Source organism: Salmo salar, chromosome 01, assembly GCF_965601325.2.
Source record: "Salmo salar chromosome 01, fSalSal1, whole genome shotgun sequence".
NCBI lineage: Eukaryota > Metazoa > Chordata > Actinopteri > Salmoniformes > Salmonidae > Salmo > Salmo salar.
In genome coordinates this window covers 23,196,887-23,268,975 of record NC_138291.1, presented here as the reverse complement: position 1 = coordinate 23,268,975, position 72,089 = coordinate 23,196,887, and the positions used below count along the sequence as shown (strand labels likewise).

Below are 72,089 nucleotides of genomic sequence, written 5' to 3'. Positions count from 1 at the left end.
GACGAAATGATGCTAATAGCCTGCAAAAAACATATAAGGCAGTAAAACAAGTTTTAGGCATGAAGATAATTGCAATGAGTATTTTGGTAGGCTACTAGATTTCAAACCTGTGAAGAATTTAGGATATTTGCATATCTATTAATAAAGAGCTAGTAGTCTAGAAACAATGTTCATCATCTTCATCTAACTTTTGTGAAGGATCAAGTCGACATTCCTGCAATGTATCCTACATTGACTAAAATGGTCTAACAATTGCATGTGGCCTACATCGTTCACTATCAGATATGTTCAGTTAAATGCGTCTTTGTCAGTATAAAGTTCAGGTGTGAAGATTAATTTTCTGATCATGACAATCACTATCAACTATAATTGACTACTATAGAGTGTACTTTTCAATATTTCTTTTTGTTCTTGGACTAGGCCTTCTACTTGAATAAATTCATTATGGTTTGTTAATTACATTTTTTAATTTGTCTCAGTTGCACTTGGAAACATTCAACGACCTCTTATGGTTATTGGATCTAAAAACCAAACAATCACGGCCTTTTTGATACTATTGGGTTGTGCAAGTTTCCCAAATATAATGTTTAGTAATAACAAAAACCTGATGTTGCATGCGGTAAATAATACTAGATATTCATACGTGTTCTTTTTTGTGAACAATAGTTTTTATTGAGTCTTTGAAAAATTCTGAAAAAAAATGTCAGAAAGAAGAAAGCATATGTTGAAACACTTCTGAATCACTTTTTTAAAACAAGTGTGCTACTATATTGTTGCTTATGGAATCTGATGCATTGGTTACATTAGCGCTTAAGAATTTACACCAGATATGTGGACCTTTAGCCCTCTCTTCAAATGAAAGTGTTGCTTTCCACTACTATTTATTGGTTTGATTGTGGATATTTTCACACAATTACTATTCTTTCCAAACATAATTCAGAAACAAAGCCAAGAAAAGCGTATTAAAACCATTGCTAGAACAAAGCGAGGTGTAATTTGTCTGGCTAGGTCTTTATGGTCAGTGGTACATCTCTGACACACTTCTCAGCAGCATTAACTGTCCCAACAGTAAGGGAACATAAACAAAGCTTTTCAAGTGTCTGTGTTTGTGGCTCAACCACAGTTCATAGCGAAATGTCCCTGCTGCCATTCTTCTACTTTATCCAATTGCTTGGTCTGTGATTGTCCTCATTCATTGAACTCAATGTTACTAAACTTCCATTTCCTTTGAAGAGAGGATACATTTGATCAACCATGTGTAATTGTCTTCATATTTTTTCTCTGTGGTATTATTCCATAGGTCACTGAATAGGTCGTTAAACTTTTTATTAAACAAGAACGAGTCAGTGAGCCTACATTTTCATTTTTTACGTTTTAGTTTGGTAGACCTATTATATTGTCCTGATTAAAAAAAAAAAGCGATATAATAGGTTTTAATAAAGTTAATGTTGCACTGAGGTTCTATATTTAAGATACCAATTTATTTTTCATCAGAGTAAGTAAATGTAGAGCAATATATCGGTCATCTATTCATTGTTTGTCCCGTCCAGAAACCAATGTGAAGTGTAGGTAACTGGACGACTGATACTACATACAATCAATATGGAAAAATGTTGGTTCTTGAATAAGTCAAGAAGTTACCCTTCTTTTATGGAGTTTGTGGGTGGTTGATGTCATTGCTATACTGTAGCAGACACTACCTGACTTACATATTCCATTTTGGTCTCACAATCATGTCAAAAAAACTTAATCGAGAATAGTGTCACTCCTGTAATGTTGGCAAATAGATGAGTGTTTTCCGCTGTCCATGTTACAGTCACTCAATGCCAGGAACTCAACTTTGCATGTTTTCACATAACAGTCGAGAGACGCTTGGTCTAATCCAGAGTTTCAAAGCTCTTTCAATACCAGGCATTATGTGGAGATGAAGAAAACTTTTAAATTGTTTCAGAACTCAACAATGAAGAGGTGAACAGGAGCTGAATACCAATGAGATGTTTTTAAAAAAAAACTGTATGTTATTTTTCCCACATTCGGCTTCCATGTAGCTTTTATCCGTTTAGCCACACAGCATTATCTCAAGAGATCAAAGTTCAGACAATATAATTACACAACACAACACAAAGTAAACCTTTATACCTTAGCCTCTATTATCTAATGGGGTTTGTCAGGATTCTCATTATGCATTATCATATTTGTTTATTCAAATGTGATAAAGACAGTTTGCAGTGTTGGGGAGTAGTATTTCTTTGTATTTATTAAGGATCCCCATTATCCCCACATCCTGGGGTCCAGCAATATACAATAAAAAAAATATTCCATAACATTACATTTCAGATCACTTTTCAGAACACATTAAGTGTGTGCCCTCAGGCCACTACTCTACTACCACAGATCTACAATGCAAAATCCATGTGTACATGTGTGTGTGTTAGCATGAGTGTGTCTGTGCCTGTGTGTGTGTGTGTCTCTTCACAGTCCCCGCTGCTCCATAACCTACATGTAGCTCAGCTAGCCTAATTGAACTAGATTTTGTGGTAGCTTGGTGGTAGTTGAACTAAATTAAAATCTAGGTAGTGCTTTCAGTAGTTAATTACTTTTTTGCCATGTACTGGTGTAGCTAAGTACTGGGAGTACACACTACTTTTCTTACAAAAAGAAAAGATGGGTGAAGTACGTAAGAATTTCAATTCTTTTTCGGCATCAGGCCTCCTTACTTCTCACTTGATACATTGTTTTTGTGTTAAATAGGCTAAATTACACATTCTTCTACCATATGACACCGAAGTGAGCTGTTCTTGCAGTTTGTAGTCTATGATATTTCAGATGTACATATGCACATTTTTCACAAAGCAGTTTGGATGTGGTGAACTACTTTTTCAAAGTAACTTTAGTTAAATAAACTATATATTTTTTTTATATAGGGTATCTTTAGTGTTTCACTTCTTCCAGTGTGAAGTAATTGGTAGCTTGGCCAACTATATTTTCAGAATAGCTTCACCAACACTGACAGTTCGTTTGTAAGGGATGTTTTATTTTTATTTTTTACTTATGAATGAGGCTGGTACCAAGTCTTCTGGGACCAGAGAAGCACCTCCATAGTTGGTCATATACACTATATGACACTGATAGAAGAATAACTGATATTAACCCCCCATCAAGCTTATATTTTTTGAGTCAGCTGTATAGTGCCAGGGAAAAAGGAAAACATGCACCCAGAGTTGGCCCCAAGACCAAGTTTGGGAAACCCTGATCTAATAGGCTCACGGCTTGCTAGGGCATTGTGGGTCGGGTTAGCAGTTGTATTCAATCTTGCTCTACAAGGTACGTAGCCTGCTGGTTTTCTGTTCTACCTGATAATTAATTGCACCCACCTGGTGTCCCAGATCTAAATTGGTCCCTGATTAGAGGGGAACAATTAAAAAAATTAGTGGAACTCAGAAGAGGTTGGTGGGAGGAACTGTAGGAGGATGTCCTCACTGTAATGCCTGGAATGGAATCCATAGAATGGTACCAAACACATCAAACACAAACCATAGATTTTTTCCAGCCATTACAATCCCATCCTATAGCTCCTCCCACCAGTCTCCTCTACTATTAAAGGCCCAGTGCATTAATTTTGTGAAAAAGTATATTTTTTCCCCTAAATTATATATGAAAAAAAAACATTTTTTTTTTTTATTATTCCGATTTTTCAGGGGGTGCTGCAGCACCCTCAGCACCTCTACTTCCCCTATGATGGGACAACATTTTCTTTGGTGATTGAGTTGGAAATTGTATTTGGACTTAATGTTGTTTCCAAACAACTTCCAGCACACATTTTCAGAAAACTGGATGCATCTACTAGTTTAGACATTGATAATAAAGTTATGACTATGTAGAAGTTGCGATAATGTCATTTTGATGCTTGCCAAAATATGATATTCTACAGGTGCACTATTCTAATGCCCTAACAAGGTGCACCATAATATCACATAATGCAGTAAATGACACACACAAAATTCAAACCGTGGATTTTAGTATATTGTAGTTTATTACACATTATTTAATAAATAATTAACAGTCTACAAACTTGATTTACAACCTTATAATACCTCTTTAGAAAGTGTATACCTTAATGTAAAGTCTTTGTGGATTTTGATTAACAGAAGTATTGGTTATTCTGGGGGTGGGTAGACAGTGCTTTTAGAGAAATGTGTACATCATCAATTATTGTAATTTTCACCATTAGAAAAACAGAACTCAAGATTCTACATTGAAGAAATTCATTCAAGATTTTACATTGCTAACTGTAACTGAGACTCCACCTCACCAAACATGCCCCTGCTGCCATGACACTGGACTGTACAGTGATATTATGTCCCTTACTACTTGTGATGCTAAGCTCTCTTTTGTTTGTGGTTTCTGTCTTGTCTTGTGCCAATGGTTCTCCCTTTGCAGGTGATCAGTCCTCCCTCTATACCAGATCCTCCTGAGGACGCTTGATGTCATCTTGTCCTCCTGGTCATTATGCTACTTGTTCCTCTCAACAATACTGCCCTATCGTCTCTTGCTGCTTCCCCACTTGAAATGCCTGGCTGGCCTTTTCTATCAAACCATCGTGAAATTGTGTGCTAAAACGTTGCAGAAAGTCCTCTCCTTAATACTCCTCCTACTAGCAGTGTCTTTGGGACACAACAAAGGATTCCTCCAGACAGCTTGGTTGATGGACTTTTATCAGCAATCAAAGTTCATGTAAAGCAAAAGATGTTCAAGTGTCTGTGGTCCATTTCATTTTAAAGGGACACTCCACTGAAAATGCAGAATAAAATTATAAGAAATCTGTCTAGAACCTTACCCGTTTGTGCCCTGGCCTGCCTTAAACATCCTTGCCAGACACATAATTGTTAGCTAGCTAAATGGAGCTTGTGGAGGATATGTTCAATGAGTGTATTTAACACATGAGTGGTTTGCATGTGCAATGACAGCTAACGTTAGCGTTAGGCCTACAAGTGTTACTGACTGGCTGGGGCTGTAATTAGCCTAGTTATACGTGTCTGCATTGTGTCTGTCTCTGTCATGTTCTAGAGGGTATTATTTTTCAAGAGCACAATTCCCGCTTGCATTTTAAGCCACGCCTACCCAAACTCTGATTTGTTGTAAGAGTTGAAAAGCCCCCTCTGTGGAATATTTTTGGGAGGCCTAACACTTTATTAATATAGTCCATTTGTAGCTGCTCTACTACTATTTATTCTACAGACTATCAGTAAAATTTCAACTATTTACTAACCCTAGCTCTAACCTTAACCGTAACCCTTATCCTAACCCTAAACTTAAGCCTTACCCTAAACTTAAGCCTTACCCTAAACTTAGCAAGCAGTTGCTCCTCAACAGATCGTTATGAGCATCTACAGATGGAAAAGCCGGACTACGCAAATGAAGTGTGAGCATTCTACCCTTTGAAGTGGTCCATGTTACCCTGTGATGATTGTCCTATCATCTCCATCACTCATCTAAAGAGATGCCTAATATAAATGACCAGACATTTTTTAATGGAACAGTTTATGAGTAGCACATTTATTTATTGATAATAATGTAGGTTTGAGATGTCCTCTTGATTATTGTAGACTACCTGTAATGAGAAGAAACATGTAAGAGTTTGTTGTGCATCACCGGCAATTGCTTTGTGCGTGCAAAACCTTTTGTTGTGCGTCGCTAGGTATAGTTCTATTTGTAAACATGTATTGAACAATCAGAAGGTACTACTAAAATGTGATCATGTTTAACTATTAAATGTTAAGCTAAAATATATGCCTTGTTTTCCTCATTATTGTTGAGGGGTATCTGTCCATTTCCTGGTTAGTTTGACTGTCAAACTGGGTGCGTTCGAGTGCATGGTTTATTCAGGGTACGGTAATACGGTAGTAGTTTATTCCCGGGAGATGTACATCACAGGAGGTTGGTGGCACCTTAATTGGCGAGGACGAGCTCGTGGTAATGGCTGAAGCGGAATGGGTGGAATGATATCAAATACATCATGGTTTCCATGTGTTTATGCCATTCCATTAGCTCCATTCCGCCAAATTATTATGAGCCGTCGTCCCCTCAGCAGCCTCCACTGATGTACATGTTTATATCCCTAACTTCCATTTATGCTTAAAGCATGGGTGTAGCCCCTTTATTGAAGTGTGCGCTATGGAAATACATATATGTTTATGATCCGCACATGTTGTATTGTATTTCATGTCTTTTGAATGTTAATTGTCATCATGATGTGAAATGCTTTCCTATTGGCTGCTTTTCCACTTCTGCTCCTCTGCTGCTCTCTGCTGCTGCTGGGTTTTTCCAGGCATGGGTGAAGCCAGATTTTTCTTTTGATAGAGCTCTACGTAATTGATTCAGTTTATGTTCTTTGTTGCTTTGACCAGTTTGTAATTATTGTGAGTATTTTTGGCACCTGGTATTATCTTCACGGTTGCTAATTAAAAGCTTCACTCTGGGCAAAAAATGTGAGTAGGGTCTATCTGCAGACTGTGGTTATTACATGCTGCGCCCACTACATGCTGCTAGCTAGCTAGGACACCGGCACACACTGTCCTTACCCCCGCCTGCTGAGCACTGCTTTCCCGCAGTTATTTTAGTTAAGGCGAAGGTAAATCATTCCCCGGTAGTGCCACGCGAGAGTGATTTTGATACACTTAACAGAACTGCAGGAACGCAGTGCTCAGCAGGCAGGGTCAAAGGACACTGTATACCGGTGTCTCCTAGCATAGCAAGCTAGCAGGTTTCTTCTTCTTCAGTGGGAATTTTCAGCAGTTGGTATACAACATTGGTGCATTACCACCACCTACTGTGTTAGAGTGTGGGTCAGAGACAGCACTACCAGCCTCAATGTCAGTGGACACAGCATGTAGCATGTTAAAATCCTACTGCTGGGTCAACCTCACATACCAGATGCTGTTGTTTAAGTATTTCTAAAACTAATTTGACACCACCAATGTGTAGCACATTAGGGTGATGCACAGCAACCATTTGTGCCAGAACACTCACCACACATCAGCCAGAGAGGAGTGATATGTGCCAATTAGGAATTAAGGGGATGTGGCACCAGGGTCAACACCCTCAGTCTTACAATAAGTGCATGGGATTGTTTTGGACCAGAGAGAGTCAGGACACACAAACAACATCCCAATTGAAAGATAGCACACTACGCAGGACAAGGTCCTCTTCACTGCCCTGGGGCATTGGCATCTCCTTAGACCAGACGGAAGAGTGCCCCCTACTGGCCCTCCAACACCACTTCCAGCAGCATTTGGACTCCCATCCAGGGACTGACCAGGACCTACACTGCTTAGCTTCAGAGGCAAGCGCACAGTTGATGCAGGGTGGTATGCTGCTGGTGAAATAGTTCAGCACCGTGTCAGATAAGGCAATAAAAAATGTTACAACTGGACAAAATACTGAGGAGCTTATTATCTAACAATCAAATTAAATCATAACAAATTATTCATATCGTATTATCATAACATGAGAAAATGTCTACCCAACGGACACTTACACCCCCCCCTCCCCTCCCAATTTATCATTGCTACAGTTGTAAATGTGTAAATACTATTATTATTATTATTATTGTCTCATTCACTTCTCTTTTTTTGACCTGTACTGAGCATAACAATTTCACTGTACCCTGTGATTATATCTGCATCCCTCTGCGTGTGACTAATGAACTAATCTGATCTAGTTAAAGGTACGGCATTGATAACACATTCACATGAAAATAATAAGCATTACATTTATAAATCAGACCCTTATTGTGAATTGGAAGATCTACATACAATATATGTTTTTCTATAGGCTCACTTGTCAGATGGGCCTATATGTGTGACAGTGTCATACAGATTACTTAAGTTTGCATGATACATTTTCAAACATGTCTGAGTTAATTAAAAAAAATATATTTTTGTCCTTTCAAATCATACTAATATGTACTGCTGTGAACAGATAAGGGGTTCACATTTTAACTAATAGTGTTACACTAGAAATAACAAATGACAATTTCAAAATATTTTTGCAGTTTTTCTGCAAGAATGCCTGGATATCTTGTGTAGTCATCATAAATGTTAATAGTTTGTCTTCATAGTTGTAATGTTAGAGTTGCTGTCTGTGTGATTGGTTTTCTTCCTTCAGAAAATCACTATCTGTAAACTACTATTAAAAACAGCAATAAACACACAGAAGGTCTAATGCCTAAACAACAAGTGGAAAGACAGAGAGACAGCCAGACAGAGGTTTAGTCTGATTCCCTACCCATTTGACTGCACATAATGTTTTGCATATTGCATATTGCTTAATAACAACAAGTGGAAAGGGATGTTTACCACAATTACCACCTGTACTGGGGGAAAACAACACTCTATACACCTGTTCCAGTAAGTAGACACCATGGCCATTCACAAGGCTGCAGGTACATTATTTTATCTAATACTGTATGTACTCTCGTCAAAGGTCAACAACTTGAATCCATAGATAGGCCCAGTTGATATTAGATAGAATGTCGTGGCCCCGGCAGTCTGTGTGGAAAACAGCCGGTGGTTACCTAGGTTACTGCAAAAACTCACAGCATAAACTTGACCTTTTTTTTAAACTAAAATAAACAAGTTAAATATCTTACCTGTGATGAAATGTTTTCCACACACACAGCCATGTGTAGCCTACTTGGACACTAGGTCCTCACATTTCCAACTCTCCCACACAAATAGCCTGAAGCCACAGGGCTCTTCTCACAGGCTCTATTTCACCAAATGGGGGTATTGCGAACCTAAGGTCGGGATTTCTGACCTGGTTACATTGAACAACACAGCAGCTTTTCGGCATGTTTTGTTATTTCTGTATAACAAAAAATGGATGACAAAGTTGTTTCTTTTACAATGGGGTCAATGGCAAAGAATGTTTGTTTTCCTCAATTTGTGGGCCTGGTCGAGGGGAATTCCTTATTATTATGTGAATATCAATTCAGAATATGCTGTATAGGGTTCGATGAAACGCAGACCGTTCCATTGACCAGATTGGCGCACATTCAGGTTTAGAAGAAGTGACTGCTAAATGCTAACTCCCGTTCGTAAAAGACAGTTGCATAGCTAGCTTACAGAAATCGGTGGTGGTAGGCAAAGTTGTTTTTAACTGTAATGCAGTTGATTGTTGACGATGACAGGAACATGTATTGGTGGTGACATCCATACAAGCATTATACTCAGATTTTTACCTCAAAATAGTATGAAATACAAATATAAACAATAGCCTAAATGTAGGCAAATTTTGCTGGGGGGCAATGAGGAGATTCAGGATCTGTTCCTTGCGGCCCTTTCCCCCATGTGTTTCCATGGCAATTCTATTGTTTTGGTCAAGTTCCATTGACCTCTTTGAATGAAATCAAATCACAATGTATTTGGCACATGCTTCATAAACAACAGGTGTAGACTAATAGTGAAATGCTTACTTACGAGCCCTTCCCAACAATGCAGAGAAAAAAAAGATAAATAATAGAAAATAATAACACAAAGAATAAATACACAATGAATAACGATAACTTGGCTGCATACATGGGGTACCAGTACCGAGTCGATGTGCAGTGGTACAAGGTTTTTGAGGTAGATATGTACATATAGGTAGGGATAAAGTTACCACATCTATGCTCTGTCTCTCTCCCTTTCCATTTGTTGTTTAGGCATTAGACCATTTCTGTGTGTTTATTGCTGTTTTTAATTGTAGTTTGCGGATACATGCCCAGGATTACCCACAACGATTGAGAGGTAGAGCCTACATGCAAAGTCATCGCATGATCACAGTATTGGATTGATAGCTTTTTCGAATCAATAACGCACACTCTCAATTTTTCAAATAAAGTCAGTCAGCCCTGTCACTTGGTTTGCAATAAAGCTGAGGGATGGAGCTGAAAGAATGTTCCTTATTTCTGTCTTCGTTAGGGTCAGGGGCGGAAATCCCGGGGGGGACGGGGGACACACGACCCCCCCATCCTGGGAAAAATATGATTTGTCCCCCCCAATATATCACTGAAACATAACTATGTAATTTAAATAATATTAATAATACGCAATGAAAGCAATTGTGCTGATTATAGACACTTAATAGTGCGTTTTTAAGTTTCAAAAGATTGCGACCCCCCCCACCCTTTGCCTCACAATGGTTTGATCCACTGCCAGTTCCTTAGCTTGCTAGGTAACGTAGAGGTCGTATCTACTGTCTGAAAAGCACTCAATGCACGTAACTGACGTGAGGTTAATCCAGTCAATCGCGCACACACACTAGCTGAATATGCAGAGCTAGCGCGCAAATATTAACTATTAAGCTAGCTAGTACCTATTCCATTTATGTGGCGTCGTCAAAGATGGAATCTTTGCTATCGTCAATTTATTCCAAGATCAGCATGCATGTAAGTTAGTGCTTCAAAGTCTCTGTGATAAGGTTAGCGATAAACTGAACAGAACTACACTCTCTTCTACCATTGTTTTAAATATATTTAACCTCTATGGGCTAGGTGGGACGCTTGCGTCCCACCTACTCAACAGCCAGTGTAATCCCGTGGCGCGTTATTCAAATTCCTCAAAAATGCAAAAACTTCAATTTTTCAAACATATGACTATTTTACACCATTTTAAAGACAAGACTCTCGTTAATCTAACCACACTGTCCGATTTCAAAAAGGCTTTACAACGAAAGCAAAACATTAGATTATGTCAGCAGAGTACCCAGCCAGAAATAATCAGACACCCATTTTTCAAGCTAGCATATAATGTCACAAAAACCCAAACCACAGCTAAATGTAGCACTAACCTTTGATGATCTTCATCAGATGACAACCCTAGGACATTATGTTATACAATACATGCATGTTTTGTTCAATCAAGTTCATATTTATATCAAAAAACAGCTTTTTACATTAGCATGTGACTAGCATGTGACTAGCATTCCCACCGAACAATGCCGGTGAATTTACTAAATTACTCACGATAAACGTTCACAAAAAGCATAACAATTCTTTTAAGAATTATAGATACAGAACTCCTCTATGCACTCGATATGTCCGATTTTAAAATAGCTTTTCGGTGAAAGCACATTTTGCAATATTCTCAGTAGATAGCCCGGCATCACAGGGCTAGCTATTTAGACACCCAGCAAGTTTAGCACTCACCAAAGTCAGATTTACTATAAGAAAAATGTTATTACCTTTGCTGTCTTCGTCAGAATGCACTCCCAGGACTTCTACTTCAATAACAAATGTTGGTTTGGTCCCAAATAATCCATAGTTATATCCAAATAGCGGCGTTTTGTTCGTGCGTTCAAGACACTATCCGAAAGGGTAAATAAGCGTGACGAGCATGGCGCAATTCGTGACAAAAAATGTATAAATATTCCATTACCGTACTTCGAAGCATGTCAACCGCTGTTTAAAATCAATTTTTATGCCATTTTTCTCATAAAAAAGCGATACTATTCCGACCGGGAATCTGCGTTTAGGTAAACAGACGAAAGAAAATAAAGCATGGGGTCGACTCGGGCACGCGCCTCAGCCCATAGTACTCTGATCGGCCACTTGCCAAACGCGATAAAGTGTTTCAGCCAGAGGCTGCCTCGATATCGTTCAGCTTTTTCCCGGGCTCTGGGAGCCTATGGGAGCCGTAGGAAGTGTCACGTTATAGCAAAGATCCTCAGTCTTCAATAAAAAGAGCCAAGATGAAACACAACTTGTCAGACAGGCCACTTCCTGCATGGAATCTTCTCAGGTTTTGGCCTGCCATATGAGTTCTGTTATACTCACAGACACCATTCAAACAGTTTTAGAAACTTTAGGGTGTTTTCTATCCAAAGCCAATAATTATATGCATATTCTAGTTACTGGGCAGGAGTAGTAACCAGATTAAATCGGGTATGTTTTTTATCCGGCCGTGTCAATACTGCCCCCTAGCCCTAACAGGTTAATGGTCTCGTTGCAAAAGCTAAATTGTCGCAAGGGAACTTTTATTTATATATTTTATTTCACCTTTATTTAACCCGGGTAGCAAAGATTATAGCAAACACCACTGAATTGGTGCTCGCTAGCTTTGCAAATTCAGCTATTGTTAGAAGCCAGCCAATATGAAACAAACGATTAAAATTACAAAAGGTTGCAGCATATGTTGTGTAAATGGTGAACTCATACAGCTGTCAACTCTTGTCACTGCAATCCGTTTCACATTTGCTAGCTACCTTTTAGATCGAAGCCCATATAGAATGATAGAAGATAAGATGATAGAAGCCCATCTCCTACTGTGTGTGTAGCCAACCAGGTAGAAAAATGGCAGAAAAATGGCAGAAAAAAGACGGACATCAGAGTATTTTTCAGTACACCAAAACGCAAAGTAAGAACCCTAGTAGCCTAATATCTCAAAGACTAGTTGATAAAATGTTCATAAGAAAGAAATGAAATTCTAATGGAAATGTTTAACAATTATGTCATTAGGCAGAGCAGGCAACAGATGGCACACAGACAGCAGAGTTGGGGACAGATATGCAGGGACAGACTGGCAGAGACAGGGAGACTCAGGTAAGTTTGTTGAGTCTTTGTTTGGCAACATTATGAAAGGTTCTCAATTTTTTGACTTGTAAAATAGGAACATAATTGGAAAATGCCATGGATACCCCCACTCTCAACTTAAACTGGTGACTGAACTAAGATTTGTTAAAGGCAATGGTATTACTGTTGTGATTAGTTGTGTAGTTTTGGGTACCGGTAGTTAGGAGTACGGAAAACATCTTATTTCTTTGGTTCCTCAATATACATTTACCATATTAAACGTAGGCTATGTGTTACAGCACTACTTTTGGTGTCCCCCTCAGGAATTGCTCTTGAGAAAATGTAATGTAATTGTCCCAGATTTTCGCCCCTGGTTAGGGTGTTGTTGTTTCTGTAATCAAGTTAGAGAGGCTCGGTAGTACTGATAACACCAGAAAAATTTAGCATTGCTTGGTAGAAGATGTTTGTAGATTATTTCTAACTCTTCCACTTGTCACTCCCTCTTCAACAGCTTTTCCGCCAGCATGGTGACATTGGGTGGAGCCACATAGACCCAATAGATTACCTCTGCGACTGGGCTCAGTTCCAATGGGATAAGCTTCAACATGCTGGCCATCATTGAGTCCTGTGTCTTTGTTTATAAATTACAGCCTGCGCAGAGAGTGCACATAGTTATTATTCTGATAATTGGAAGCCTCAACCATTGAGTGGAGACTCCACTGGTAGGTTATTCTGGAGGCCTACGGACTGTCAGAGCAGTGGGACGACATCAACCCACTGCTGCAGAGCGATTTGAGCTTCAGGTATGCCAAGTTAGAGCAGCTAAGGGATGATAAGGATGCAGAGAAAATACTGGCGGTGGAGTCCGAATGACAGAGGCCCCTCCTTTACCTCAGCATGAATTTGGGCTTCGGCACAATGTGGGCGCTTTACCTGGTCATGTGCATCACCTGTGAGCTCTTGGGCCTGGCGGTCCCAACCTACTTCGCCATGAACATCCTATGGTTGGAGTGTGCTAACAGCTTATTGGTGGGGCTGATGTTCAGGCTCAAGAGTGATTGGCCAACAGCAATCTCCCTGACGACATCTGCCAGTGGCAGGTTTACTGGCTCTTAAGTAGATGACCTGTTAGAGACTCTAACAAACATCCCAAGGTTTTGTTCAGCCTGTCAGGCAAGGACAAAAACCCGCTCCTGCATGTCTGAATCAGGCCAATCAGGCCAAAGGAAAAGCAGACATGATTCATGTCACATAGGCTGATTGATGACCAGCAGGGTCAAATAATAATCACAGTGGTTCTAGAGGGTGAAACAGGTCAGCACCTGAGGAGTAAATGTAAGTTGGCTTTTCATAGCCGAGCATTCGGTTGAGCCAGCAGGTGCGGTAGAGAGAGAGAGAGGGAAAGAGAGAGAAGAAGATTCGAATACAGCAGGTCCGGGACAAGGTAGCATGTCTGGTGAACAGGTCAGGGTTCCATAGCCGGAGGCAGAACAGTTGAAACTGGAGCAGCAGCATGACCAGGTGGACTGGAGACATCCAGGAGTCATCAGGCCAGGTAGTCCTGAGGCATGGTCCTATGGCTCAGGTCCTCTGGCAGGGGAGGGACAGACGGAGAGAGAGAGAGTATTAGAGGGCGCATACTTAAATTCACACAGGACACTAGATAAGACAGGAGAATTACACCAGATATAACAGACTGACCCTATCCCCCGGCATATAGACTATTGCAGCTTAGATACTGGAGATTGAGATGGGGGGGGACACTGTGGCCCCATCCGGCGATACCCCCGGACAGGACCAACCAGGCAGGATATAACCCCACCCACTTTGCCAAAGCACAGCCCCTACACCACTAAAGGGATATCAACAGACCAACAACTTACTACCCTGAGACAAGGCTGAGTATAGCCAACAAAGATCTCCTCCACCTCACGAGCCCGAGGGGGATCAAGACCAGACAGGAAGATCACGTCAGTGACTCAACCCACTCAAGTTGAGTATAGCGCAAAAAAGCCTGGCATAACGTGACGCACCCTTCCTAAGGACAGCATAGAAGCCAGAGGCAGAGAATCCCAGTGGAGAGAGGGGAGCTGGCCAGGCAGAGACAGCAAGGGTGGTTCAACCTTCCAGTGCCTTGCCATTAACCTTCACACCCCTGGGCCAGACTACACTCAATAATAGGACCTACTGAATAGATGAGTCTTCAGTAAAGGCTTAAAGGTTGAGACAGAGTCTGCGACGCTCACATGGAAATGGAAGACCATTCCATAAAAATTGAGGTGAAAGCCCTGCCTCTAGCTGTTTGCTTAGAAATTCTAGGGACAATAAAGTGGCTTGCGTCTTATGACCATAGTGTACGTGTATGTATGTATGTACGGCAGGACAAAATCGGAGACATAGGTAGGAACAAGTCCGTCAAATGCTTTGTAGGTTAGCAGTAAAACCATGAAATCAACCCTAGCCTGAAAAGGAAGCCAGTGTAGAGAGGCTAGCACTGGAGTAATATGACACATTATTTTGGTTCTAGTCAAGATTATAGCAGCCGTATTTAGCACTGACTTAAGTTTATTTAGTGCTTTATCTGGGTAGCTGGAGAGTAGAGCATTGCACTAGTCTAATTTAGAAATTACAAAAGCATGGATTCGCTTTTCTGCATAATTTTTGGACAACAAGTTTCTGACTTTTGCAATGTTACGAAGATGGAAAAAAGCTGCCCTTGAAATAGTCTTGATATGGTCATCAAAAGAGAGATCAGGGACCAGATAACGCCGAGGTCCTTCACAGTTTTATTTGAGACGACTGTACAACCATCAAGATTAATTTTCAGATCAAACTGCAGATCTCTTTGTTACTTGGGACCTAGAACTAGCATCTCTGTTTTGTCCGAGTTTAAAAAAGAAACATTTGCCGCCACCCACTTCCTTATGTCTGAAACACAGGCTTCCAGGGTAGGCAATTTAGGGACTTGTTTTGTCGAAATGTACAGTTGTGTGTTTTAAAAAAAGATTTCCCCTTTATTTAAACAGGTAGGCCAGTTGAGAACAAGTTCTCATTTACAACTGCGACCTGGCCAAGATAAAGCAAAGCAGTGTGACACAAACAACACAGAGTTACACATGGGATAAACAAACGTACAGTCAATAACACAATAGAAAAATATATATCCAGTGTGTGCAAATGTAGTACGATTAGGGAGGTAAGAAAATAAATAGGCCATAGTGGCAAAATAATTACAATTTAACAATTAAACACTGGAGTGATAGATAATGCAGAAGATGAATGTGCAAGTAGAGATACTGGGGTGCAAAGGAGCAAAAAAATAAATAACAATATGGGGATGAGATAGTTGGGTGGGCTATTTACAAATGGGCTATGTACAGGTGCAATGATCGGTAAGCTGCTCTGACAGCTGATGCTTAAAGTTAGTGAGGGAGATATAAGACTCCAGCTTCAGTGATTTTTGCAATTCGTTCCAGTCATTGGCAGCAGAGAACTGGAAGGAAAGACAGCCAAAGCAGGAGTTGGCTTTGGGGATGACCAGTGAAATATACCTGCTGGAGCGCGTGCTACGGATGGGTGCTGCTATGGTGATTAGTGAGCTGAGATAAGGCGGGGCTTTACCTAGCAAAGACTTATAGATGACCTGGAACCAGTGGGTTTGGCAATGAATATGAAGCGAGGGCCAGCCAACAAGAGCATACAGGTCACAGTCGTGGGTAGTATATGGGGCTTTGGTGACAAATTGGATGGCACTGTGATAGACTACATCCAATTTGCTGAGTAGAGTGTTGGAGGCTATTTTGTAAATGACATCGCCAAAGTCGAGGATCGGTAGGATAGTCAGTTTTACGAGGGTATGTTTGGCAGCATGAGTGAATGATGCTTTGTTGCAAATAGGAAGCCGATTATAGATGTCATTTTCGATTGGAGATGCTAAATGTGAGTCTGGAAGGAAAGTTTACAGTCTAACCAGACACCTAGGTATTTATAGTTGTCCACATATTCTAAGTCAGAACCATCCAGAGTAGTGATGCTAGACGGGCGGGTGGGTGCGGGTAGCGATCGGTTGAAGAGCATGCATTTAGTTTTACTTGCATTTAAGAGCAGTTGGAGGCCACGGAAGGAGTGTTCTATGGCATTGAAGCTCGTCTGGATGTAGTTAACACAGTGTCCAAAGAAGGGCCAGTGCTACGCAGATGACACATAATGGTGTCGTCTGCGTAGAGGTGGATCAGAGAATCACCAGCAGCAAGAGCGACATCATTGATGTATACAGAGAAAAGAGTCGGCCCAAGAATAGAACCCTGTGGCACCCCCATAGAGAGGTCCGGACAACAGGCCCTCCGATTTGACACACTGAACTCTATCTGAGAAGTAGTTGGTGAACCAGGCGAGTCAGTCATTTGAGAAACCAAGGCTGCTGAGTCTGCCGATAAGAATGCGGTGATTGACAGAGTCGAAAGCCTTGGCCAGTTCGATGAAGATGGCTGCACAGTATTGTCTTTTATCGATGGCGGTTATGATATCGTTTAGGACCTTGAGCGTGGCTGAAGTGCACCCATGACCAGCTCGGAAACCAGATTGCATAGCTGAGAAGGTACGGTGGGATTCGAAATGGTCGGTGATCTGTTTGTTAACTTGGCTTTCGAAGACTTTAGAAATGCAGGGTAGGATAGATATGGGTCTGTAACAGTTTGGAGTCTAGAGTGTCTCCCCCTTTGAAGAGGGGGGTGACCTCAGTAGCTTTCCAATATTTAGGGATCTCAGACGATACAAAAGAGAGGTTGAACAGGCTAGTAATAGGGGTTGCAACAATTGCGGCAGATAATTTTAGAAAGAGAGGGTCCAGATTGTCTAGTCCAGCTAATTTGTAGGGGTCCAGATTTTGCAGCTCTTTCAGAACATCAGCTATCTGGATTTGGGTGAAGGAGAAATGGGGGAGGCTTGGGCAAGTTGCTGTGGGGGGTGCAGAGCTGTTGACCGGGGTAGGGGTAGCCAGGTGGAAAGCATGGCCAGCTGTAGAAAAATGCTTTTTGAAATTCTCGATTGTCGTAGATTTATCGGTGGGGACAGTGTTTCCTAGCCTCAGTGCAGTGGGCAGCTGGGTGGAGGTGCTCTTACTCTCCATAGACTTTACAGTGTCCCAGAACCTTTTGGAGTTTGTGCTACAGGATGCAAATCTCTGTTTGAAAAAGCTCGCCTTTGCTTTCCTAACTGCCTGTATATATTGGTACCTATCTTCCCTGAAAAGTTGCATATCGCAGGGGCTATTCGATGCTAATGCAGTACGCCACAATATGTTTTTGTGCTGGTCAAGGGCAGTCAAGTCTGGATTGAACCAAGGGCTATTTTCTGTTCTTAGATCCTGGGTTGACGTGGTTAAACGTGGACTGTGGTTGTGAGGCCGGTTGGACTTAATGCCAAATTCTCTAAAACGACGTTGGAGGTGGAATTTTGTAGAGAAAGGAACATTCAATCCTCTGGCAACAGCTCTGGTGGACCAGTATGTGAGAAGTAGTTGGTGAACCAGGCGAGGCAGTCATTTGAGAAACCAAGGCTGTTGAGTCTGCCGATAAGAATGCAGTGATTGACAGAACCTAAAGCCTTGGCCAGGTCGATGAGGACAGCTGCACAGTATTGTCTTTTATCAATGACGGTTATGATATCATTTAGGACCTTTTAGCGTGGCTGAGGTGCACCCATGACCCGCTCGGAAACCAGATTGCGTAGCGGAGAAGGTACGGTGGGATTCAAAATGGTCGGTGATCTGTTTGTTAACTTGGCATTCGAAGCATAGCAGTGAAAGTTGACATTGTGTTTCCAAATGACATCCCCATGAGGTAGAATATATAGTGAAAGAACACCGAAACTTACAATTGATTTGTCTGAGGACAAATCATCCACAGAGACAAACATATCTTTCCAGCAGATAAGATGTAAACCAAGCAAGAACTTGTCCGTGTAGTCCAATTAGGGTTTCCAATCTCTCCAAAAGAATGTGGTGATCGATGGTGTCAAAGCGGCACTAAGGTCTATCAGCACGAGGACAGATGCAGAGCCTTGGTCTGACACCATTAAAATGACATTTACCACCTTCACGAGTACAGTCTCAGTAATATGAATTTCAATGTAAAATATGCACTTTAATTTACCTTCAAATTCTTCCACAAGATTCCTCCTTCCTTGGATCTTGGTTCTGTTGTAGCACTGTTGGCAGAACTGGAGTCTTGCAATGGAGAAACAATTGTGGTTTCCACTGGAACAGAGAAGGGTCCTCCTGGCCCAATTTACAGTGCCTTCGGAAAGTATTAAATGCCCCTTGACTTTTTCCACATTTTGTTTTGTTACAGCCTCATTCTAAAATGGATTAAATTGTTGTTGTTTTACTCAGAAATCTACGCACAATACCCCATAATGACAAAGCGAAAACAGCTTTTATACATTTTTGGAAATGTATTGAAAATGAAAAACAGAAAAACCTTATTTACACAAGTATTCAGACACTATGCTGTGCGACTCAAAATTGAGCTCAGGTGCATCCTGTTTCCATTGATCATCCTTGAGATGTTTCTACAACTTGATTGGAGTTCACCTGTGCTAAATTCAATTGATTGAACATGATTTGGAAAGGCACATGTCTATATAAGGTCCCACAGTTGACAGTTTATGTCAGAGCAAAAACAAAGCCATGAGGTCAAAGGAATTGTCCGTCAAGATCCATGACAGGATTGTGTCAAGGCACAGATTGGGGGAAGGGTACCAAAACATTTCTGCAGCATTGAAGGTCCCCAAGAACACAGTGGCCTCCATCATTCTTCAATGGAAGAAGTTTGGAACCACCAAGACTCTTCCTAAAGCTGATCGCCCGGGCAAGCTGAGCAATCGGGGAAGAAAGGCCTTGGTCAGAGAGGTGACCAAGAACCCGATGGTCACTCTGACAGAGCTCTAGAGTTCCTGTGTGGAGTTGGGAGAACCTTCCAGAAGGACAACCATCTCTGCAGCACTCCACCAATCAGGCCTTTATTGTTGAGTGGCCAGATGGAAGACACTCATCAGTAAAAGACTCATGACAGCCCGCTTGGAGTTTGCCAAAAGGCACCTAAAGACTCTGAGACCATGAGAACCAAGATTCTGTGGTCTGATGAAACCAAGATTGAACTCTTTGGCCAGAATGCCAAGGGTCACATCTGGAGGCAGCATCCCTACAGTGAAGTATGGTGGTGGCAGCATGATGCTGTGAGATGTTTTCAGTGGCAGGGACTGGGAGACTAGTCAGGATCGAGGGAAAGATTAACAGAGAAAAGTACAGAGCGATCCTTGATGAAAACCAGCTCCAGAGCGCTCAGGATGTCAGAATGGGGTTAAGGTTCAACAGGACAACAACCCTTTGTACACAGCCAAGACAACACACGAGTGGCTTCAGGACAAGTCTCTGAATGTCCTTGAGTGGCCTAGCCAGAGCCCGGACTTGAACCCGATCAAACATCTCTGGAGAGACCTGAAATTAGCTGTGCAGCAACGCTCCCCATCCAACCTGACCGAGCTTGAGAGGATCTGCAGATAAGAATGGGAGAAACTCCCCAAATACAGGTGTGCCAAGCTTGTAGCGTCATACACCAGAAGACTCGATGCTGTAATTGCTGCCAAAGGTGCTTCAACAAAGTACTGAGTAAAGGGTCTGAATACCTATATAAATGTGTTATTTCAGTTTTTAATTTTTTATAATTGAGCAAAAATTTAAAAAACAGTTTTTGCTTTGTCATTATGGGGTATTGTGTGTAGATTGATGAGAAAAAAACAATTTAGCCATTTTTAGAACAAGGGTGTAACGTAACAAAACGTGGAAAAAGTCAACGGGTATGAATACTTTCCGAAGGCACTTTGCTTGCTTCTTTTTTGCCATGGTGTTTAACTTTGAAAAATCTACTTCCTAATTTGTAGCAGATAGTTCCCATGTGGAGTTGGATTGTGTACAACATGATGTTTAATTCTTAGGTTATAACAGTGTAATTAATGTGTAATATGACATTTAATTGTATGGCAAACCCTGGTGATTTACAGGATGTAGGCCTACCATAAAATAAAGTCCCCAATCTCTGATTCTAAAACATTGCCTGACCATCTTCAAGCTAGGCACACTCATCTAAACTTGTAGTTATGCTCTTCTACAGGAAAGTGTGGCCTTTTCCAGAGGGGCTTGTTGGCATCAAAACACTTTGATGTGTTTTCAATCAACGTCAAAAACATTCATTTCCCCCTTCTTATTAGTTGTATTTTATGCTGTATGCACAGTACGAGTTCAGGGGTTACTCAAATGTTTAAAGAGTGTATGTGTAAGCTGCTAACTAAAACACAAACACACACACACAACATTTTGAAGGAAGGCATGGTCCTGATGTGGTTTTTGTGTTGTGGTTCAGTGCTTTCTGTCTCTTCTGTTGATGAAAATGTACCTCAGTGGACTCCAACATAAAACGGTTTTTCTTTTTGGGAAGAAAACACACACTTTTTGATACATGTATACAAACTGAACTTTATTTCACCACTGTCAAATACAGATAAATAAATGTTTAATTCACCACTGTCAAACAGATAAAAAAATGTGTCATTAAAATAATACAATCAATATAAACTAGACTTTTACAGGGACCCCCATAAAAAGGTTGAGGATTTTTAAACACTTTCCAGCCAAAATACAAAACTTAGATCTATGACTTAAAGTGGAACTGACAGCACTTTAGCAACATGAAATCTTATTAAAATCTGTTCCTATACACCCCCAGCACCGGAGTCTACGTAGACTGGTGCGCCATAGCCAATCAGAGATACAGTAGGCCTATATGCAAACAAGCCATTTGCCACAAGGGCCTTCCATCATCCACTTTGAACTGGACTGTGTGTTTACAGGCAGTTGCAACAGCGCGACTTTAAATCATTAGAACACATTTGCCAAAAGCCACAAAATACACTTGAATGGTTTTCTGCAAATATGTAGCTAAATACCACGGGAGTCCTCTTACATTTGGGAACTTTACAGTCCTATTGATCAAACAACCATCAACAGCAACACGATCAACAACTAATGCTAGCCAGAGCAAGACAAGCTAAAATCTGACAAAGGAACATTAGATAAACCCTCTCAAACGTTTTCAGCTAGTTGGCCATCAAAATTGCAGTGATAAACAATGGGGAAAAGCCTGCTCATCCTTCTGCAGCTTGCCTGCCAATACATTGTCCCAACCAAGCACCCAAGCTTACTGACTGAAGATGGCTTGCTTGCTAGCTACTTCCAGACACAAATGAGAGAAAACCTCACTGACCATGTTACTCGTCCTAACAGAGCTGGTTACAATGTTTGAATGTTATATTGACCGTTCTTGACTAACTATTACTTTTTTTAGCCTACATTTACTGACACCGGTCATATTCAACAGGTGTTGCGCGTTCGGAAATTCATCAGTTATTCTGCGCTCTGGCACTCTCAGACAAGAGTGATCTAAAATTGGTGTAGATAGCTTGCCAGAGTGAATTTGCGAGCACAAGAGATATGTTAACTGGATAAAAGTTGTTCAGCATAGCTGGCTAGCTAGCAAAGTGATTCACATTTCTTGCTAGCTAACAAAATGACACATGCAACTCTAGCTGTGTAGCCACCGAAAAACGATACGAGTGGAAAAAGTCAGTCACTCACACACTCCTCCAATGACATGATGTCCTCCTAGCAGCTAACTGCCTATATAGCTAATGTTAGGCTCCGTGTTTTTAGCTTGCTACATAAATAGATATCCTAGCCTATTAGCCAAGGTTATGACTGACTTGTGATCATTGCACCTGCTAGTTTGATTGTATTGACATTCCCAGCCTTAGTTACATTTGTCTGTTTTTGTCCAAAATATTGAGTCATTGAACTTGAAACAGTACATCCTGAATGAAGGCAGCAAACAATGTACCAGGCCAGCTGTGATTTACAACCTGATAGCAATGTTTTGTGGACTACCAAGAAATGTATTGGTGAATTATATGAATCTGCCAACAATGCCTTAGTGTACGTAATGCAATGTCGAGTCAAATAAAACCTATGTTTGTTTCATATATGCAAAGTAGTTAAAACGCTGTCAGCTCCTCTTTAACATTTAAAGAGGTTTGAGTTGTTATATTATACACAGAGCTTCCATCCAAGTTGTGTCTTGTTATCATGGTGCAGGTTAAACTGTTCTCTGATTGAAGAGTGTCTGTCTGTCTGTGACAGATGATGGGCAGTCATTATCAAACTGAAAATCCAAGCATCGATTCACACTGTTGGCATCTGAAGCATCTCAGGTTCATCTTGTGAAGAATGTGAGACAATCCATTTAGGGAAAGGCATAAACACTCAACTCTTGGAACATGATTGTTGGCGTAGTCTCCAATGGCCATCTTACTTGAGAAGATTGTGCTTGTTATACAAGACATTTCAAGTCCTGAGGTGGAACATTGGGAAAGAGAAGACAAAGAAAATAAGACCATACAGAAATTAGAATACCGTAAACTCACAGCAACAACACTTTTGAATGGAGAGAAATCTAGTGCAGGAGTTTATATTGTGCATTAATATACTTGCTATGTGTGTTGTAGTGTAAATATGACACTTGTAATGTAGTTGAAGTACACTCTTGATGAATGCATCCTTAATTGCAATAAGGCAGGATACTACAGCCTGAATACAGAGAGAATTAAAGAAATCTGGAATATAAGCATCAATTCAAAACAATTGATCAGACTTCAACATTGGGAATGCTACAAAAAACAGAGCATACACATAAATCCTCTGCCATTTTCACCTTGATTCTCACTGGTAACTTGATAGGCCTCCAGTGTGCTTTGCATGTGGAGACCACCACTTTGCCAATGTATTCTCAACCTATTCTATTCGAAACTTGGGATTTATTGTAAGCAACTTCAGGTTCGCTCTTCGGCGGCACTAAACAAACTGATGGATGCCTAAGCAAAGGATATTAAAACACAGACCGTTTTCTTAAAAACAGCCAACTCAGCGTCTCTGACAGCAAAATGAAGTTGCTGGTTTTGCTTGGTAAGCAGAATCTACTAAACCTATATGTGAAATGACCAGGCGATCTCTGATGCTTTTTTTAAGCATTTCTCTCTGTCGTGTCGCATTTCATTGACTCCGCTGTTTGCACATCTCAGCGCTGTAGGATACTAGCTACTACTACGCTGTCAAAGTGGAAGTCCAGTTCATACCATAGTATTAACATACTAATGTTCATATTGAATTATGTTTGGCCATGGGGTCAGGAGAACGAACATAGGTTGTACTTATACTTAGTAATATTAGTAATAACTTTGTTTTTCTGTGCACAACAGGTATGAATGGTAATGTAATGGCAATGTAACAGTAACCCATGACAAAACAAAACAGTGAAAAGTGATTGGATGTATGAAGGCAACAACTAGACCCAAGACGTTAACTCGCCAACTTCCTTTACTCAATGCGCTGCACAGTAGCCCGTTCCTGCAGTCAAATGACCTAGTAGCCTCATGGGTGGAGTTTTATTCATATTTTTCACAATTTCATAATTAATAAACATTATTTTTAAAAAGCCGCAATAATCTGGTATTTCTACATCAAATGGGTTTGTTATATTTCAGACTTCTGTGTAATATTGGGATGCAAACTCAGAATGGAATAGGTTTTAACTCTATATCTAACATGGTACAGGTGTCTTCTTCTTTATAAACTCATAACCATGTGTGTGAGGTGTATCATTTTGTTTCAATGTGGATTTGTTTAATACTAACATGCTGACCAGACCGAACACGTCGCGTGCGCGAGCGTTGCAAAATACATTTTGAAATCCATGTTATTCAATTATTGCACCCACACTGCTCGCGCACGCCAACGAGCGTCTGCGTTGCCAAGGGCTAAAATAGAAGTCATTCCTATTTCTGACGCAGATTGCGTTGCAAGTCCTGCCTCTCCCATCTCCTCATTGGTTTATAGAAGCAGGTACCCACGTGCCATCTCCTCATTGGTTATACCCACGTGGGTGATTGAAAGACAAACTGTTTTGCCGGTCGTCGTGGTAATACTATGAAAGTTTAGATGCCAATCACCATATAAGTTCAAAGATGAGAAGCCTAGAAGGAGGAGAGATGACTAGAAAGGATTCGGTTGACCGTTTTATTTGTGGATTAATTGTCGGAGTAGAGGACCTTGTGCATTTCAGGTAAAATAACAACTCAATTTTTATATCCCAGGACAAATTAGCTAGAAACAGCAAGCTAGCTAAATAGGACAAATTAGCTAGCAACAGCAAGCTAGCTAGCTAAATAGGACAAATAAGCTAGCATGTGCAAGCCAGCTAGCTAAATTGCCATACATGTTTAATGCTTTTCGACCTGTCCCCAAATTTATATAATTGGTTCAGAGTTTGTTTTGATATTTTAACCTACGTGTCGTGATCGCGTTTGGTGTGGGACGACAAAATAATTTATGCACGATGGCGCACGCGCGCAGCCAGTTTGGGTTCCGTGTTAGAAACATGCTGTGTGACCCTGATTTACCCACTGCAGTAAAAGGTTAAAAGTGACCCAAATAAATTAATTCCAAAGCCATTTAACTAGGCCACGATTAGTTGTCATCAAACCAGATGGATCATTCTCTAATAGAATAAATTATACCTGAAGTCGTCACTGCAGTTTGGAGTCTACAGAATGCAACCCTGACTTCATACACAGTATAGATGTGCTATCCTGCAGAACTCTTGAGAAAGCAAGCAAGGGCAGGCAGCTGAGACCTTGAGACAGTTATCATTATGGAGACAGGCAGCATTGACATCTCTGAGTGCAGGACTACTGAAGGTCACCGGGTGCATATTGTACACAACACCTACTGAAAGAACCATGAATATAGCTGTTTTTCATCTTAACATCAACCTTCAACATTCATGTACTGAAAAGACACCTTTGGCCAGGTGAAATGTAGCATTTACATTCCCAACCATATTTGTTATTAATTCTTCTAATTTAGATTACTGTATGGATTTTAAAATGAAGCATTACATATATTCCATGACTCAGGGCCATACATGTCACATGGCAAAGCAATCACGGATTCTTTGAATTGGTATTGGCCAGATGGTTCAAAGAAGAAGTAACACAGAAGAGCTGAATGTTATCATATTTAATCATTATTCACCTCACTTTACACGAACAAAGACAAACACTAAAGAAATGGTGTTTAGAAATATAACATAGAATGTGTATTGATTCTCCATCATATGGAATGCAGAACTATGTTTAGCTATATACATACATTTCTATAAACAATGTTCTAAACATTATGCCTTACTAGTGGTTACATATCTCTTGCTCATATCTCTGTTGCTGCAAGTGTTTCATCCAGCTATATTCTCTGGGCAGCTGAGCCGAAGCATTTCAGCTCCGCTCGTACACAGCAGTTTTTATACTGTGAAGGCCAGCATAGACCTGGTAGGGATAGAACACACACACACACACACACACACACACACACACACACACACACACACACACACACACACACACACACACACACACACACACACACACACACACACACACACACACACAGCTTTAAAAAGACAGCTCTTAAATCCACAATCTGTAGGATATGCATATCACCAACAAAAACATTGAGCATTTTCACATGCAAATAGCCCTCAATTTTGTAATTCCCCTTGAGAGCTACTGAAAAATAACATGATGTATTGCTAATACATTGTTGTTATTGTTTTTAATTGACAATGAAAACATAAACAATGAAGTATGTCAACATGGTATCAACGCACAGTTTACGACAAAGCCATTTTAATAACACAACCAGATTCAGTTATCTTTATCTTTACTCACCTGTTTTCCTGGTTTCACTGTAGTTGCTAGTCCAGTAGATATTTGGATGATTCAAATACTGACAGTTGTGGTACTAACTACAGTCCATCCATGAAGCACCGAAGGACCGCACTATTCCTTAAAGGAGAAATGCTCCTGGTCTAAATCATGTCTGGCTAAATTGATTGCCCCCCAAGAGGCGGGCATCATGCAGGCCCAAAAAAAGAGAAATCTCTGGCCAATGGATTTTCAATGGATTTAAAAAATATATATTATAAAACACTGAAAATGTATAATCATATATTTACGCATATGTGCTCAGTTATTTCCTACCAGCTGGTAGTGAAGAAGTAGGCCTTTCCAGGGCTTCTCCATCATTTGTTAGAGTTTAGAAAAGGTCTACTGGTTAAATACAAACGTTTTTATTATTCTGATGTTTCAAAAAGTGATTTTCTTCCAAAACCATTATGATAGACTTAAATAAGCTATTGAAAAATACTTTCATGTATATTTTTCCAAAGGCCAGGTCCTTGACTCAAATGAGACAATAAGGCCCGCTAGGGTTTCCCGGCCATGTTGAGAATCGCTGCCTGTCCTATTCTGCCTGATTCATAGATGTTTAATTGTGTTGATATGGAGAGTCTTTACAAAGTTTGAAACACATAGACTCTCATGTAAACACATACAGTGCATTCCGAAAGTATTCAGACCCCTTCCCTTTTTCCACATTTTGTTACATTACAGCCTTATTCTAAAATAGATTTTTTTTAAATTCCCTCATCAATATACAAACAATACCCCGTAATGACAAAGCGAAAACAGGTTTTAAGAAATAAAAAACAGAAATACCTTATTTACATAAGTATTCAGACCCTTTGCTATGAGACTTGAAATTGAGCTCAGGCGCATCCTGTTTCCATTGATCATCCTTGCGATGTTTCTACAACTTGATTGGAGTCCACCTGTGGTAAATTAAATTGATTGGAGATTATTTGGAAAGGCCTGTCTACATAAGGTCCCACAGTTGACAATGCATGTCAGAGCAAAAACCAAGCCATGAGGTCGAAGGAATTGTCCGGAGAGCTCCGAGACAGGATTGTGTCGAGGCATAGATCTGAGAAAGGGTACGAAATTTTCTGCAGCAATGAAGGTCCCCAAGAACACAGTGATTTCCATCATTCTTAAATGGAAGAAGTTTGGAACCACCAAGACTCTTCCTAGAGCTGGCTGCCCGGCCACACTGACCAATCAGGGGAGAAGGGCCTTGGTCAGGGAGGTGACCAAGAACCCGATGGTCCCTCTGACAGAGCTCCAGAGTTCCTCAATGGAGATGGGAGAACCTTCCAGAAGGACAACCATCTCTGCAGCACTCCACCAATCAGACCTTTATGGTAGAGTGGCCAGATGGAAGTCACTCCTTAGTAAAAGGCACATGACTGCCCGCTTGGAGTTTGCCAAAAGGCACCTAAAATAATCTCAGACCACGAGAACCAAGATTCTCTTGTCTGATGAAACCAAGATAGAACTCTTTAGCCTGAATGCCTAGCATCACGTCTGGAGGAAAGCATCATGCTGTGGGAATGTTTTTCAGTGGCAGGGACTGGGAGACTAGTCAGGATCGAGGGAAAAGTGAACGGAACACAGTACAGAGTTCCTTGATGCAATCCTGCTCCAAAGCGCTCAGGACCTCAACAGGACAAACAACAACAAGCACACAGACAACGCAGGAGTGACTTCAGGACAAGTCTCTGAATGTCCTTGAGTGGCCCAGCCAGAGCCCGGACTTGAACCCGATCAAACATCTCTGGAGAGACCTGAAAATAGCTGTGCAGCAACGCTCCCCATCCAACCTGAGAGAGCTTGAGAGGATCTGCAGATAGGAATGGGAGAAACTCCCCAAATACTGGTGTGCTAAGCTTGTAGCGTCATACCCAAGAAAACTCGAGGCTGTAATCGCAGCCAAAGGTGCTTCAACAAAGTACTGAGTAAAGGGTCTGAAAACTTATATAAATGGGATATTTCAATGTTATATATATATATATACATTTGTAAAAATATCGTATTAACTTGTTTTTGCAGGTTTTAGCAATATCTTAAAACCTGTTTCGAAATTGGGTAGTGCATCATCAGTTCCTCTTTTCATGTTTGTCATTACATACCTTAAAGAGCTGTCTACATACCACCACAGAGCGAGGTTGGAACTAAAACCGCACTAAATGAGCTGTATTCCACCATAAGCATCCAGAGGTTGCGTTCCTAGTGGCTAGTGACTTTAATGCAGGGGAACTTAAATCAGTTTTACCGAATTTCTAGCAACATGTTAAATGTGCAACCAGAGGTAAAACAATTCTAGACCACCTCTACTCCACACACAGAGATGCGTACAAAGCTCTCCCTCACCCTCCATTTGGCAAATCTGACCATAACTCTATCCTCCTGATTCCTGCTTACAAGCAAAAATTTAAGCATGAGGCACCAGTGACTCGGTCAATAAAAAAGGTGGTCAGATGAAGCAGATGCTAAACTACAGGACTGTTTTGCTGGCACAGACTGGAATATGTTCCGGGATTCTTCCGTAGTCATTGAGGAGTACACCACTTCAGTCACTGGCTTTATCAATAAGTGAATCAAGGATGTCGTCCACACAGTGACTGTATGTACATAGCCCAACCAGAAGCCATGGATTACATGCAACATTCGCACTGAGCTAAAGGGTAGAGCTGCCGCTTTCAAGGAGCGGGACTCTAACTCGGAAGCTTATAAGAAATCCCGCTACGCCCTCTGACAAACCATCAAACAGGCAAAGAGTCAATACAGGACTAAGATCGAATCGTACTACACCGACTCGGATGTGGCAGGGCTAGCAAACTATTACAGACTATAAAGGGAAACACAGCCGAGAGCTGCCCAGTGACACAAGCCTACCAGACGAGCTGAATAACTTCTATGCTCTCTTCGAGGCAAGTAACTCTGAAATATGCATGAGAGCATCAACTGTTCTGGATGACTGTGTGATCATGCTCTCCGCAGCAGATGTGAGTAAGACCTTTGAACAGGCCAACATTCACAAGGCCGCTGGGCCAGACGGATTACCAGGACATATACTCCGAGCATGCACTGACCACCTGGCAAGTGTCTTCACTGACATTTTCAACCTTTCCCTCTCTGGGTCTGTAAGACCAACATGTTTCAAGCAGACCACCATAGTCCCTGTACCCAAGAACACTAAGGTAACCAGTCTAAATGACTACCGACCTGTAGCGCTCACGTCTGTAGCAATGAAATGCTTTGAAAGGCTGGTCATGGCTCACATCAACACCATTATCCCAGAAAACCTAGACCCACTCCGATTTGCATACTGCACCAACAGATCCACAGATGATGCAATCTCTATTGCACTCCATGCTGCCCTTTCCCACCTGGACAAAAGGAGCACCTATGTGAGGATGCTATTTATTGACTACAGCTCAGCGTTCAACACCATAGCGCCCTCAAAGCTCATCACTAAGCTAAGGACCCTGGGACTAAACAGCTCCCTCAACTGGATCCTAGACTTCCTGACAGGCCACCGCCAGGTGGTAAGGGTAAGTAACAAAACACCCGCCACGCTGATCCTCAACACGGGGGCCCCTCAGGGGTGCGTGCTCAGTCCCCTCCTGTATTCACTGTTCACTCATGACTGCACGGCCAGGCACAACTCCAACACCATCATTAAGTTTGCTGATGATGCAACAGTGGTAGGCCTGATCACCGACAACGATGAGACAGCCTATAGGGAGGAGGTCATAGACCTGACCATGTGGTGCAAGGACAACAACCTCTCCCTCAACGTGATCAAGACAAAGGAGATGATTGTAGACTACAGGAAAAAGAGGACCGAGCACGCCCCCATTCTCATCGACGGGGCTGTAGTGGAGCAGGTTGAGAGTTTCAAGTTCCTTAGTGTCCACATCAACCACAAACTAACATGGTCCAAGCACACCAAGACAGTCACGAAGAGGGCACGACAAAACCTATTCCCCCTCAGGAGACTGAAAAGATTTGTCATGGGTCCTCAGATCCTCAAAAGATTTTACAGCGGCACCATCGAGAGCATCCTGACGGGTTGCATCACTGCCTGGTATGGCAACTGCTCGGCCTCCGACCGCAAGGCACTGCAGAGCGTACATTACCGGGGCCAAGCTTCCTGCCATCCAGGATCTCTATAACAGGTGGTGTCAGAGGAATGCCCTAAAAATTGACAAAGACTCCAGCCACCCTTGTCATAGATTGTTCTCTCTGCTACCGCATGGCAAGAGGTACTGGAGCACCATGTCTAGGTCCAATAGGCTTCTAAACAGCTTCTACCCCCAAGCCATAAGACTGCTGAACAGCTCATCAAATGGCTACCCAGACTATTTGCACCCCTCCACTACGCTGCTGCTACTCTCTGTTATTATCTATGCATAGCCACTTTGACAACCCTACCTGCATGTACATAATTATCTGAAATACCTCGACACCGGTGCCCCGGCACATTGACACATTGACTCTGTACCAGTACCCCCTGTATATAGCCCCGCTATTGTTATTTACTGCTGCTCTTTAATTATTTTAATTAATTTTTTTGGTATTTTCCTATAACTGCATTGTTGTTTAAGAGCTTGTTAGTAAGCATTTCACCATAAGGTCTACACCTGTTGTATGTGACAAATATAATTTGATTTGATTTATTTTTAACTTGTCAGAAATATCCAGAACAACTAGGCCATGTTAGCTAACGTTTTTTTAATTCAGGTTTTTTAGCACATAGATATTGTTTTAATTCTTTTGTCACTCACATATCAGATGAATACATATTAGACAGGACAAAATGTATAGAATTGCAAGAAAATTTGCTTTAAAACTGCAAAACGTTCTTTGCACCCCTTGACAAATTATGTAGAATTGCAGGAAATAAGCTTTAAAGCTGCAAATTTCTCTCCACCAAAAATAGGGGTATGAATAGTTTGTGTCATGAACAGTGCTTATAGAAATAGACGTAGTGCGTGCGTGTGCGCACACAGCGCTGGTGCGGGATGTTCCCCAATGCTGGAAGGGGGGCAACGAGTGAAAAAGTTTGGGAACCCCTGGGCTAGGCTACATGTGACTGTATGGTGTGTGTGCAGGTACGTGCATATGAGTGTACAAGCACCAATGCAAGATTTAAAAGATTAGGTTATTATTCATTTTTCATCCACATGTCCAGAGATCTACGTTAATTCCCCTTTATTCAATACAGGACATAGTGACATTTTTTTTCTTAAAAAGCCTTGTTGGGCTTCCTGTTAGTAACGTGACAGAAAATAGAGTAGGTAGTGTTTTTGGGGTCTGTCATTTCATTAAGGGACTCGACAGTGTGGTTTTGCAAATTTACATTTTTCTGTTTTGATTTAGTTTACGGTTACACAAACGTCTTATTAATTGTTTTGTTATTGTGATGCACTACTTGATCTGGGTTAAGTTATTCTATAATATTCTGTAACATAAACAGTTAATTTAAAGCGGTCTCCTGGAATGTTCGTGGCAGTGGGCATGTGGTTAAGAGGAAGAAAATTCTAACATTCTTAAAAAAGGAAAGAGTTTCAATTGCTATTCTACAGGAGACCCATTTATCTTCAACAAAACATGCTGAAGAGGAACTGCGTGGGCCAGGTGTATTTTTCTTATTTTATTTCAAACAAAAGAGGCCTTGTAAATAAAAATGTCCCATTTAAATTTGAGCACGAAGACACAGACCCTGAAGGGCGATTTATTTTCATTACAGGTGATATTCTAGGTCAACATATTGCTACTATACTAAATGTATATGGCCCAAACATAGACGCCCCCAAATGTATGTCTGACATGATTTTATTATTTAATGAACACTGCAAGGGTCTTGGGTTTATAGCAGGAAATTTGAACTGTACTTTGGATAAATCATCAACTGCTCCAGTATCGAATCATATAGCCTCAAATAATCTTGGAAACATTTGTGATTCATCTGGTTTAGTAGACATATGGAGGAAGCTAAATCCTGATGTCAGAGACTATACTTTCTACTCTCGAGCCCATAATTAATATTCTAGATTGGAAAAATGTTTTATGCCCTCTACTTACATGCATGTTATTGGTTCTATAGACATTTCTGACCATGCCCCAGTGTATAAAGATATTGAAATTGGCAAAACAATCCCTAAATGAGATATTGGAGACATAATAAGTCTCTGCTTAATGATGAAAGATTCTGCTCATAGATTAGATAAAAGATAAATAATCAAATTACTGGCTTGACAATCAACTCTCTCCTGTCTCAGCTGCAACTATTTCCCAAGTTCCTCTGATCAAGAAGCTTGGAATGGAAAAGTGGGAAAAATTGGAAGCTGAAGTAAACCATTTAGAACTTTTCCATAAACAATAACCAATCTAGACAAAATGGAATTCACTAGCTTGTACTAAGACCAAACTCAATTATTTAGATCATACAAAGCATGTTAAAACACTTGTTTTTTACCAAGCCAAGCAAAGATTTTCTGAGTTCGGTAACCGGCTGAGCCGTCTACTTTCACACCAACTTAAAAAATGACAGAATGAAAGATTGACTAAGTCTATAAGGATGGCAGATGGCTCCACTTCTTATGGCCCATTGCTTATCAATAATACGTTTTGCGACTTCTATAAATCTCTTTATACTTCACAATGTACAAGATCGAATGATGAAATTACAAAATATCTGAATAAGATCGTCTTGCCCACTATATCAGATGAGAATAGAAAAATACTAAATGCTTCCTTTACTCCTGAAGAGGTTAGGGAAGCTATTAAGGCAATGCCTTCTGGTAAGGCACCCAGCTTAGATGGCTTCTCGGCAGAGTTCTACAAGACGTTCTGGCCTGAGATATGCCCTATCTTCATTCCTGCTCTAAATGATATGTTCGAAAGAGACATCATACCAGAGTCCTGGGAAACTGCATCCATTTGCCTGATACTAAAAAAGGACAAAAACCCATTAAACTGCTTTTTGTTTAGACCTATCAGTTTTCTAGGAGTTGATGTTAAAATAATCGCTAAGACACTTGCTCGCAGGATGGAGGTCCTACTTCCAAACCTCATTGGACCTGATCAGAGTGGCTTTGTCAAATCCAGATTTGGAACGGACAATGTGAGACGCGCTTTGAATATCATAAACCATCTTGGCAGAATTAAAGACCCTGCACTCATTGTCTCTGTCGATGCTGAAAAGGCCTTTTAAACTATTGTTTGCTGAATTAGAAAAAGTGAATCTGGGAGAACATTTTATTAATTTAGCAACATTACTTTATTCTGACCCATCAACGGCAGTTAACTCAAATGGTAAACTATCAGAAAGATTTCCTATCAGTAGGGGCTGTCGTCAAGGCTGTCCTTTATCCCCTGTTCTGTTCTCCTTAGTCATAGAACCACTGGCTGAGGGAATAAGGTCTAGTGATGAAATGTATGCATTCACTACTGTAAGTCGCACTGGATAAGAGCGTCTGCTAAATGACTAAAATGTAATGTAAATGTAACATCATGGGCTTCTCTGTGGGTGACGAAGAGCATAGAATTTCATTATTTTCCGATGATGTGCTTTTATATATGTCTAAACCAGAGACCTCTGTCACTGCAGTAACAGACATAATATCTGAATATGGTAACCTGTTAGGGTACAACATTTATGTGGATAAATCCATGGCTTTACCTTTGAATATTCGCTCTACAATCAACTTAGAAATGATATCTCTATTCTAATTTACTGAAAAAGGCTTTAAGTACTTGGGCATGTATGTTACTCCAAATCTTAAAGACCTGTTCACTTCAAATTATATGCCTTTGCTCACAAAGATTAAACAAGACCTGGTTAAGTGGTCAGCCCTACCAAACACTTTTTTTTTGTCAGGATTAATGTAGTCAGGATGAGTATCCTTCATCTGCAAAATGATATATTCCAAAATATTCCCTGCCATCTATTTCAGTCCTTTTTTTCAGAAAATTAATGCCTATATCTCTAAATATATCCTGAACAATAAGAAACCTAGAAACAAATTTACAAAACAAATTGTACATTTGCCAAATCTGTAACTATATTACCGGTCTGGTCAAATCAAGCACACAGTTGGTGCCTAGACAGACACCACTCACTTTGGGTTGGGATGGAATCAATAGCATGTCATCCAAGAGCAATAGCTTCCTTACCATTTATTAATAGCATTGAAAAGATCCAGGCCTTATCTGACAATTGTGCAGTACATAATACACTCTTAGCTTGGAAAGATGCAAGGAGATACTTCCAGATTCCAGACCATATATCACTCTGGTCACCTATTGCCCTTTATCCTGACTTCCCACCCAAATAAGGAGTATTGGACTTCTGGACTGGAAGACAAAGGGTATTGCTGACCTTATGCCTATATTTACTCAGGACACTCTTACATCTTTCCAACAGATAAAAACAGATTTTGACTTACCCCACAGTTTTTTAAGTGCCTACAACTTAGGTAATTAATATAGGGTCGGAAGAAAGTGGATAATCAACGTTTTCAAATTACTGAAGTTGAAAAATTATTTACGAATCCTAGTGTTTGGAGAGGTTTAATCTATGACTTATATTCTATTTTATTGAACAGAAGTGTCTCATCCTATGATGCATTCAGACATGTTTGGGAGAGAGACATTGGACATGCATTTGGTGAGGAAGGCAGGACTTCAATCTGCGAAAGGGTCTACCCCAAATGCACCTGCATAAACACACAAGAACTCAATCCCCCCACCCCCCAAAAATATCATAGAACCTACTTTACACCTGTTCGCCTTCACAGAATGTTTTCCAATGCATCACATTTATGTTTCAAATGTAAACAGTATACTGGCACCTTCATGCACATTTGGTGCTGTAGCAGAATCTACACATGCAGAAGGTCTTGGGTAGACAATTAGCTCTTTCACCAAATTTATATTTACTCTACTTTGATTGAAACATTGTGTTTGACCCTGACTCTGAACGTCTGTTCAATACCCTTGTTCACTTAGCCAAAAACATTATTTTGTTATTGTGGTCCACACCTGAAGTACCATATGTGAGGATGTGGCTTTCACAGGCTTCTGCTATTCTACACCTAGAGAAACTTACCTTTGATTTACACCAGAAGTCTGATACATTTTGGAAAATCTGTTTTCCATTGTGATCCTATGTAGAAAACCTCCCATAAAATCCCCACATTATAATTGTGATGTTTTTATTGCCTTTTGTATAACGTTTTTCTGTATCCTTATTCCATTTATTGTACTTAGTCTGTGTGGTGCACTTTGTTTGGTTGTCTATGTAAACCCTGTTAAAATAAAATTCAAATAAAAATATAATTTAAAGAGAAAATGAAATACCGAAATATCTCATTTACACAAGTATTCACACCCCTGAGTCAATACTTTGTAGAAGCACCTTTGGCAGTGCTTACAGCTATGAGTCTTTCTGGGTAAGTCTCTAAGAGCTTTCCACACCTGGATTGTGCAACATTTGCCCATTATTATTTAAAAAATTCTTCGAACTCTGTAAAATTGGTTGTTTGTAATTGCTGGACAACCATTTCAGGTCTTGCCATAGATTTTCAAGTAGATTTAAGTCAAAACTGTAACTCGGACACTCAGGAACATTCAATGTCTTCTTGGTAAGCAACTCCAATGTAGATTTGGCATCGTGTTTTAGGTTATAGTCCTGCTGAAAGGTGAATTAATTTGACAGTGTCTGGTGGGAAGCAGACTGAACCAGGTTTTCCTCTAGGATTTGGCCTATCCATTTATTTGTTGTCCTGAAAAACTTCCCAGTCCTTAACTATTACAAGCATACCAATAACATGATGCAGCCATCACTATGCTTGAAAATATGGAGAGTGACAATTAGTAATGTGTCATATTGGATTTGCCCCAAAAATAACACTGTATTCAGGACAAAAAGTGAATTGCTTTACCCCATTTTTTTTGCAGTATTTCTCTAGTGCCTTGTTGCAAACAAGATGTATGTTTTAGAATAGTTTTATTCTGTGCAGGCTTCCTACTTTTTACTCTGTCAATTAGGTTAGTATTGTGGAGTAACTACAATATTGTTGATTCATCCTGTTTTCTCCTATCACAGCCATTCAACTCTGTAACTGTTTCAAATCACCTTTGGCCTCATGGTGAACTCTCTGAGTGGTTTCCTTCCTCTCCAGGAACTGAGTTCAGGAAGGACGCCTGTATCTTTGCAGTGACTGGGTGTATTGATACACCATCCAAAGTGTAATTAATAACTTCACCATGCTCAAAGGGATATTCAATGTCTACTTTTTTAAATTTGTACACATCTACCAATAGTTGCCCTTCTTTGTGAGGCATTGGAAAACCTATCTCGTCTTTGTGGTTGAATCTGTGTTTGAAATTCACTGCTCGACTGAGGGACATTACAGATAATTGTATGTGTGGGGTACAGAGATGAGGTAGTCATTCAAAAATCATGTTAAATACTATTATTCCTCAAAGAGTGAGTCCATGCAACTTATTATGACTTGTTGAGCAAATGTTTACTCATGAACTTATTTAGGCTTGGCATAAAAAAGGGTTTGAATGCTTATTGACTCAAGACATTTCAACTTTTCATTTTTAAATAATTTGTAAAAATTTCTCAAATATAATTACACTTTGACATTATGGGGTATTATTGTGTGTAGGTCATTGACAAAACATGTCAATTTAATCTATTTTAAATTCAGGCTGTAACACAACAAAATTCGGAAAAAAAGTCAAGAGGTGTGAATACTTTCTGAACACACTGTAAGGTGTTATAAACCCTTATGTTGTAAAATGCACAATGAGGCATCTGAGAACCAGTCAGTCATCATATCAAAAAATGTATGTTTCCACCATTGCATCTTCATCAATGATGTATATAAACATTGGTCTCCATACTAGGTTACTCATTAGTCTTTAACACAGTGAATCGCCTTTATGTGCTTCAATGTGATACCCTTAAATCAAAGCTAACAAAAGTAAGCTATTTGTTACTAGCGCCAACTCTACTGGCCGGTTGTCCTGGCTATAAAAGTATATGATGCTGCAAAATAGCTTAAACTGGTGGATGGTTTTGGTAACCGATCCTGGCTGAATGAATCCAACATCAATACAAATGATACGGACTCGGAGGTAACTGATCCTGGCTGAATGAATCCAACATCAATACAAATGATACGGACTCGGAGGCTTTCTGTAGAGAGGTTGTTAGAAATAGCAGTTTTTATTGTTGCTTATTTGTGCTTAAATAGCCCCCCCCCCCGGATGTAATCATTTGTGTGAGCAGGGTACCATTGCTCTGAGATGATGATGATGATGATGATGATGATGAGGAGGAGGAAAAGGAGGAGGAAGTTGATGATGGTTTCACAGTGAAATGTCATTTTTAATATAATAATCAATAACTTTACACTGGTCAGTTTCCAGCAATCACTTTATCCAATTCCACCGCTGAACACATAGGCGACTATTTATCAAAATATGATATTCACAATCAACCTCTAAATTCCACCAACGTATTGACAATTGCATGTTATAATTGCCCTTAGATGTCCTCGGTGCTACAATAATCAAAAATATAAATTAATTTCATGCATATAGCAATCAATGATATGGAAAATGTTGAAACTATTTTCGTTAAAATTCCTTTAATAATCCAATTGCGCCACACTGTGGAGTTGGTCTCTCTCTCTCTCTCTCTCTCTCTCTCTCTCTCTCTCTCTCTCTCTCTCTCTCTCTCTCTCTCTCTCTCTCTCTCTCTCTCTCTCTTTCTCTTTCTCTTTCTCTCTCTCTCTCTCTCTTTTAATGAGGGTGCGTAATTGGTTTTATTTTCAAAAGTGCAATATAATATTGGAATGCATGTCATTGAAATATTGTTGGCTACACCAAGCTTGTCTTTGTTTCTAATTCAACCAATTTTTAATAAGCATATGATTGTTATTTTTAAAAGACACCATAATTATCAATAAGTAAAATAATATTAAAATGTAATAAATTATAATGATAATACTGCCTATTCGTTTTGAGGACAAGAACGCAATATAGATCCAAACTATAGACCTCTACTTCCATCTGGTGGAAACCAGGTGTAACGGTCTATTTTTTTCCTCTCTCGCTCGCTTTCTCTCTCTCTCTCTTTAATATCTGCTATGTGCCACGGCGGAAGGCGAATCTAATCTGGATCTTCTTTAAGGCAATAAAACTAGATTGCTTCCTTTAAATGAAAGCCCTGCTTATTGTAGCTTTGAAATCCTCGTTTATTTGGAGATGTACACGATACAGAATGATTTATGTTGAGGTTCAAACGGTCAGAATGACGAAGATCCACAGAGCCCCAAGTGCATATTTCCTGAAGTATTCTATTCTAAAGCATATAATAGTATTATCCATGGGGTGAGCTATGGTGCACACACCAATATGTTTGTTTTAATGTTGTTGAGTTTCTTAGTGCATCCTAAAGCAATTTCAGATAAACATAGCGCTGCTACTGTTCTGGCATTGAAAAGCTGCATTACCTCGTGTATTCATCAGAATATAAGAACCAAAATTGGATGCCAAGGTGCATGTGCATCATGGATAATATTTCTACCTGGGTTTGAGGTGTGCACACTTCCATATCCCAGAAAAACATAACGTGATAGACCTTGAACATATGAAATAGTAACTTTTGCCATCAAAAGATAAGATGCATTGTGCATGCTCTTGGGAATGAGCCTTGATAATAATCCCTCTCTGACACAGAACAAAAAAATAACAACAAATGTGTCTAATGCTGAATCTTGGTGAGTTATGTGCTATTCAGCAAGTTAGTCATTATTATCGAGAATAATTCACTTTTTGTCTGCCTGGAGACCTGTCTTTATTATATTCAATTCTTATCCCAAGGTCAAGGGCAACAAACAAAATGAATAAATAAACAAGGAAGCCTATAGTTATCGTTGAAATGCATTTAGGCCTGCATCCGACTAGATTTACAAGAACAATTTTAAATTCAAAACCAATATCCCTTGCTCTGTCTTATCTATTTGTTGGCCTATTGCATTCATCGTATAGTCATTGTTGAAAACTACACGTTTATACTCTAAAAACTAGTCCTGTAAGTGTTTTAAAATGCCCATATAAGATGATAATTACGCATTCATAGTCTATAACGTGTCTTCAAGTGAATGGAAACGTCTGGAAAATTAAACGGATAAAGCTCAGGGAAATTATTATTTCATGCAGATTCCAGAATTCCTAAATGTCTTGTCTCGTGTCATGGTATATAAATCAAGTCAGATATTTTCCATGGAGATCAGAAATATGCTATCCATGACACTGATACAAAGCTAACAGGAAATAAGACTGCTCGAAATTAGGAGTTTTAAAATAGTTTTGCTGCCCAGTGACCACACACTTTTTGGGACAGACAATACTCACTCTTTGAGCTGGGAGGATCGAGGGGAACGAGAGAGAGAGAAAGAAAGAGAAATGAGAGGGCTGTTGTTAGTGTAGCTCTGTCGAGGAAGAAGGACCCCCTGTTATCTGTGAATGTGGGTTCTTTTTCCCAGAATAGATATAGCACGAATTTTTAATTCGTTTTTCTTTTAGACAACAATGCTTTATTTGAGAGCTGGACACAATTTGGGTTTTGTGAGGAATCCTTTTCTCCTTGCCCGAGCCCAGCTGTCCATATGGGATACAACGTGTACAACAAGGATCACAATGGCACTAACTGACAGGCACGACAAAAACCCAAGGATACATCTCCCTGACTCCGGGATGCACTGGTCAAGATAAAGGAATTGAATAGCACCAAGAAACTTTGACAGGCTCTCTATCCACACTGTCTGCTCTCCCACTCTGGATCCTCATTAATATGCACGCCTCTAACATCCACGACAACTGGCCCTACGCCTTTGTGTGCTTTTTGTGTGGTGTACTGTATATTGTGCAACGATAGACTGCACAAAACTGCCTCGTCACAGTGCTAAATCTTTGACCATCCGGGTTAGAGCCAGACAGAAATCAACATGTTTTATTGACTTAAGTAGACTCAAATGATGTCCGTGTTCTTACGCAGGTTGCTAGAGCGATGGGTGTTTTTAGAATGTATTATTGTAGCCTACTTGTGTAGTCTAGTTGTATTGTAGCCTACTTGTGTAGTCTAGTTGTATTGTAGCCTACTTGTGTAGTCTAGTTGTATTGTAGCCTACTTGTGTAGTCTAGTTGTATTGTAGCCTACTTGTGTAGTCTAGTTGTATTGTAGCCTACTTGTGTAGTCTAGTTGTATTGTAGCCTACTTGTGTAGTCTAGTTGTATTGTAGCCTACTTGTGTAGTCTAGTTGTATTGTAGCCTACTTGTGTAGTCTAGTTGTATTGTAGCCTACTTGTGTAGTCTAGTTGTATTGTAGCCTACTTGTGTAGTCTAGTTGTATTGTAGCCTACTTGTGTAGTCTAGTTGTATTGTAGCCTACTTGTGTAGTCTAGTTGTATTGTAGCCTAACATTTGTGTCATATTTTTACATCAAGCTGTTATTTCACTCGAGGGTATGGGCGTATAGCCAAATGAAGCAACAATAATGTAGAACAAAATTATGTTATAAATGAAAATCAACTGCTATAAATTGTACTTCCATTTATTTATCATTCCCACTTCCACACGTGTGCGATCAAAATTGTAGCACCATGGGTAAGGAGCCCAATGGTGCTATATGAAATCGAAACTATTAGCCAATAGGTCATTCAAGGATGGCTATTTGCATTGAAAAACTATTTTTATAGCCTATAAACAACAACTTAATTGTGAATAAAGAATGCGATACAACACCGCCATTAGCTTGTAGTAATACTATTACATAGTTAATGGAGCAACGAATAATATCAGGGAATACGTCAGCAGCACAGCTTACAAATGTAAACATTGTAGCCTCTCTGAAGAAAACAAATTGAGTCTCTGTAGCCTGGACCAAAAGCAGTGGCCCCTTGAGATAGGATTCTGTAAATAATTAGCAATTGGTGTCAATTTAGCTGTTTGTTCAATGATAGTGAGGGCGACTCTAACATCTGTTCTATAATATCTCGGTGCTGGGTCAAAAACAATGCAGTTAAGATTTTGCCACGGTAATCATATTTACCCAACACACTGAATTGGGTCTGATAATCACAATACGCTCGGTGATTCACTTGGGACCCATTTGGTTATTGTGTCGACTACTTTGGCACACTGTTTAAGATAGCTATTTTGGATACACATCCACAGCCCATCCATCCATAAGCCTGCATCTACTAAAATATAAAGCATAAGCTAACATAGAGCAAGGGATATTGAAGACTACGTAACTTGATTGATATTCCTTTCACGGGTTGTGTTTGTTTGACAACAATGACGAGCGTAAAACCGTGCGTAAAATCAAAACGTCTTTGCATTAAATCCGTTTTTAAAATATAGGCCTACCACTTCACACCCCAATCCGAGAGGAGTTCGAGACCTTGAAAAGGAGAGCTTTTGACTCAAAAGCTTCTTAGTTGAAGAAGCCCTCTTATATTAGGCTAAGTGAGTGGATTTTATCCCCATTTCACAAGTGACTTTAGCCTCCTTATTACTGACGTGTCCAAATTCAGAACATTTAGACGGATTAATTTAGGTAAAAAAAATAATAATTTAACTGCGCGAAACATAAATTCACCTGCTTTCTGTGCCACTTTACAAAACACGTATAGGCTGCCATGCATCACATTAACACTGTTTAGCGTATGTATTCAATAAATCAAATAGGACGTATTAAGACACGCAAACCAAAACGTAATTTCTGAAACACAGCATTTTATTAAAATCCTTATAAAAAGTGGGATATTTCCCCATCAGCGCGCGATTGAACTGTTATTCACATAATAATATGGGCTCTGTTAGACAGTCATGACAATTCCGCCACAAATTCTTCCTTCTGTTTCAATTGGAAATATGTATATCTCCACGTATACGATCCTGACATGTTTCTAGGTTGCAAACAATTACCACAAAGTATTTACAAAAAACAAAAACAAAGGGGAAAAAAGCTAAAAGTTGCCAATGTTTATTCATGGCCATAAATATTTTCGGTCCATTGTAAAAGAAGCAAGAAATAAAATATTCCATAATTATAAAGTGGTTTTGCACGTGCTTATAACACGAAGGACAAAAATAAAACATATCTACAACACACAAACATACTGTACAAAATTTCACAAGAGCATTGACATTCTTAAATCTCGGGAGAGGCTGTACCCAGTTCTCTTAACGAAAACATGTAAACACGGCGCACATATTAGCCCCGAAAAAATGGTAGATATGGGTCAAGCTGCAAAATGAAAAGTCTTTATTTTCTAGTGAAATCCCTATCGTGCTCCTAAACGGCAGCCCCGTCAGTCTCAACTAGTTCACCAAGTCCACTGTTGCGTTTGCACCAAGTGATGTGCTGAAGGGAATTGTGGCGTGGTGGCGGCGCAGTACTGAGCATTATATTGCATTTGATGAAGGGTCTGGGCGCTATACGCCGAGAGGGGGAATCCAGCCTGAAAAGTGGCCGCCAAGTCCTGAGCTTTAAGAGTATGACAAGGCTTTCCATCCCTGACTAAGACAGGTACCGCCACCCGCCGGGGAGAGGGGAGATGGGTCACTTCCATACCTTTTTCAGCGCGCGCTCTCTTCATTTTGTACCGATGATTCTGGAACCAAATTTTCACTTGAGTTGGTGTCAGGCGAATCAAACTCGCGAGGTGTTCTCTCTCTGGCGCGGATAGGTATCTCTGTTGCCTAAACCGACGCTCAAGTTCGTACGTCTGTGCCTTGGAAAACAGTACTCTTCTTTTTCGCTTCTTACCGGAGTCGCTGCCGTTGCTTGACGTTTCCTTGTCATTGTCTGGCGATTCGTCCGCAGAGGGTTCTGGGGACTTGGCTGAGTCTTGAGAACTTGCTGAAAGACCATGCACTGCGTGGGAGAGACAAAATACAACGGTTAAAATGGTTTTCTCGACTGAAATACACCTGCCAAGCACACATGGAAATGTTAGGCTGCTACATGTAAAATGAATTTTTCAAAGCATGTTAAAGTAACGCATTTCGTTTGTACAGACAAAATACAATGTTATTAGTTTTTGTGTGTGTAATACACAGGGTCAAATTTCTGAAGTCTATTTTATGTGTCTGTATAGTTCCTTTGTACAGCCAAAATACAATGTTATTCGTTTTTTATGTTGGGACCTACAATATTGATTCCCATCAGTCCCCAAAGAAAGTGAATCACTGAAGCAGCAACACCATGCACTGTCTGCCTACAAATCTTCATCATGCAAAAAATGAACATTTCTGATGTCGATTTTATGTGGCTTTATAGTCGATGCATTAACAAGTCTCTATCGATCATATTCAAAAAACATTTAGAGTCACTGGAGCACATGTAAACATGAAATGATTTCAATGGTGCTAACGCCTTAAGACGAGCGCAGCTATACATGGCGAATAAAGATGAATGCTGCACATCATTCAAAGGCACCATTGAGCCCAGACACGACGGAATAAAGATTATGCATTCCATCAAGTATAGATTGGATAACATGTATATGATGCGTTCTCACTCAGGAAACAGGCAGATAAAAGTATTCACTTTTAAGTGCATTGCAAATGAGTTTACGATTCTTAAAGAGTTGGCTACTTACGTGAATATTGGATAGTGTCTGTGGTGGCAAGCCATCTTGTGTAAGGATTGTCACTACTATCATAAAAGCGGTTCTTTATAGGCAGATTTTGAACGTTTTCTAGCGGACTTTGTACCAAAACTCTAGTGGGTTTTGTCGTCTCCGATCCCTCGTTATCTTCCTCCGGTCCAGTGATAGATCCTTCTTCATCATTCGTGTCAGGGAGGTCCAAAATGTCCTTCACAGAAAAGCCCGTCTTTGTGTTGGTCAACGACATATTCTGGGGAAATGTATGCTGGAAATTTGCTGCACCAGTTTGGCAATCCGCTGTTTTAAAACACAAAACACAATCGCAGTTCAGAAAAAAATGGTATCTCAGTGCTGTTTTACCTTGAACTATTCAAAGAAAATCATGAGCCTCTGTCGATAACCATTGCCTATCCAAGTAGTAGAGGAATCAGTTCTGTAAGTCCAGGAAGAATGCCAAAGTGGCTGAAGTGCTATATCTGTCTCATTGATACTGTGCTACTGCTGGGTGCTTCGGAGAAATAAGCCATTACCGGTCCGATCAGCCCATATAAGGTTGGTCTCAACAGATGAACCTGCAGTGAAAAAGCATTAAAAACGCAAAAGGTTGGCCACGTGTGGGCGGGTCTTGGGAGTCAAGTGGATGAAGACAGTGTTTGCAGATGTGAAATTGTGGGTTTTGGGGAGATCCGAGCCTCTACCATTGGTGCTTCAGAACATGATGAGTGGTATAACGTGTCAATTAATTACAAAGATGGGAAGGGCCTTTTTTTTTTACACCCTATTTACATACAAAGGACCTCCAAGTAGCTTTATACTCCGAATACTTGAAAGCGAGTTTTAACAAATTGCTCCTGAAAAAGCTTTTGCATTATAGGCTTCTCTCCACATTTATAAAATATTGAATCAATAGGAAAACTGCGTTTTGGCGGTTGGTCCAAAACTGTGGTCTGGATGCCCGTTCGATAGCCTCGACATCATCATTTCTCTCCTGAATAAAATGATGTTTGAATTTTCAACACTAATTCATGTAAAACATTTGAGTCAATATTTTGGTTCAGCCATAGGGGCTTAAGATCGGATTCTATTTGTTTGGAAAACACCGATCGGACGCAAACAGATAAATGATAACCGACTAATAATAATAATAATAATGATGAACAGCCTATAAGGAAATCAATTAATAATAATACTCATCATAATAATAATGTAACATAAGCCAATGAATAATAGCAGCGTTTTAGCCGACATGAAGAATAGTTTTTATATAGGCTGTTTAGGACTATATCATAATCTTGACAATTATGGTTTTTAACCTACTATATTAAATTGAACAGAACAGGGTCTCACAGCATTTTTGTATATTTCTGTACACATTTTTCCAATTCCATTATTCTTATGAAATGTATTCTATGTGCGTTTTCTCCCAGAACATAGCAGAGTAGCCTATTGTCTGTGCAGGCTGCTTCAACGTGCTTTATAAGTGCTACATCGTCACCTCTTTTGTAGAAAGCGAAGTATTATTGCAGATTACTTTATTTTACTCCCTTCAAGGATTTTTTTTTAGCTTCCACTGCTTCTGCTGTTGCCCCTCTGCCTACTATCTAGTATGTGATCTGGGTGACAATGTTGCACTTTTCCAGCAACTCCTCCGCGCATCCTGGGTGGTCGGACCCGGGCAAACACAAATACAAACCGACTGCTAAGCTGCAGACAATGGGGGAAATGTAGACAAATGTCCGGCTCCTGTTGGAAGCTTTTGTCCGGGTGTAGTTTTTGCATTTATTTCAGGGGCGAAATAATGGATGATTGACGCCCCTGTACAATGCTTTCTAACTGTTTGGAATAAATCCGAGGTTGTTCCTAGTTGTCATGGTATTCAACTGCTTTCAATGGACTATCTCTTCACTCAATCCTGAATCCTTCGACAAAATTAAGGAAAGTCCTTCATTTTAGCGCACACGGACACTCTCCTTATCCTTCTCCCTCTCACAAACTAGGAAGGTGTCAAAACATCTTCTCTAGTGCCTAAATATGCCATTTACTTTACTGGCTCAATAAATACAGTGGGCTACAAGGTGGGGTACCCTCTCGCCCACAGAGGCAATTTTCACGGAGGAAAGCCCGTTCTTCCACAGTTTGAAATAGGCCTACAAAATATTTGTATGATAATATCAACATTATTACTGTTATTATTATTATTATTATTTTGTTATTATTATTATTATTATTGGTCCTCATCAACACTGCATGATACTAGGTCTGTATTCCTTCTCTCACGGAGCTAGCACTTCACCTAGCTAAATATTTCACCAGAGGAGAGTTTTGGCAGCTAGAATTAATCACACTGTCTCAACCAGTTACAATGGTTCTAATGAACAGAACGGGGAATGAGCAAAGTCGAGCCGTGACATAGCAAGACCTTACTGCCCGACATAGGCGTTGCAAAAAAAATTCCACCGTTGTAGCCTATGTGCACATCTCATCAATAGACTACATTCAATATTGAGCAGTTCCTTCATTTTACGAGTTATTTTTATGTTCCGCAAACTTGAAGTTTATGCATTATTTATTGTCATGCTAGGCTATAGGCTTACCGGCGTTGTCATTGCGCTTGGCCATGATTCTTGATGGCAAAATGAGAGAGCACGCTGGTGTTGGTGGTAGGAGCACACGAGCGCGGTCTGTGGCCAGTTATTGGGGATGTATTTGAACAATTGAACTGAGGGTTTCGGCAAGAAGAGGTAAATGTGCACAGGCTAAGTGGCCGTACTTCACTTCGAGAGCCATCTCCTTGTGTTTACCTGTTTACTTTCACAGGTAACTAACTCAAACAGGCCGCTTGCCTTTTCACTCTGACTACGGGCAGTGCATGGCGGTCTTTAGCAAAGCAGGTTCAGTTAACATGACTGGACCGATTCCTGGCAATAAGTGCCTCATAATAAGTATATGCACCATCCAAACAGCCCACTGCACGAAGCGAGCTTCATTTACTAAAGCTTATTAAATGAATTAATAGGCTACATATTTGATATGAATATGTTATTACTATGGCTATATCATTTCACACTGAAAACTAAAATAAAAAGCACACTAATTGCTATGATAACAGTTGCCTAGTAGAAGGCTTAATGATAGGCGTATTCACAGCAATCCAAATAACAATAACAATAATAATAATCATGTAATAAATAATCTCTCCTGTTATATTTAACTCGGAAAACGACGTAAGCTGAGGATGTCAGCACGTCATTCCCTGCTGCTACAAGGTCTCAGGCTCAGCGTTGAAAGGGGTGGGTGAGTGAGCGCATCTTCTGGTGGGGATCGGACCCAATAATGATCGGAGAGGGAGAGTGCTGATGAGCAGAATAACTGCTCATTGCCACAGATGCACCAAGATGCAACATTGACTATTGTTTTAAATTGGTGCTCTACAAACAAATAGAGCTCGAGCTCTGCGGAGGATATGCGAGGCTTGTTGCTTGCATTTACCGTCCAGTTGTCGCTAAAGTCATGGATACAGTAAACAATAATACACTCTAAACAATGCATTTTGAATTCACATGGGAATTCCTAGGTATTTTATCACTGGTTGTGTGAGTAACTAAAACTGGAGCATGCATAAAGGTATGTAATAGTCGGGTGATATAAATAATTCGTCTATACTCCACCGAAAAAAAAAATACTGTTTGATTAGTTTGTGTTGTAAACAGCTTATTTTATAAGACGGTTCTCATACTTAAAATGGATCAAATACAATACCAAACTAGGCTACTGCAGAAACATGCATTCTCCATCATCACATAATTCATTTTCAAATTAATCAAAAAAGCCTTCGGGAGAATAGATAGTTCTCACCCAAATTTTTGTTCACAAATGAAGGAAGAAAGACCTTTTATACAGTTGATTAAATACGTATTCAAATTGAATACATTAAGAATGCTTCAGGACGATGTATAATATCGTTGATCATTCCTTTCTTTAATCGCTGAATTTCAGTGTGTTTCGATGCCTCAGGCTGGCGTTTAGGCTTTGTAAAAGATAACCCCGTTTGCCTCGAGCTGCCCATGATGAATGTATAAAGTGACAAGACCGATTTCCCCCTCTATGATTAAAAGGCTATATATAATATGCAGGTAAAAGTATGTCCGCTTTATTTATGGGACTAAGCCATGGCCCGGGGAGGTTGGCCCGTGGCACAAATCATTTGGAGCGGTTTGGTTCCGAGCACCTTTTGCTGGCGGGCAAACCCAATGCCTTTATTCGTCTCCCTTCTTCTAATGATTAAACATGTCACAATGAGATTAGCGCTGCGCCCGTGCCCGGAGGAGATGCCTTCATTTGTTAAACCACCAGTGTATTTGTAACGTTGAATTTCATGCTGCACTGTCTGTTAGTGAGTCAGGCCTTTATCGGCTTCTCTGAGACAAATTGCTAAACAGTTTATTATTTTTAATCACTTCCCCCTTTCAATCTCTAACCGAGAAGAACAATTTGTTTGTCTCTGCGACCTGCTTGAAATTAATCATACGAGAAGTTGACTCTTTGTGCATGCATTCACCCTGCAAATACGATTACATTTTCTCAAACAATTCGCATCACCTATACCAATAAGGAAATAGCTCTGGAGTCGCTAATATAACATAAACATTCTGAGTGTTCTGAAGCAGCAGCGTTACTCTGGCACTGGAGAGACATCTGTAATACTCCAGCGGCCTCTACTGACCAAGCAGTGAAATGACAGGAAATAGAAAACACCCACGTCAGACGCAGGCCTGTGTAAACGTTGCTCTCTCAAATTTGACTCAGAAGCAATACTTATTTCACCAAAGAATATATATTGTCTTGACGTTTTAATGTTAACTATTGCATTGATTTGACCATAGTAAAATACTTACAGTATTTATTTTACCATATGATGCGCAGGCAGTCATGAAGGGAAGACAACAAGCAGCCACAGTTACATTGGACACTATACTGATTTAACTATTCTATTTGTTTTATATATGGAGGCATTGAAAGTTACATGCAGAATATGGTGGGAAATGTGTGCACAGTAACTGTCATAGTAAAGCTTAATCCCCACGTGTGTGTAAAATCATCAACAACCAATGTTCCAATACTGACAAAAAACGTTGTTGTGATACACATGCAAGTCTAGGAATATAACAAGTGCAGTATGCATTAAAAAAAGTTATAAACACATGGACATGTAAGTTATGGCATCCTTGACTTGTTACGAAAAGGTAGGAAGCAGGCATACACGCACAAACACAAAAAGAAGCAGAATTATTCTACAACACCTACAGTGCACATTAGCCTAACTGAGTGATTTACAGCAAAAGTACTTAATTGAAACAATAACAAGACGGTTTACCCCGCCTCTGTTATGGTAAAAAAAAATAGCATGTATAGGTTACATTTTTCATGGGTATATAATTAATTTATAAGCTAAAAAAAAATTGATGTAGCAACTAATGATTGTAGCTTTAAACTATCATAGGCATATTGCGCTCACCTGGTGATTGATGACTGGAAGGGGCTGAGTGGTGTAGCCGGCGTTCAAACAGCGCGTGCTCACTGAAATATCTCCAAATGGGAGTCAGCAGTGCGTGCAGAGATAAGCCTGATGCGGGTTATATACCCAGACAGCAAGTGGCCCTCTTCTGATGTGGTCCAAGTAAGTTTGCATAGCTGGCAAAGGTGCTCTGCTCTTACTGAATAGCTGACATTGCATGATGTTTGTTTTCCCCCTTGCTATGACGTGAGACGAAATATTGTCCATATGTTCATTGGCAATAAATTGGTCATGAGAGAAAACACGGCTCCTTCTTGATGGTACTTGTAACTGAGCCAACCAGACTTTCTCGTTCAGGTTGCTTTTTGTGCCACTAAATCGCGTGATGTTTTAAGATTTTGCTTACATATTTATATGTGAAACCTAGATCTTTAAAACTGAAATTGAGCCCGGGAGTTTGTCTGTTCTTTAGAACATGGCTCGTAGCCAAGTCGTTGTGCAGAAGGGTCTCTAATAAATCGCTTGGTAACCAAGAAGCAACAATGCCGAGTGACCAGATGTGGCATGTAATCCATGCGACACCCCGGTTTACATTAGATACCCGGATACAATGATTGATAGCGAAAGTCTCTATGATTCTTTGCAATTGTAAGCAATTCTCTCAATGATGCAATTTACACACAGTTGTAGTCGAATAGGCAATAACTAAATAACACAATATATGCACACTGGTTGATTCGGCCTATATCTAATGCAACAAGCGTGGAAATGAAAGAAAATATGTATTTTACAGGTTATGAATTATATCAATCAATCGAAATGTATAGGCACATTATTTTATGTACATCTCTATTTTAGCTTTATAGCGTTAATGTTCAACGTTATGGTGAGGCTTGCTATCACGCCAATTATGACTAAATATACATTTACCATACAAATACAATAATAATATAAATAATAATAATATAATTACTCTATAAATATAATATAAAATAGCCTACACATTTTGTTCCTAAATATTATTCATATTTTTGAGCACCATGCCAGTCATTATGCTACATGCTGCTATCCATAGGCTACAGTAAGCAATTTCTCACCCGATAACAGTGATAATCTCAGCAATTTAACTACATTTTCATCATACACTACCGTGGGATTTTATAACGACATGATGTAGACTATATAAAGTGTTCATTATTTCTGAACGAGGGATAGGCTACGTTCACTGTTGTCGAACGTTTGTCAGTCATCATGCAGGTTTGGTGATAATATTCATATGTAACTTGTAAACATAGCTACAAGTCTGACATGTGTAGATGACTCAAGAATCAGAGCAAATAAATGAAAATGGCATATTTTAGCTGGATACAGAAGACTCTTCATAACACAGCAGCAGTAAGAATTACAGTTTTGCAAAGTATGTCTCCAACTGAGCATGCAAAACATTTAGTCTGGATAAAAACCTCTATGTTTTATTATTTTAAATTCAAATAAGATATCTACACATAAACAACTACATGGTGACGTTTTTCATCATATTAAGACCAGAATTACTAGACATTCGGTCATTTCGATATGGGCTGGATCTCAAATAATATTTGATTATCCTCTGTTACATATTGCAGGAAATGAGAAATGCCTTTAATTCAGAAAACTTCCCAGATTGTAGCAACAGGACTACTAAGTACATTATGTGTGGTTGTAAGGATGAGGCGGGGATGCCAACGAGGCGGGGAGGACAACTTGAATCAAGCCACAGTGATTTTATTGTGGGCAGTTTGGAATTTTTACATGATAATAATGGTGTTGCCTAGTACTGCAGGAGCGACCATCAATCAATACAGAATACATTACTGATGGGTTTTGTGCACGTCCACTTTACTGCTGAAAGACTGAGATTATCCTTCATGCTATCACTGTGTTCTAGAGTATAGCTAAGACGTAGGGAATACAAATAAATACATTGGCCTCATCCCACTTTTAACATTCCACATTAAGCCAAAGTAGTTAGTTAGAGTTTGAATGTATTCATAGGTCCCGAGGAATGAGAAATACCTTCCACTCAACCGCACTGTGAATCCTCTTGTGCTGCTTCAGATTCATCAAAAGTGCTCTGGAGACTAAATACAAGACCTCCTGAACAAGGATGCGTAAAATAGGCCCAGCGGTCAAGCTACTATCAATCCCTGGTCTGAAGCCTGATGACTAAGACACTTCAGATGTAGTCAACCGCCATATAAAAACACCGACGGCACGGCATTCTCAAATCAATCAGTTTATGTTTGAATATATCGACCACTCGAGGAGAGCTGAGAGAGGAGCTTCTCGAGTCACAAATACCAAGGGAAATTGGGTTGATTTTCACGGGAAGATTCACTTTCGGTAAAATGTTTAATTAACACGAGGGCACACTTGTGTGGTTTTGTGTGAGCCCTGCAGAACGGCTGAGACTCCTGGTATGGGAGTAGTTAATATACATCACCTTTGGTTCGTATCATAGACAGCCCTCTCCTATTAAAAGGCACAGCCATTTTTCCTCATGCACTCAGAGAGCGTGAGGCACTAGTAGTCCTAGGCCTGGGTGCCAGGCCTGATGAATGGAAGTCTTTGGTCCACTAAGAGCTGAGAGGGAATGTTGAAATAAAAGCCTTGTTTTGCTCAGGCTCAAACAAAAGTGCCTGGTTCTAAAGATTGGAGGATACTATCATTTCTTGTGTGGTGATGGCACATTGTACAGAGAGGGGAGCTGTGGAGTGCTGGGTGGTGGGTCTTAAACATTCCGGCTTCTCACAATTCCTCTTGGAAAGGGAAAGGTAAGGAGATGAGGGCTGGAGAGAGGCTTAGTAGAGCGGTAAGATGTTTCCAAAGAAATTAATTTAAACTCTTATGATATCATACGAATTGCAAAATTCGTAATATATGACACGAAATGAATGACGTAGTACACAAAAAACAGGGACACATTTTGTCTTGTGAAATTATACAAAGTTATTTAACTAATATCACCAAACTCAAAATGAAGAATGTTTGTGGTTTACTCCGATACTTAACCATAAATGAGCTATTTGCCCATCCAGTCACATACTGAACTGAAAAAGGCAACATTAAGCAACACTTGTTACCTTGACCTACTAGGTGAAAATTCATTAACGCTGTAATTGACTTGGATGAAAATTAATTGAATGGTGCAAACCATCTTTTTGACCAGTGATCAATGGAAAGAGGAGCAAAACATTTACAGTGGAATGTTGAGTATGCTTCCAAAAATTGCTACATGATAACTGCTGAAATGCCTTCCAATGAATATACTAACACATAAAAGCTCTCAAAAGATGTCCACCAATTGTTCGACAGGGACAGAAGCAAGCAGACTGTCTGAGATCTGATGGTATCTCAGAGCAGTTATGAACATTTTCCACTATCATGATATCCCACTGTTCTCCATTGATTCCAAAAATTAAGATGTGAGGTGTGTGTGTATGTGTGGGGGGAGGGTGGGTGTAGAGGAAAATGCACTAAAGGAATGGAGAGAGTGGTTTCAGAGAGGTTTCCATTGATGGTAACAATCCATAGCCTCAGCCAAGGCCGGATCCATCCCAGGTAAGTGAGTCAGTCCTTGGATGCACACTCCAGCCCTCAAGGACTGCTTTAGAGCCTCTATTTCAAAAGCTGTCCAGCGGTAAAATATGTTTGCCTCATCCCTATACGTTCATAGTGAAATAGCAGAGAGAAGAAGCTCATTGCTGCTATACTGTTGTATAGCTACATTCATAAACCTAGATAATGTATGGAAAACATGGACTGCTGTTGATCAAAGGACAAGTATTTGTAGCAGAGGAGTCTGGTTCCAGTTTAGTTTACATTGTAGTCATTTAGCAGATGCTCTTATCCAGAGTGACTTACAGGAGCAATTAGGGTTAAGTGCCTTGCTCAAGGGCACATTGACACAGTTTTCACCTAGTCGGCTTGGGGAATCGAACCAGCAATCTTTCGGTTGCTGGCCCGACGTGGTAAACCACTAGGCTACCTGCTGGTAGGACGAGCTATAGGAGGATGGATTCATTGTAATGGCTGGAATGGAATTAATGGAATGGAGTCAAACGTGGTTTCAATATGTTTGATGTGTTTGATGACGTTCCATATATTCATTCCAACCATTACAATGAGCCTGTCCTATAGCTCATCCCACCAGCCTCCTCTGACATGTACAATATCAGAAGGACCATTCACAAAAGATGGCCTAATGGAAATAATACATCGGTTAAAAATACAATGGTTCTACATACAACGATAAACTCTGGATGTGAAAAGATGGTTGAATGTGGTTGTTGAGGTTAATTTCAGTTTAAATTAGATTCATTTGTGACGATTGTTTGACATCATTATAACAGCACCACTCTTAGCATTTGCACTTTCAACTAGTGCCTTTGGTTAACACAACTTGTTTCATTTCATGACACATTTACATGACTTGGATTTATAGTCTATATAAAGAGTCTTCCTATTATGCCATGTGTCCTTCATATCCAGTTTCTTTTAAAACTACATTTGAAAGTATCTTGAGAGCTGTATCGAAGTGCCTTTGAAGGTAGGAGAAGACTAATCGACTGTTTTCATTAATGGAAATCAAATCAAATTTTATTTGTCACATGCGCCGAATACAACATTACCTTGAAAGGCTTACTTACAAGCCCTTAACCTGTTGGGGCTCGGGGGCAGTATTGAGAAATTTTGAAAAAAATACCAACAATGCAGGTCAAGAAATCGAGTTGAGAAAATATTTACTAAATAAACTAAAGTAAAAACATAAAATAAAATCTAAAAGTAACAAGAAAATCACATAACAATAACGAGGCTATATACAGGGGGTACCGGTATCAAATAAATGTGCGGGGGTACAGGTTTGTCGAGCTAATTTGTAAAGTGACTATGCATAGATAATAAACAGTGAGTAGTAGCAGTGTAAGTCCTAGACTTGGCGCTCTGTGGTAGCAGAGAGAACATTCTATGACTTGGGTGACTGGAGTCTTTGACAATTTTTTGGGCCTTCATCTGACACCCACTAGTATATAGGTCTTCGGTGTCAGGAAGCTTGGCCCCGTCAATGTTAATTCGGGCCTGTTTGGCCCTCCTTTTCCTATAGTCTACGATCAGCTCCTTTGTCTTGCTCACATTGAGGGAGAGGTTTTTGTCCTGGCACCACACTGCCAGGTCTCTGACCTCCTCCCTATAGGCTGTCTCATCATTGTCGGTGATCAGGCCTACAACTGTTGTGTCATCAGTAAACTTAATGATGGTGTTGGAGTCGTGCTTGGCCATGCAGTCGTGGGTGAACAGGGAGTACAGGAAGGGACTAAACACGCACCTTTGAGGGGCTCCTGTGTTGAGGACCAGCTTGGCAGATGTATGGTTGCCTAACCTTACCACCTGGGGCGGCACGTCAGGAAGTCCAGGATCCAGTTGCAGAGGGAGGTGTTTAGTCCCAGGGTCCTTATATTAGTGATGAGCTTTGTCGTTACTATGGTGTTGAACACTGAGCTGTTGTCAATTAACAACATTTTCACATAGGTGTTCCATTTGTCCAGGTGGAAAAGGGCAGTGTTAAGTGTGATTGAGATTGCGTCATCTGTAGATCTGTTGGAGCTGTATACGAATTGTAGTGGGTCTCGGTGTTGATGTGAGCCATGACCAGCCTTTCAAAGCACTTCATGGCTACCTTTGTGAGTGCTACGGGCGGAAATCATTTAGGCAGGTTACCTTCACTTTCTTGGGCACAGAAACTACGGTGGTCTGTTTGAAACGTGGGTATTACAGACTCGGTCAGGGAGAGATTGAAAATGTCAGTGAAGACACTTTCCAGTTGGTCCGTGCATGCTTTGAATACACTTCCTGGTAATCCTTCTGGCCCCACGGCTTTGTGAGTGTTGAACTGTTTAAAGGTCTTGCTCACATCAGCTACGGAGAGCATGATCACACATTTGTCTGGAACAGCTGGTGCTCTCATGCATGCTTCAGTGTTGCTTGCCTCATCTGGTAGGCTCGTGTCACTGGGCAGCTCACGGCTGGGTTTCCCTTTGTAGTCCATAATAGTTTTCAAGCCCTGTCACATCTGACGAGCGTCAGAGCCTGTGTAGTAGGATTCAATCTTAGTCCTGTACTGATGCTTTGCCTTTTTGATGGTTCATCCACTTCCATATGGAATTAGTCACTGGTACTTCCTGCTTTAGTTTTTGCTTGTAAGCAGGAATCAGGACGTTGGAATTTTGGTCAGATTTGCCAAATGGAGGGTGAGGGAGAGCTTTGTATGCATCTCTGTGTGTGGAGTAAAGGTGGTCTAGAGTTTTTTTTTCTCTGGATGCACATGTGACATGCTGGTAGAAATGAGGTTAAACTGACTTAAGTTAACAGATCCCTGGCCACTAGGAGCGCCACATGTGGATGAGCCTTTTCTTGTTTGCTTATTGCCTTATACAGCTCGTTGAGTGCGGTCTTAGTGCCAGCATCAGTTTGTGGTGGTAAATAGATGGCTATGAATAATATAGATGAGAACTCTCTTGTTAGATAGTGTGATCTACACCTTATCATGAGGTATTCTACCTCAGGAGAGCCATACCTCGAGACTTCTTTAATATTAGACATCACACACCAGCAGTTATTGACAAATAGACACACACCCTCTCCCTTCCTCTTATTAGACATAGCTGCTCTGTCCTGCCGATGCAAGGAGAAGCCAGCCAGCTTTATATTATGTGTTTTGTTGTTTAGCCACGTCTTGTTGAAACATAAGATATTACAGTATTTAATGTCCCGTTGGTAGGATAGACTTAATCGTAGATTGTCCAGTTTGTTTTCCAATGGTTACACGTTGGCCTATACCACGGAGGGTAGTAGTGGTTTACCGACTCGTCTGCAAATTGTTACATTGTTTCTGTCTTTTCTTCACACAGACGACGGGGATTTAGGCCTTGTCTCGACAAAGCAGTGTTTCCTTCGCGTTGGACTCATTCATGAAAAAATATTTCTCCAGTTCGAGGTGAGTAATTGCTGTTCTGATGTACAGAAGCTCTTTTCGGTCATAAGATACGCTAGCAGTAGCATTGTGTACAAAATGAGTTACAATCAATGCGGGAAAAAAATAAAAAATAGCGCAGTTGGTTTGGAGTCCGTAAAACAGCAGCCATCCCCTCCGGTGCCATTATCCAAGAAGAATCTTATGAAATGTTTCACTCGAGAGCAGATTAAACTATATGAAGTTCTAAATAATTTTATGACAATGCTCTTTCTGATAACAGACCATTGTTTAATGATGACAAGTCATGAAATACCCTTGATAGCACCATCAAGTGCATGTGATTAAGTTGTCTTCTGTCAGGGAGAAGTCCCCAATATGTAGTAGTCATATTGCACTAGTATCAACTGTTTTTTACCAACTGACTTACAAACCTCAGATCAACATTTTTATTTTCTTCTTGATATCAGTTCCTTTGTACAACATGTGCTAAAACTGTAGGCCTATCTTAAATCTGACACAGTAAACTCTAAGCATACAGGAATCTAGTTTTTGAAAATGAACACATTCCCAAGTTTGAATTCGGATCTAAAAAAATCTATGTTCACGAGAAAATAAAAGCCTTTTTGGGCCTTAGATGGTGCTGAAATCAGCAATGACCACTCACTCATCAGTGAGTCACACCTGGTAATCAGTGCCTTCCTCTTTGCATTGTAGACCTTTAGTGTGTGTGAAAGTGTGTGTGTGTGTGTGTGTGTGTGTGTGTGCATGCACGTGTGTGTTTGTGTGTGAATGTATGTGTTCATAGGCTACAGAAAGTAGTCCGTATGGCGCCCAGTGAAACCTCAAGATTCAGTCCAGATACATCACCCAAAGAGGACAATGGAGGGCAGCAGGAGAGTCTACAAGGAGGTAACACTCACCTTGAACCAGACCGCATTACCCATCTGCACATTTCTGAAGCCTTTTGATTAACAATGTGTCCAAAATAAAAGCAGAAAAGGGAAAATGCAATTTAGAAATGTCAATGTGCCTTTTACAAAAAATCTGGATAATTAAGTTGTAGATATTCTTTTATACAAGCCCACGATGGCAATTAGCATGTTTTGTGGAGAGGTGAAAACTTTTTTTGAATGTGATGGCGATAGATAGAAATCAATTAGAGGAGGTTGGACTCCCATTATAAAACATTGAAAGGACGCTTTTATAAGGTGATATCAATTGAAGAATAAACCTCCAAGGGCAAATTAATGATGAGAACTCATCTTTAATTGGCCATCTTGTTGGTTTATATGAATACAACTCCATTATAAAGGTAAGGCCCATCCACATTTTCTTTTGACTTCATGGCAAGGCCCTCTTGAGCTATAGGATTCCAGAAGGCAAGGGGAGTTATAATAACAACTAAAAGAACAATTTGTGCCTTTCTAAGTGAGCTAAATGTCTTGCTTACACATTTGCACACACAATGTACAACAAGAAGTTCAATGATTGTGGGAAGCGAAATAAGAACCACAATGCCTGTTAAGAATAACAAGTATCTTTTCAATCTCTTAAAAGTTTGAGAGTAACCTATGCTTCATTTTTCATTTTATAGTAAGATGATTTACATTTCATGTCTTCCCCACCAACTTTACAAACATGAATGTGTAATACACTTGCTGATTTAAGCAGTGAACTCTGGGGTTGAAAATAAGACATTATTTTTGTGGTCAAAGTAGGCATTAAACCAGCATGTGTGAATACAGCAGCCATGAGCAGTTAGGATTAATACAATGACATTCAAGTGATTGCGGCCATGGATATCTATTCTACACATAAACCAGATCGATGTCTATTACAGCAGAATTTTCCATACTCGGTCCTGGGACCCTCCCTGGGCGCACATTTTGTTTTTTCCCCTAGCATTACACAGCTGATTTATAAAATCAGCTCATCATCAAGCTTTGATTATTTTTTTAAATTACAGATCCTGAATGAGGTAGCTTCTTAGCAATCACAATGTTTTTCACCATTACTTAGTGGCCTATTCACCTATTCATCATTGCTCCATATTCATTTCCCCAATGTAATCAAAGTAAACTGTGATTCTCATGCCAGTTTTCCTCAAGGCCTAGACTAGACTGTACCTCTCCTTACTCCCCTCTCTGTCGCCATCTATTGGTGGGAGCATATTCAACTAAGCCCTGGAGCCCAGCTGAGGAAGAGTAGGAGAGCAACCCCAGCAGCAGCACATCGTCCCCTCTCAGGTAATTGCTTCTTTTATCCACAAACAGCTACTTTCACATTGGACATCCAGCCGTCCTAATGGCCCCTTATTTAAATAAATGGGGGTAACAGTGTGGGGTTGGTGACCCCCTCAGAGCCGGCAGGCCTCTCCATACAGGCACACCTGCTGAAACAAGGTAACGTTTATAACTGACACCTTCACGGGCCAGAACAAAATGGCTGGCAGGGTCAGTGCTGGAGGAGCGCACAGGGCCCGTCATATTGCAAAAATATCCATTTGCTAAAGCTTTGCTCTTGTGGTTGCCAGGCTACCAACTAATATAGGGCGACCAAGCGTGCGTCAGGAAAACAGAAGTAAGATGTTGACTTTGAGATAAGTACCTCTTCAAATTAAACAGCCACCACACAATGCATTCAAAATAACATTTCCAGAGGTCAACTTTAAATGGCTCCTATTTGGCAAAAAAAAAAATCCTTGTGGTCTTTAACTCTTGAAAATCCCTGAATTTGCATACCAGTCGTGTTAGTTAGGGCCAATTAATCATTAATGTTTTAATTGCGTAGAATGAAGGGGATAATATCATTCTGCCGTATTTTTCAGTCTGTGTGCTCATGTCAACTGAACACTCAGATGTCTCCTTATTAAAGTACACAAAAAGAGAATTATGTTCTTCGCTGTCTAAACATTGACATGGTGCTGCTCGAGGGAAGCATTGGTGAATTGGATACAGGAGAGGTTTAGGCCTCTTAGGCTAATGTGATCGGTCACACTTACACACCGGTGGTCAAGGCATGTCAACTCCCTCTCTCACTGTTCATGAGTCAAGGTTCAGAAAAATTGTTTTGATGGCGCTGATTGCGCCACTAACCCCACTCACCATGAAGTGAGTTGTCCATTGGGCCTGTTGGGAAGCAGCCAAAGCAGACACACGGCCAGAGTGATGCTCAGTAGCACAATGAACCTTCCCCTCAGTTGACTGGAACTGAAATCAAAGGGGCCAGTGAACAAAAATATAAACGCAATATGTAAAGTGTTGGTCCAGTGTTTCATGAGCTGAAACAAAAGTATCCCAGAAATGTTCAATACGCACCAAAAGTTTATTTATCTCAATTTTTTTGCACAAACTTGTTTACATCCCTGATAGTGAGCGTTTCACTTTTACCAAGATAATCCATACGCCTGACATCTGTGGAATATCAAGAAGCTGATTAAACAGAATGATTATTACACAAGTGCACCTTGTGCTGGGGACAATAAAAGGCCACTCACTCTAAAATGTGCAGTTTTGTCTCACAACACAATGGTCACAGATGTCTCAAGTTTTGAGGGAGCGTGGAATTGGCATTGTGACTGCAGGAATGTCTACCAGAGCTGTTGCCAGAGGATTGAATGTTCCTTTCTCTACAAAAAGCCGCCTCCAATGTCGTTTTAGAGAATTTGGCAGTAACTCCAACCGGCCTCACAACCACAGACCACGTGTAACCACGCCAACCCAGGATCTAAGAACAGAAAATAGCCCTTGGTTCACTTTAGACTTGACTGCTTTTGACCAGCACAAAAACATCCAGTGGCATACTGCATTAGCATCGAATATCCCCCACGATATGCAACTTTTCAGGGAAGTTAGGAAAGCAAAGGCAAGCTTTTTCAAACAGAAATTTGCATCATGTAGCACAAACTCCAAAACGTTCTGGGACACTGTAAAGTCCATGGAGAATAAGAGCACCTCCTCCCAGCTGCCCACTGCACTGAGGCTAGGAAACATTGTCACCACCGATAAATCTACGACAATTGAGAATTTCAATAAGCATTTTTTTTACTCCTGGCCATGCTTTCCACCTGGCTACCCCTACTCCGGTCAACAGCTCTGCACCCCCCACAGCAACTTGCCCAAGCCTCCCCATTTCTCCTTCACCCAAATCCAGACAGCTGATGTTCTGAAAGAGCTGCAAAATCTGGACCCCTACAAATCAGCTGGGCTAGACAATCTGGACCCTCTCTTTCTAAAATTATCCGTCGCAATTGTTGCAACCCCTATTACTAGCCTGTTCAACCTCCCTTTCGTATTGTCTGAGATCCCTAAAGATTGGAAAGCTGCCACGGTCATCCCCCTCTTCAAAGGGGGAGACACTCTAGACCCAAACTGTTACAGACCTATATCTATCCTACCCTGCCTTTCTAAAGTCTACGAAAGCCAAGCTAACAAACAGATCACCGACCATTTCGAATCCCACCGTACCTTCTCCGCTATGAAATCTGGTTTCCGAGCTGGTCATGGGTGCACCTCAGCCACGCTCAAGGTCCTAAACGATATCATAACCGCCATCGATAAAAGACAATACTGTACAGCCGTCTTCATTGACCTGGCCAAGGCTTCCGATTGTCAATCCCCGCATTCTTATTGGCAGACTCAACAGCCTTGGTTTCTCAAATGACTGCCTCGCCTGGTTCACCAACTACTTCTCAGATAGAGTTCAGTGTGTCAAATCGGAGGGCCTGTTGTCCGGACCTCTGGCAGTCTCTATGGGGGACCTCTGGCAGTCTCTTTTCTCTGTATACATCAATGATGTCGCTCTCTACGCAGACGACACAATTATGTATACTTCTGGCCCTTCTTTGGACACTGTGTTAACAAACCTCCATACGAGCTTCAATGCCATACAACACTCCTTTCATGGCCTCCAACTGCTCTTAAATGCAAGTAAAACTAAATTCATGCTCTTCAACCGATCGCTGCCCGCACCCGCCCACCTGTCTAGCATCACTACTCTGGACGGTTCTGACTTAGAATATGTGGACAACTACAAATACCTAGGTGTCTGGATAGACTGTAAACTCTCCTTCCAGACTCACATTAAGCATCTCCAATCCAAAATGAAATCTAGAATTGGCTTCCTATTTCGCAACAAAGCATCCTTCACTCATGCTGCCAAACATACCCTCGTAAAACTGACTATCCTACCGATACTCGACTTCGGCGATGTCATTTACAAAATACCCTCCAACACTCTACTCAGCAAATTGGATGTAGTCTATCACAGTGCCATCCGTTTTGTCACCAAAGCCCCATATACTACCCACCACTGCGACCTGTATGCTCTCATTGGCTAGCCCTCGCTTCATATTCGTCGCCAAACCCACTGGCTCCAGGTCATCTATAAGTCTTTGCTAGGTAAAGCCATGCCTTATCTCAGCTCACTGGTCACCATAGCAGCACCCATCTGTAGCACGCGCTCCAGCAGGTATATTTCACTGGTCATCCTCTAAGCCAACTCCTCCTTTGGCCGCCTTTCCTTCCAGTTCTCTGCTGCCAATGACTGGAACGAATTGCAAAAATCACTGAAGCTAGAGTCTTCTATCTCCCTCACTAACTTTAAACATCAGCTGTCAGAGCAGCTTACCGATCATTGCACCTGTACACAGCTCATCTGTAAATAGCCCACCCAACTACCTCATCCCCATATTGTTATTTATTTTTTTGCTCCTTTGCACCCCAGTATCTCTACTTGCACATTCATCTTCTGCACATCTATCACTCCAGTGTTTAATTGCTAAATTGTAATTATTTTGCCACTATGGCCTATTTATTGTCTTACCTCCCTAATCTTACACAATCTGCACAACCTGTACCTGTATATATATTTTTCTATTGTGTTATTGACTGTATGTTTGTTTATCCCATGTGTAACTCTGTGATGTTTGTGTCGCACTGCTTTGCTTTATCTTGGCCAGGTCGCAGTTGTAACTGAGAACTTGTTCTCAACTGGCCTACGTGGTTAAATAAAGGTGAAATAAAAAAATATATAAATAAATCTCCACATCCGGCTTCTTCACCTGCAGGATAATCTATTCTTGTTCCCGCCAATATCCAGCAACTTCGCGCAGTCATTGAAGAGGAGTGCGACAACATTCCACAGGCCACAATCAACAGCCTGATCGACTCTATGAGAAGGAGATGTGTCGTGCTGCATGAGGCAAATGGTGGTCACCAGATACAGGCTGGTTGTCTGATCCTACCTGTCACGTCCTGACCAGTAAAAGGGGTTATTTGTTATTGTAGTTTGGTCAGGTCGTGGCAGGGGGTATTTGTTTTATGTGGTTCGGGCTGGTTGTGTTAGTAGTTGGGTGTTTGATATATTATTCCGGGTTTTGGGCACTGTTCTATGTTAATGTATTTCTATGTTTAGTCTAGTTATTTTGTATCTCTATGTTAGGTTATTTGGGGGTTGGACTCTCAATTGGAGGCAGGTGTTTTCTAGTTGCCTCTGATTGAGGGTCCTATAAATAGGTATGTGTTTGTGTTAGTATTTTGTGGGAGATTGTTCTTGTTTAGCTATGTGTGCCTGACAAGACTGTCAAGTTTGTTTTGTGTTTTTGTATACGTTTTTGGTGTTTTTCCTTCTTCACGTTAATAAAAGAAGATGAGTGTACATTTTCCCGCTGCGTCTTGGTCTCAACCCTACGACAACCGTGACACTACCTGTGACCAACAGATGCATATCTATATTCCCAGTCATGTGAAATCCATAGATTAGGCTGTAATTATTTCATTCAGTTGACGGATTTCCTTATATGAACTGTAACTCAGTAAAATCTTTGAAATTGTTTTGGTTTTCATTTTTCTGATAACAGATAGGTCACATCACCCAAACTTCTCTGATGACCAGTTCCCATGAGCACGTAGTACCCGGAGTGAACTAGATAATCCTTGGGGTGGGGGGTCTGTCGAGGAGGGGGGTACTTCAAACATTCATTCTTGGTTCAGGAGTCGGTGGCATGATGAGGCCTTTTTCTCACCAACTCTCCTACGAAACTCCCATCACCTGGAAAGCCCCAGTGAAAGGAGAGGCTGATGTCACCGTGGAGGAGGTATTGATTGATCAGGAGAAGCAGAGGGCGATGCAATTAAGAGACAGAAAACATACAGCGTCAAAGACTGTGTACATAAAGAGACTCTGCAGTGGGGCCACACAAAGGCCAAACCAGGGCCCATTCAGGACCTTGTTGCTCCACATTAGCTTGGGGTCTTCTCCAAGGACTGATGGCCTGCGTGGGAGTTGGGGGGGGGGGGGGGGGGGGGGCAGGGAAGAGGTTGCTAGGATGTCACTGAGTGGCTGATGACAGCAAGGCTCTCGTTGTCCGGAACTATCAGGGTGTCAGTTAATTACCAACTGATGTAACCGGAGAGCCTCTTCACAAACCATTCTCTCTCTTTATCCTTCTCCTCATGTTTCTCTTTTTAGAATGCTGTGTAGGAGTAACAAGTGGAGACAGACTAACAACATGTGATGTGGCTCTAAACCAGGGGTAACCCAGGGACCCTTCTCATCAGGTGAATGATAATGGCAAGGAGAAGTAATCAACATTTAAAATGAATAGATTTGGTAAATAGTTTTTCCTTATTTTGACCTCCCACATTATAATTGGAAGAGGAAGTGTAATTTCTAACATTGCCTATTAGCTAGAAAGGTAACTCATTTTCGCTAAGAACAGCAGTTAAGCTGGTTAAGCAAAGGTTAGCTATGTGTTGGCAAAAATGTATGTCCAAGTCAAGAAAGCTTATCAGCAGCCAGAGGCACTTGCCACACTGGTAGCCACACAATTCGCGTGTGCTTTATCAAAGACTATGTCAGATACTCCAGTGAGTGTAATTGGCTCCAATGAGCGTAATTTGTTCAACGTTAGGAGTTGAGAAATACAATTGACATCATTGGAAAGAAATGTTCTTATTTTCTTCTGTTGGTATGTAATTGAAAATGTCTATTCTGTTGTTGCTAGCAATATTCATAAACACATTGAGAGAAAAAATACATGAATGCATCCTTTATTTGAGAAAACAGACAATTTTCTGACATAAGGATGTAGCCCTTTCCTGCAGTCAATAACCAAAAGCACCCCCTTTGGTCACATGGGTCAAATGTTATTTATATTTCTCATAATTTTATCATTAATAAAGTTTTAATTTTTTTTACGACGATAATCCAGTGTTTCTATGACAAACAGTTTTGTTATATTTCCGTCTTATGTGATGTATATAAAGCGTAATATTTTCATGCAAACTCAAAATTGAATAAATTTCAACTCTGTATCTAGCATTGTACAGGTGTCTTCTTTTTTTAAGTCCATAACCATGTGTGTGAGGTGTATACTTTTGTTTCAAAGTAGATTTGCTTAAGACTTCTGTGTGCAGAGTTGTTACGGTACAATGGTAATGTATGAATTAAATAGTCTCTCCTAGTCTCTTTAAATCTGTGGATGGTTTCGAATGGGGCTCAGCCAGACTGCATTTACACACAAACAGATATTATACATTCACAGTGTATTTATTTATTTTCTCCTCACCCTGGGTATGCTGAATCATTTCTGACAACTGTTGTTGAAACATAATGTGAAAATAGCCCAAGCCTCCAGTGTGCCCGCTCATTCAAATGGTATGAATTGTAAAAACGTCCAGCATTAACGCCAATATAACTGAGCTCCACATCTCTCCGTATCTACAGTGTACTCACATCAGCTGCCGGTAATATTGTAAAGAGATACAATCTGGATTTCATTCCAGCAGGAATTAATAGGTCCAGTGTCACCCCTAAACCGACTATAGAACTGCCACAACATGCAAGTACTAGGGATGTGTTCACTTTCCAGCAAGTATATAGTGTGAAACCGAAAGCTTTATGCTTGGTCGAGTTTCCCCATTTCCTGCATCATAACAGTGTTATCTTAAAACAAAAATAAGTTTAAGCTCATAATTCTAAGATATTGAATTGACAGGAAGAAGCGTCATAAGCCAGACTAAACAGAGAGCTCTGTATATTTTGTACATATTTTTCTTTTTTTATCAGCTTTTTTTGTTTTTGATAAGTCATTGAGTGTTGATTGGATATATGTGGTTGTTTTCACCCATGGAGTTTAACCTCTATGGGCTAGGTGGGACGCTTGCGTCCCACCAACTCAACAGCCAGTGGAATCCCGTGGCGCGATATTCAAATACCTTAGAAATGCTATTACTTCAATTTCTCAAACATATGACTATTTTACACCATTTTAAAGACAAGACTCTCCTTAATCTAACCACACTGTCCGATTTCAAAAAGGCTTTACAACGAAAGCAAAACATTAGATTATGTCAGCAGAGTACCCAGCCAGAAATAATCAGACACCCATTTTTCAAGCTAGCATATAATGTCACATAAAACCAAACCACAGCTAAATGCAGCACTAACCTTTGATGATCTTCATCAGATGACACTCCTAGGACATTAAGTTATACAATACATGCATGTTTTGTTCAATCAAGTTCATATTTATATAAAAAAACAGCTTTTTACATTAGCATGTGACGTTCAGAACTAGCATACCCACCGCAAACTTCCGGTGAATTCACTAAATTACTCATGATAAACGTTCACAAAAAACATAACAATTATTTTAAGAATTATAGATACAGAACTCCTTTATGCAATCGCTATGTCCGATTTTAAAATAGCTTTTCGGCAAAAGCACATTTTGCAATATTCTGAGTAGATAGCTCGCCATCACGGGCTAGCTATTTTGACACCCACCAAGTTTGGCACTCACCAAACTCAGATTTACTATAAGAAAAATTGGATTACCTTTGCTGTTCTTCGTCAGAATGCACTCCCAGGACTTCTACTTCAAGAACAAATGTTGGTTTGATTAAAAATAATCCATAGTTATGTTCAAATATCCTCTGTTTTGTTCGTGCGTTCAAGACACTATCTGAAGGGTAACGAAGGGTGACGCACCGGCGCATATCGTGACAAAAAATGTCTAAATATTCCATTACCGTACTTCGAAGCATGTCAAACGCTGTTTAAAATCAATTTTTATGCGATTTTTCTCGTAAAAAAGCGATAATATTCCGACCGGGAAACCCTGTTTTCGTTCAAAGACAAAAAAATCTAAAATGGACTCTTCTCGTGCACGCGCGCGCCACTCTCATTGTTCTCCGATCGACCACTTACCAAATGCGCTACTGTTTTTCAGCCATGGCCTGCAAAGTCATCATTCAACGTTCTGCCGCCTTCTGAGAGCCTATGGGAGCCTCAGGAAGTGTCACGTTACAGCAGATATCCTCAGTTTTCAATAAAGAGAGTGTAGAAGGCCAAGAAATGGTCAGAGAGGGCACTTCCTGTAAGGAATCTTCTCAGGTTTTTGCCTGCCATATGAGTTCTGTTATACTCACAGACACCATTCAAACAGTTTTAGAAACTTTAGGGTGTTTTCTATCCAAATCAAACAATTATATGCATATTCTAGTTTCTGGGCCGTAGTAATAACCAGATTAAATCAGGTACGTTTTTTATCCGGCCGTGCAAATACTGCCCCCTACCCTAGAGAGGTTAAACAGTTCAACATTCACAAAGCCACTGGGCTAGAGGGATTACCAGGATGTGTACTCAAAGCATGCAAGGACCAACTGTCAAGTGTCTTCACTGACATTTTCAACCTCTCCCTAACCGAGTCTGTAATACCTACTTGTTTCAACCAGACCACCATAGTCCCTGTGCCCAAGGAAGCAAAGGTAACCTGCCTAAATGATTAACACCCCGTGGCACTCACGTCGGTAGCCATGAAGTGCTTTGAAAGGCTGGTCATGGTTCACATCAACAGCATCTTCCTGGACACCATAGACCCACTCCAATTCGCATACCGCCCCAACAGATCCACAGATGATGCAATTTCAATCGCACTCCACACCGCCCTTTCTCACCTGGACAAAAGGAACACCTATGTGAGAATGCTGTTAATCGCCTACAGCTCAGCGTTCAACACCATAGTGCCCACGAAGCTCATCACTAAGCTAAGGACTCTGGGTCTAAACACCTCCCTCTGCAACTGGTTCCTGGACTTCCTTACGGGCCGCACCCAGGTGGAAAAGAATAGGCAACAACACGTCTGCCACGCTGATCTTTAACACTGGGGCCCCTCAGGGATGTGTACTTAGTCCCTTCCTGTATTTTCTGTTTACCCACGACTGCGTGGCCAAACACGACTCCAACACCATCATTAAGTTTGCTGATGACAACAGCCTGATCACTGACAACGATGAGATGGAGGAGGTCAGAGAACTGGCAGTGTGGTGCCAGGACAAAAACCTCTCCCTCAATGTGAGCAAGACAAAAGAGCTGATCGTGGACTACAGGAAAAGGCGGGCCGAACAGGCCCCCATTAACATCGACAGGGCTGTAGTGGAGCGGGTTGAGAGTTTCAAGTTCCTTGGTGTCCACATCACCAACGAACTATCATGGTCCAAACATACCAAGACAGTCGTGAAGAGGGCACGACAAAACCTTTTCCCCCTCAGGAGACTGAAAAGATTTGGCATGGGTCCTCAGATCCTCAAAAGTTTCTACAGCTGCACCATCGAGAGCATCCTGACGGGTTGCATCACAGCCTGGTATGGCAACTGCTTGGCCTCCGACCGCAAGGCACTACAGAGGGTAGTGCGTACGGCCCAGTACATCACTGGGGCCAAGCTTCCCGCCATCCAGGACCTCTATACCAGGCGGTGTCAGAGGATGGCCCTAAAAATGTTCAAAGACTCCAGCCACCCTAGTTATACACTGTTCTCTCTGCTAAAGCACGGCAAGTGGTACCGGAGCGCCAAGTCTAGGTCCAAAAGGCTTCTTAACAGCTTCTACCCCCAAGCCATAAGACTCCTGAACAGCTAATCAAAGGGCTACCCAGACCCTTCTTTTACGCTGCTGCTACTCTCTGTTTATTATCTATGCATGGTCACTTTAACTCTGCCTACATGTACATATTACCTCAATTACCTTGACTAACCGGTGCCCCCCACAATTTGACTCTGTACTGGTACCCCCTGTATATAGCCTCGCTATTGCTATTGTTATTTTACTGCTGCTGTTTAATTATTTGTTACTTTTTTAATATATTTTTTTACTTATCTATTTTTTACTTAACTCGTTTTTCTTCTTAACTTCTTAAAGCATTGTTGGTTAAGGGCTTGTAAGTAAGCATTTCACTGTAAGGTCTACACCTGTTGTATTCGGCGCATGTTACAAATACAATTTCATTTTATTTGAATTCAAGAGAAGCCAGCAAGCATTTGGCCTCCCTTGACAGAAAGTATAACAATTTGCCAATCAGCGTTGAGCTAAACTGAGCGAGCTCAACTGTGAATGGTCCTGGTGGAGAAAAAAAAGTGTCAAGGGAAGCCAGCTTGGATTTGCCATGTCTCTTATCAAATCGCTTTAAGAGTGTACATCATTAACAAAAACAACCTGAATTGTTGCAACTCGTTGTGTTGTTGTCCTCCAGTGGCTAGCTAACTAGCTAAAATTGTCCCTTTCTTAATTAGCCATGGATGGAGATAGGGATTTGTACTTGTGGTTTTACTTAATTCTCTGTACTGGCCAGTGATTATAACGGTGATTCTGATCCAATCATTAATTCATACATTGTTGTGCCACTGGCCTGAGAGGATGGAAGGTCAATATTTACAGTAGCTAGATGTAGAAGGCTAATGTTAACTAGCTAATGTTGTCCATGAATGGGACTTAGTCTAGCTAACAAGCATTTTAGCCAGGTAGCCTAGGACAACAAAAAATAAAAGAGTGTACTGTATGACAGAGTGATAGACCGTTTTGTCAACATGAAAGAGAGGAGGATGGCATTGACGTATCTCTACAAGTAGGATGAGTCAACATGTTTTTCTACTTGCATGAACGCGCACACACACACACACACACACACACACACACACACACACACACACACACACACACACACACACACACACACACACACACACACACACACACACAAGCCGCTAAAACTTAAATCAGAAACACAGACAGCCACATCATGGGGGCCTCCCCAGTGATTTTACCCACGCACAGCTACTGTATATCATAAAACTCATGTTATACAGTGTCAACGTTTATGATCCCTATGTTCGATGTACACTTGCGAGATGTCATGTCGTCATACCCTGGGTTGTTCTGAACAGAATGAGCCTATGTTTGTCTATTATGAAGAAAATTTGCTGCGGCACACACACCTGAATGCACTCATGACTCCTTTCTATGCACACCTAAATGATCTGTTTCCCTGAATTGCATTGTGATAGCCTAACACTGTAATATCGTATTTTATAACTTAGTTACTCATTTTGGCAATAGAGCAGGCCTTCAAATGATGCCCACCTGACTCAGATTGGGATTTATAATGGACCGTTGTGTGATGGCTGGGATGCAGGGTTGTGTTTCAGAGAAAATAACTACAAGTGTGCTTGCTCTAGTTCCTCAGTGGCAAAGCTTGGAGAGCTATAAAAAAAAGCACATTATAGCTGAAGACTCTTCTTTGAGTCATAAAAGTGCATTGAAATTACTTAGGAACTGTGCACTCTTTGGAGAGGTGTGGGGCCACTTGGATACACCAGTTAGTCCTCTCACTCAAACCCTTGTAATTCCTTTGTCTTATTTTCCAGGAGAATTCTTATTATGTTACTGAATGTATTTTCAGATTTCGTAAACAACAAATGCAGCGAAAATAACAGTAAATGTAAAATGCACATATAATCAACAGTGTAATGTTTGGATTCAGTCTTGTGTCAGGTGAACTGATGTGTCCTCACCTTTGGTCGAATAATTTTCGCATAATCTTCAAACTGTTCCATTTCAATTGCTACCATTGTTATGCATACGCTTTTCATATTTCTTCTGTAAGAAACATTTCCATTTAGCCCTATCCACATAGACCAGTTCCCTCGAGTGTAAAGGGTTAAATCATGAATACCCTATCAACAAAAGAGTGATCAAATTAAGATCCTACATCTCTACTAAGTGTTCTTTTCACCACAGTGTAAATGTGAGATTCAGCCTTGAATGTAGTGTACATGGAACACAGAGAATAATCCTTTTTGGGCGGTGTTCTGCTGCATCATCAGGTGGTTTATAAAGCGGATGTGTAGCCCTCACCTACCACCTCTAGTCTCTCTCTTTGTTGTTTGGGGCGGTGCGTGTGGAAGGAAGAGCGATAATGTACACATTTGAATGATAAGTGGCTGGCTAATGAGAAAATGCAAATGCGTTCTAAGAACTTGCAGAAAGTGGCCTTCATTTGATGAAGAAACAAGGAGGGGAGAAATTAACAGCAGATCACATTCAGATTGACACCTGGGTGGCAGATGAGCTAGCTACCATTGTGCTCATGGGTAGAGACAGAGACATAGGGTGTGTGTGTGTGTGTGTGTGTGTGTGTGTGTGTGTGTGTGTGTGTGTGTGTGTGTGTGTGTGTGTGTGTGTGTGTGTGTGTGTGTGTGTGTGTGTGAGAGGTGGGTCATAGGAAGCCAATCAGGACAGGTGATCCCACCTGAAGTGGAGGGGGAGCTCTGTCTCCAGGAGAAGTGAGGGATCAAACGCAGGGTGGCAGGGGTCAACCGGACCCAGTGTCTCTGTAAGTGGCCTGAAGGCGTTCTCCTTGCCACTGATTCTGCTTAACATAGCCCACAGGTAGTACACAGGGTAAACAGGGGCACTGCAGCAACAAAGCATCAACTAGCAGTAATACAAAATCAACTTGCAGTAATACAACATCAACTAGCAGTAATACAACATCAAGTAGCAGTAACACGCTCTACGAGTGATCATCAAATTCCCTCAAATTCAACTCTGGACCTCGAAGCCAGTTCCACTGCTTTTTTTCATTGTTCCCCTCTAATCAGGGACTGATTAAAATCTGGGACACCCAAGTGTGTGCAATTAATTATCAGGTAGAACAGAAAACAAGCAGGCTCCGGACGTCGTAGGGTAACAGTTGAGATGATGCATCTGGGGTGCTTATATGAAGGGTTTCTTTTTTCAATGGTTCATTTCATCTTCACAGCTAAAAGCTGAATTGCAGTATAGGCCTACAGATAAAGTAGACACATAACAATTAGGTAGATTAACAAAACTAAGACATTTATGTTGATGGTGATGAAGCCAGCTTCGGAGAATCATGGCGTAGACTGGTGCTTCTGGCAATCCATTGAAGTTAGATCAGATCAAATCAAATCAAATCAAACTGTATTTGCCACATGCGCCGAATACAACAAGTGTAGACTTTACCATGAAATGCTTACTTACAAGCCCTTAACCAACAGTGGAGTTCAGAAAGAAGAAAATATTTACCAAGTAGGCTAAAA

General features: G+C 40.6%; 1 protein-coding gene across 2 annotated transcripts; it reads right to left on the bottom strand.

The window, feature by feature from the left end:
* Nucleotides 1-25,719: 25,719 nt before the first annotated feature.
* On the bottom strand, nucleotides 25,720-44,885 carry nx22a (Homeobox protein Nkx-2.2a). Of its 2 annotated transcripts, NM_001140761.1 has the most exon segments (4): nucleotides 25,720-26,038; nucleotides 43,318-43,425; nucleotides 44,153-44,458; nucleotides 44,692-44,885. In NM_001140761.1, coding segments are annotated over 3 exon segments (447 nt in total). In that variant the 5' UTR covers nucleotides 44,409-44,458; nucleotides 44,692-44,885; the 3' UTR covers nucleotides 25,720-25,955.
* Nucleotides 44,886-72,089: the final 27,204 nt, after the last annotated feature.

Excerpts from the sequence above, each read along its gene's own strand:
- nx22a (XM_014154103.3), bottom strand. The coding sequence starts at position 44,408 with ATGTCGTTGACCAACACAAAGACGGGCTTTTCTGTGAAGGACATTTTG. Across the intron at positions 43,426-44,152 it reads AGACACTATCCAATATTCAC|TGCATGGTCTTTCAGCAAGT; the intron begins GTAAGTAGCCAA and ends TCTCCCACGCAG.